The 60948-nt window shown below is 39.1% G+C and overlaps 4 protein-coding genes across 11 annotated transcripts in view; 2 read left to right on the top strand and 2 right to left on the bottom strand.

Moving 5' to 3' along the window:
- Positions 1 to 226: 226 nt before the first annotated feature.
- Positions 227 to 2714, top strand: LOC131345551 (galectin-3). 2 transcript variants are annotated; one of them, XM_058378473.1, is made up of 5 exons: positions 227 to 312; positions 906 to 1418; positions 1591 to 1679; positions 1798 to 1969; positions 2156 to 2714. In XM_058378473.1, exons 2-5 carry the CDS (start codon positions 915 to 917, stop codon positions 2312 to 2314), a joined length of 924 nt encoding a protein of 307 aa, XP_058234456.1. In that variant the 5' UTR covers positions 227 to 312; positions 906 to 914; the 3' UTR covers positions 2315 to 2714. The 2 variants fall into 2 exon arrangements, with proteins under 2 accessions (XP_058234456.1, XP_058234457.1); XM_058378474.1 differs by having other exon boundaries at positions 2136 to 2273.
- LOC131345550 (mitogen-activated protein kinase-binding protein 1-like) lies at positions 2686 to 20443 on the bottom strand. 2 transcript variants are annotated; one of them, XM_058378471.1, is made up of 29 exons: positions 20245 to 20443; positions 17771 to 17862; positions 16363 to 16425; positions 16214 to 16271; positions 15611 to 15781; positions 15383 to 15520; positions 14258 to 14440; positions 13739 to 13899; positions 12647 to 12836; positions 11673 to 11813; positions 11265 to 11449; positions 10717 to 10808; positions 10470 to 10595; positions 10110 to 10180; positions 9596 to 9717; positions 9395 to 9470; positions 9198 to 9309; positions 8618 to 8681; positions 8418 to 8525; positions 8175 to 8323; positions 8055 to 8092; positions 7548 to 7778; positions 6456 to 6672; positions 5580 to 5723; positions 5424 to 5487; positions 5052 to 5335; positions 4241 to 4960; positions 3547 to 3632; positions 2686 to 3410 (listed from the first exon to the last, which is right to left on the bottom strand). In XM_058378471.1, the coding sequence occupies exons 1-29, from the start codon at positions 20344 to 20346 to the stop codon at positions 3183 to 3185; spliced, it is 4416 nt and encodes a 1471-aa protein (XP_058234454.1). In that variant the 5' UTR covers positions 20347 to 20443; the 3' UTR covers positions 2686 to 3182. The 2 variants fall into 2 exon arrangements, with proteins under 2 accessions (XP_058234454.1, XP_058234455.1); XM_058378472.1 differs by having other exon boundaries at positions 6456 to 6669.
- Positions 20444 to 22376: 1933 nt separating this feature from the next.
- On the bottom strand, positions 22377 to 42119 carry magl (MAX dimerization protein MGA-like). Of its 5 annotated transcripts, none has more exons than XM_058379397.1 (25): positions 41714 to 42119; positions 38544 to 39559; positions 37722 to 38349; positions 37505 to 37604; positions 37258 to 37365; positions 37027 to 37161; positions 35104 to 35211; positions 34391 to 35010; positions 34040 to 34283; positions 33629 to 33801; positions 33341 to 33484; positions 33195 to 33243; positions 32212 to 32571; positions 31908 to 32083; positions 31548 to 31806; positions 30767 to 31021; positions 28471 to 30401; positions 28290 to 28354; positions 27954 to 27999; positions 27680 to 27868; positions 27441 to 27552; positions 26907 to 27137; positions 25214 to 25279; positions 24509 to 24610; positions 22377 to 23453 (listed from the first exon to the last, which is right to left on the bottom strand). In XM_058379397.1, the coding sequence occupies exons 2-25, from the start codon at positions 39470 to 39472 to the stop codon at positions 22963 to 22965; spliced, it is 7521 nt and encodes a 2506-aa protein (XP_058235380.1). In that variant the 5' UTR covers positions 39473 to 39559; positions 41714 to 42119; the 3' UTR covers positions 22377 to 22962. The 5 variants fall into 5 exon arrangements, with proteins under 5 accessions (XP_058235380.1, XP_058235382.1, XP_058235381.1 ...); XM_058379399.1 differs by having other exon boundaries at positions 31908 to 32077; XM_058379398.1 differs by having other exon boundaries at positions 41764 to 42119.
- A 6089-nt stretch (positions 42120 to 48208) lies between these two features.
- The window catches only part of LOC131345920 (bromo adjacent homology domain-containing 1 protein), a 24839-nt gene continuing 12099 nt past the window's right edge, over positions 48209 to 60948 (top strand). The window contains exon 1 of one of the 2 annotated variants that reach the window (XM_058379115.1): positions 48209 to 48436. The gene's annotated coding sequence lies outside the window, so the exon portion shown is untranslated. Of the gene's footprint in view, positions 48437 to 60000; positions 60220 to 60948 lie in introns of those variants that run through there. The other variant, XM_058379114.1, reaches the window with a different exon arrangement.

Below are 60948 nucleotides of genomic sequence, written 5' to 3'. Positions count from 1 at the left end.
AAGCGGTTAGCAGGAGTCTCATGACTGCTCACAATAATGCAGTATCATATACTCAGGTACTCCAATGCATCACGCCCAGATTTTTTTTTTTAATATACAAAGCCTTGTTTATAATGAATAATGAGGAGGAATGTGACTTTTTGTCACTGACTGTGCTTTTCCCTAAGGTTTGGCAAAGTGGGAAAGAGGGAGTGGCCAGAGCACAAAGTATATATATATATATTCACTTGTGTATCTGTAGTTATGGCAGATTTCTTACACGTTCTTCCAGAGATCTTTTGCATTTGTGTAGTCTGCTTTGCACTTTAACGGGTACAGTATGTTCATGCTCTCTTTATTTCTTGATTTTTGTGTGTGTGTGTTTGTGGTATAACCCATCATTTTAACTAAAATTGTGTTTGCTTTGTGTCTGCTTATTTAATTATTCATTATTGGATATGACATTTTCTTTTGTCATTATGCTGCCTACATTCTAACTAAAACTAAATGCACAATGTCATTTATATTTACTGTAATTTCTTACAATCCTTCTTTTGGTGGTAAAAAGCACACATTTAAACCATATTATCTTTATTAATTAATTCACTAAAATCAATCTCTTTTCATACTATCCAATTAATCATAAATGTTATGTCATTGTGTCTGTCTGACATGGTTATAATATGCAGATAGTATTTTATCTTGTAGCATCTGGAATGTTATTTTGAACAAAATGTTCTTAAACTAAAGAACATGTCCTGAAATGAGCATGTTTAAGGCTGCTTAGTATTTAATGTCAAGCTCACATTGCATGTGCAGATGTGTCAGTATGTCGCAGTTTGTCCATATGCCTATGTTAATATATATATATGCCCATATGTTTACTTTATTACAACCTATATGCAATATCTGTTTGTGATCCACAGCTTCCAGATATGATGAACTGCCCATCACCTGGACCCCAGGGAAACAGTACATGGCCTTCCCAGAGCACTCAGCAACCTGGGGCCCCAGTGTGGCCCAGTCAACCATACCAACCTTGCTGGCCCTACCAGCCCAACCAGGCTAACTGGCCTGGGATGCAGCCCACTGTACCTAGCTGGCCAGCATACCAGCCAGCACCACCAAATCAGCCAGTTTGGCCTTCACCCACTGGACCTAGCCAACCAATACCACCAAGTCAACCCATCTCACCAAGCCAACCAATGCCACCAAGTCAACCAAACCAGCCAATACCACCTAGTCAACTAATTCCACCAAGTCATCCAAGCCAGCCATTGCCACCAAGCCAGCCATTGCCACCAAGCTGGCCTTCACAACTCCCTAACCCCACTCCACCATCATGGCATGGAAACCCTGGGCAGCCAGGATGGCCTAATCAGGGACCGACTGGAGTTCAGCAACATGTATGGCCACCTGCCCCACCCACGGGGCCTGTGGTAAGCTACTGGCAGTAGATAAGTTTCAGTACAGCATATAGTAACTTAGTCCTTTATCTATATTTATGATTGACTGACAGTGGTGAATATTTCAAATTGTCAAGTGATCAAAAGTTTGAGTATGCTGTTAAACAGAACGTAACCCTACACTTTCAATTTGTTTTGATCTTAGTCTGTGCCTTTCAACATGAATTTTCCCCGAGGCATCTATGATAAGCTGATGCTTACAATCAAAGGACAAGTGAAGCCTGATGCAAAGATGTAAGTGCACATTTTATGGTCCAGATATATTAAACAATATGTTTAAACAGCAGATATGATATGTAGTGCAGTAACACTGTAGCAATACCATAGCTTTAACATGGTCTTTCGGTACCAGGTTTACTGTTAATTTCCTGCGTGGTAACGACATCGCCATGCATATCAACCCACGCTTCAATGAGGGTGGAAAGCAGGTCCTTGTTCGCAACCACAAGCTGGGGGATCAATGGGGACCAGAGGAGAGAACTCTCCAAGCACCGTTTCCCTTTGTGGCAGGACAACACTTTGAGGTAAGAGCCAAAGCAATCAGGAAAGACCAAATATTTTCAAAATATAGATTTTTATAGAACTCTATAAAAGTGATAAACCTTTGTGAACTCTGGTAATGTGAAACTATTTCAGGTTGTTTATTTATAATGTTGAATGCAGACTTGAGCTCTGCATATATATTTACAGGATCTCCTCTTCCTCCCTAGATGAAGATCCTCTGTACAATCAATGAATTCAAAGTGGCAGTCAATAACACACCTGTATTTGACTTCAAGCACCGCATCAGAGAGGTGAACCAGATTGACCGTATCAACATCCTGCATGATGTAAATCTTATATCTGTCAATGTGGACACTCTTCCCTGAGACAGTTACTGCTACCTTACTCCAGCTACATTGCCTGTGCATAATGTTCAAGAACTCCAGCATAGTATCTGTGCCTTAACATACTGTTAATCCATTTATGTTGCAATGTAAATATTTCACAATGGACACTATGCAAGTCTTCCCATTCACACAATGTTTTGCAAAAAAGTTCCTAATTTGATGACCTTGCTCAAACAGACACACAACTTCTTCCTTAATATGGTACATAGTGATGTAAAGCCTTATATGTTATTGAGATAATCTATAAAATGAGTGATTTATTTATGATCATTAAGAAATTGTAACAACCTGATAATTGTTGGTTGGTTAATGAAGATGATATGAGCAAAGAAAAAATGTTTAATCACTCCTCATTTTATTTTAAGAACATCATGTGAAATGGAACCTGTGGTACAGAAGTCAGAACCAGAAACACATAAATAAAGACACAAACTCACCCTCTAGTTAAAAACACTCAAGGCTTCATCATGTGCTCACAGCGTTCCCTCTTTTGAATCTAATCGACTCAAAAGAGTGGAGTGTGTATGATGTTTAAAACTTTATTTTAAAAAATTATACCAGCATATATTAAAAACAACAAACATAAATGGACATATTAACTTAGAAAACAAACACATGTACATTAAATTATATACTTGAATAAAACTTCATGTTAAAAGACGGTATAAAACATAGCCGTTCATTCTCAAGGCAAAGAATGAACACTAAAATCTAAAAAACTATATTCTTGGTATAACATGTTGACAGTTAAAATCTGGAATTTGTGTATAGATATCCAGTGCATAATTCCCATCTTCACTGCCATTTTAATGAGGTCAGGATAGTAGTCTATTTGAGATTATTCAGACTAGATTTTGTGTTCGAGTCTCTTCTCTACAGACTGCAGTAGAAGCTGAGAGTACTGCTCCAAAAGAGCCATTGTCTTCTCTTCACCTTCACCGAGTACAGTCGGCCCTGACGCCTTAGTGAATCCCGGAACAGCCTCCAGCTCAGAACGTGCCGCGAACAATGCCTCCATCAGCACACGCTCCATCTCCTTCTGCTCCAAACCAACATTTCCAACACAGGAGCTCACCTAGTCCAGCACATGTACACAGACCAAAAAAAAAAACAGTCCATAATAAAACCACACACTAAACAACAATAATGATGAAATTATGACATACACTGTATATATATATATACACACACACACATACTTATTCACTCACCATGGTGTATAGCTGAATGGCCTTCTTCACACTATTGTACAGCTCGGCAGCAGCCTGTCTGCAGGTCTCCATGTTCATCGAGGGCTCTGTGGGAGAAGAACAATTTAAGAAATTGGACATGGGGAACTGTAACTGAAGTAGAAAAGGCCTTTCAGGGCTGACCTCTATAATGGTGCAATTTACAGCTGTGATATAGGCAGTATGGACAAAACACAGATTATATGGCTACACATTTTAGTTGTGATGACTTGTAGGCTTAAAAAGGGTCAAAGGTAAGGATCAGCTGCTATTATTTCAACACAAATTATTTTTAAATCATGCAATGTACAATTTATCAGACTGTCAATTCTGCCACATTAGTATTGGAAGAGTGAAAGCACCGGTGATAAACAATACAATGTGTTGCCCTAGTAGGGCACGGTGATACTGCAGTAATGATACCGTCACCATATTTTCTCAGAGTAAAATGTCAAACTATTGTAAAAGTAGTTCTGCAAAATTACTGAGTAGTGACTGAACTGACCAGTTTTATTACTACTCATAGCCAGTCAAATTATTAACGGATGTGGCATTGTTGTTTTTTTTTGGCTGGTGTGGCACAGAGTACATTTAAAAAGAGGCATTAAAGGAAGCACAGCATTATGATATGTTAAACCGTGCAGATACCAAAATAATGAAGAAAAACAACTCAAACCTTGATCACACTGGCTCTTGCATGTCATGTTGTAGGCCTGGACATCCACTAGGGGGTGTTGTGAGTTGTGTGATGAAGTTTTAGGGCCCAGTGAGTCTGTCATAGACAAAGGCAGAGAGACAGGAACAGGGAGCACATACTTTGTAGGTTGCACCTGGCCCTTTGTATAGAGTTTATCACCGGCCTGAACTCCAGTCTTAGCAAAAGTGTTTGTGCCTGCAGCAAAGTCTGTACTGGGAGCAGGTGTGGACCTGCTGGGAAACTCAGACAGAGGGCTACTCATTCTTGCTGAGACATGGGACTTAGTGATTTTAGAATATAATTTTGGAGGACTTCCACCATGGCTCAATCTTGATTCGGCTGGGTTGCACGGAACAGGGAGAGGGGCAGATAGAGATGGCAAAACAGGTGTGCTGGCACGAGATGGACTGGTAGGGGATGACCGAGGGCATAGAGATGTCTGACCAGTGGAAAGGTTTAGATGAAGACCTTCTTTGAGGGACATGGAGCGGCTGACTTTGGCTCTGGAGCTGGTTGTGGGACTCATGTATGAGCGCACTTTGAGACGTCGGATAGTGCTTGGGCTTTCCCATGGCGGGGGAGATGGCGAGCCTGTGGGAGACGGGTGCCGGGATATTGAATCATTCCTGTCTGCGAGTAGCTCGGGTGTGGAAGGTCGAGACGCTTGCTTCAATAGGGATGTCGTTACAGACTTTCGACCTTCAAACAAAAAAGATAAGAGTTTTCTATCCTATAAATGAGCAAGTAAAGACAAACCTTTATGACTTTAAAATCATTAGAATAAACATACTGTTTGCTGTAATGCTGAGTGCTGACATGGATTTAAAAAGTGGATTGTCTGCAGAGCTGACCACCCTGGACATTGTCGGGCTTGACACATTCTTCACACCACAAGTTTTCCTCCTCTTAGGGGCTGAGTGTAGCTGCTCTGAAATGCAGGAATCTGATCTCTGCTCCAAGTTCGTCTCATGACTGATGTCCTTCTGCAAGGGACGTACTGTAGACACCAACGGCTTCAATACAGCACATTTTTCAGACTTCTTTTCAGTCTTGCAGTGGAACTGGGAATGTCTCCTACCAACAAACGCATGCACAGAATCACATATATGTGCAAAATCATTAGGTAATCAGGTAAGCCAATGTTTTAACATTTCAGTCATACCTGGGGGTGGAGCCTTGGGCAAGGAAGGATGCTGAAATGCTGCGTTGAGGTTTGGCGTCATTACCTGCTCATTGGACAAAGCACAATTCAAAATAATCTACAAATATCAGAATTTACACACGTGTACTCAACATGTAGAATTTAAATCATTGCTACCCAAGATGCTGGCATCAGCCAGTGTCTTAAAGTGTTGTTTGAGGAAACGCTCTTGTTCAAGACTCCCTGGTTTGTGAAATTGGCTTCCTCTTGCTGCCTCCTCATCTTCCTCATCACTGCTGAGTGGCTCAGGATCATCTGAGCCTGAGAGCGATAGGGGGGAAAAAACCCTCAGCACTATAAATAGGTTTATTGAGGTTGACTACTCTAGTTCTATGGACATCCTAATCACTAGGACAATTCTTAAAGAAATTCTATACATGATACCTGTAACATGTGACTACTTTACACATTTCCATGTACTGTACATAAAATATAAAAACTCATGAACCCATTTATAATGCAAATTTATATAGAGAGCTGTTTCCCCCTTAGCCAGCTTATTTAATAGTGCAGCCGAAAACAAATAATGACTTTGTACTAGTTTGTGTAGTATGTGATCTATACATCAAGAAATCCTGTTAAAAACCATGATGCCAAAGATACATTTTAAATAGAGCAAAAAGGAACACAATTTGTTCTTTTGGTAATAAAATAAATATATTATATACTTGTACAAGGTTCTGGTGCAGAATGTACAAACCAAAGCATGGGAATCAAAAAACGGGTTTCTTTGATTAACCACTTCATATAAATCAGAGAGAAAATTTGGATCAGATCATTTATTTAAAGCTATAATATTTACTTTGGTAAGCAAAGCTCTGGACATCTGTTAGCTGTGTACGAGGGCAGAATAAATATCTACAGTGAAGCTTTTCGTGACATATGGTAGCTAATAACAGGGTGTCTAGCAGGTGGTTGTGTGAGTGGTGTTTTAATTGTGCATCTTTCTTTATGATTACTCCTTTGGTTTTGCTTTGTAGTTGGGATTCTGACCTTCGTGAGCCTGCTCTGGGCTGGATCCTCCACTGGCATAGCCCATGGAGCTGCCTCTGTCAGGGCTGTGGCTTTTCTCCTCCTGCTCCTGGTACACTCTAAGCAAGCTGCCATTGTTTGGGCACAGTTCTGAACTCAGCACTACACCCTCAGGTTCAGGAGATGAAGAAGGACCCAACCAGGAAGAGTCAGGACAAGCCTGCTTCTTACTCCACTTCTGAGTGTGAGGAAAACTCATTAACAAACATAAAATAGCCTGTCTTTAGGTACTCAGCTCTGTTGGATGGAAGCTAAGCCTTGGACAGTGGAGTTAGTGTTCTACAGGTCTTTTAATATATTCAGACCTAGCATTTCGTCATCTTTACACACCCATATATACACTCACTTTTCACTTTATTAGGCACTCCTTGTACACCTGAAGTCTAATGCAATCATTTTATGCAATCAGTTATTAGCCAAAGCATAAGATCATGCAGATACAGGTCAAAAGCTTCAGTTCATATCAAATGTCAGAATGGGGAAAATGTGATCTCAGAGACTGTGACTGGGGCAAGGTTTCTGGTGTCAGAAGATGCTGGTGTGAGCATAATAACCTCCTGACATTTTTACCCACAAAAGTTTAGAGTTAAATCTAGAGTAAGAGAGGCCAGAGAAGGATAGGAAGACTGGTTCAAGCTGACCAGAAGGCTACAGTAACACAAACAGTCACAGTTTACAACCGGGGTGAGTAGAAAAGCACTTCAGCTTGCACAACATGGTACAACAGCAGAAAACCAAACTGGATTCCACTCCTGTTAACAGGAAACTAAGGCTACTGGGGGCTCAGGAACTGGACAGTAAAGGTTTATGCATTGTGCTACTGCTATACGATTGAAAGACTGGATAATTGCATGATTTATCAGATGTACAGATGTCCTTAATAAAGTGAACAGTGAATGTATATCCATATGTTCCTTATGAACGCATTACACAGCAGCATGAAGTATATAATCTATGAAAAACTGGAAAGATTAACAGATAAATCTGTCCTCCATAACAGTCCTACCACCAAATCAATGAACAATCATAATAACATCATCGTACTGAACTCACAGTGTCTTTGTGCAGGCTGGCAGTGCTGCTGCAGGCCTGGTTGCTGAGCTGACCCTCAGAGGCCCTTAGGGGAGAGTCGGGCTTAGAAAATGAGTCAAACTGCCGAAGTTCCAGCATGGACTTCACCATCAGCTCAAAAGAGCCCATCCTACAGTTCCAGCGTTTTCTCCTGTGTGGAACCTCGGGCAAAGATGGCTCAGACAGGCTCGAACCTGTAGATGACTCCTGCAACTATATCATACAAAATCAGAACGGTACAACAAAATTAGTGAAACTAACTTTCCAGTGCTTGTAAAGTAGTGATAATAAAATAATTTCTGTTTCAAATCTATTTTACATCTATTTTAAATATCAAAAAAAAATGACAAATGCATTATGATTAATGATCATAAATGGCCACAAAAATAAAACAAAAACATGAAGCACAACTTTTAAAGATCTGGCAACCAGTTACAAGCTTATGAAGCGGAAACAAATGTGTGCGATAGAAATCCAATCACTTCTGACCTTAGAGGAGTCCCAGTCATTTGTCTCTTCAGAAGTACCTGTGGCAGAGCAAAATAAATAATAGCATCCAAAATGACAGCATTAAATATATAGTGTCGATGAAGAGCACGACTGTGTTACCCTGATCCGCGTCTAATAATATTCGGGGTATATCATGGTCATCTGGTATGTGGATATCCTCAAATTGTTCATCATCTTCCTCACTCTCAGAGGTGCAGGTCGTTAGAGACAGGGTGCTGTGCATCTCCAGACTGCTTGTAGAGGCCCGTCTGAAATTTCCCAAACTTGTAAGCCATCTTCATCTAGCATATTGTTGTTAAATTAAAAAGCTGTATTGCAAAAAAAAAAAACATACTGGTGTACCTGCTCTCTGAATCTGTAAAACCTGGGCCACTTTGACAGCGCAACTGATCCAGCCTCTCCCTCATGTTAATGGTCAACTCAGGAGCAAGACGCCATATAAAGATACAGCTACAACACACAGCACACATCAGTCTGGCACATGTGGAGAAGTAAACTACAGATTTTAACGTGAAAGGGATCTACTAAACCCACAGTCCTACCTATCTCCTGAGGCTGAGATCAGATGCCTGCAGTCCCGTGTGAATTTAATGCCTGTTATGATTTCTGCAAGCAAACAGAGAGAAAACATTACACACTTTCCACTTATTAAAAAGGAATAAGTGTTTAAACACTGTTACAAAGCAGCTTTACAGAAGTTGAAAAATTTAGATCCCTACAAAGCAAGACAGAGGTGACACAGGAAAGGAAAAACTCCCGGAGGCATGAGGACAAAACCTCAAAAATGAAAGAAATAAAAACAAAATCAATTGAACACAAAAAATAAATCTAATTATCCTAACAATAATTAATCATCATGATAAAAATGTAAAAAAAAAAAATCTAAATTATCCTCACAGTAGAATAATCCCAAGTTTATTCACTCAGCCCAGATATCTTTGGTGTCATTTGCTTCTTTAGCTCATGTTGGCTCCAAAGAATTCTTATAATGCTAAAAAATGTTCCATTTGGGATAGTGGAAAATTGTATGAATATGAAATTTGAACTAAACTTTTACTTTTAGCAGATCAATTTAAAGACAGCAGATAACTCTTAAAGTTAAACAGCTGAGGCAGTGTTTACCCGAGTGGCCGAACATGGCAGCCAGAAACTCTCCGGTACGGAAGTCAAACAGGCTGAGATTCTTATCTGAGCAGCTGGTGGCCGCATACAGGCCAGACGGGTCAATCTGAACCTGTAAAGACATGTGCATGAGGTTAAATCTAAAATATCTAAAGCTTACAAGCCATGTGTGTGTGATGTTCTGAAGGCCAACATACCCTGAGAAGGCTGCCATCTTCAGCCTGAGAGCCTTTAAAGGATTTTTTCTGTTTCCCACTGCTTATGTTAAACACTCTGCCAGATGAAATCCCATTAAGATTGTATGTGCAGTTTATAGGTAGAGATAAAATGTTACAGCATGCTATAAAACGTCAGTGGGAGCAGAACATTCATGTGAGAGCATGTGTGCATGAATTCACCTGACGTTTCTGTCCTGACAGCCTACAGCTGCATACTTGCAAGTGGGATCCACATCTAGGTCATGAAGAGTGCTCTTTCTCACCACGTGGTGTGTGCGATTAAATTGTACTCCTCTGAAAGTCTGTTTGTGGACAAAAAAAAACAAATAAGTGACAAGCGAATGTGAGACATTTTACAATTCACTGATTAACGGTGCAGTTTGTAATTTTTTTAAAAAAACATTTATAGCCCTAGATTAGTACTATAATGTTAAAAAGAAATTAGAAAAGAAATCCTTTCCCCTTTCCATAATAGTTACGCATTTAGACATTTACTACAATAACACAAACATCTTATTGGAATCCGTTTAACAACCCTTATAAAAAGCCCTGCAGTGAAAACAACCAGGAACACACTCAACTTAACCAGGAGGACATTTAGATCTGGAAGAAAAACTAAAAATCTGTAACCACTCATGGTGTAATTAAATATCTCAGCAGTCTACAAACTATTAGCAAGCCAAAGTTCACTCACCCTGTGGGCAGTGCGGAAGTACACGCTCTTATCAGCTCCACAGCTGACCATCCTCACCTTCCCCTCACTGGCTGCAGAGATCAAGACAAGCAGAATAAAAACAAATGGAAAAAACGAAGGCGGTATGCGAGAGGACAGACGGGTAGAATTACTAAATTTTATTTTCATGAAAGACTCAATGATACATAATGTTTGAAAATCATTTTAATTGACTTTTCTGTTTTTGCAAAGAGTCAAGCAGAACATCTGTTAATGACATGGCATCTCAGACAATTCAGAGCATTTATGAGAAAATCCAAAATATCGACTGCTGATTTTCAGTCCACACATACACGTCAAATACTAAACTGAATATCTCACCGGCGAAGCGAACAGCTGTGATGAAGGAGGAGTGCTCATCCAGGGTCTGCAGCAGACCGTAGTCTTCCTCAACATCCAGGACATGAATCATGCGATCTCGACCCGCCGTCGCCAACAGATTCATTCCTAACAGATCCCAAACACACATGTGCACAGGAAAATCCTAGTGAGATCATGTCAAACTGTCAACGTTGCATTGTAGTGCACACCTTAACTCAAACTAAATCAAACTCACACACATACAGACCTGTCTCAGGTTTGGAGTACTGCAGGCACAGGATCTCAGAGTCATGCACCCCCACCTTAAGAATCTCCTCCATAGTGTTAAGTTCATGAACTCTACAAGATACAAAATAGAGAATCAAATATAAATATTATAGGGGAATAAAACATACATAATGTTTCAGTTGCTAAGAGAATGTAACCAAATGTAAACAATTTAGAAAAGGTTTTTTTTTTTTTAAAAAAAAAAAAAGAAAAAATCAGGGCACAAAACCTGAATTTTACAAAGGCTCATTAATAGCAAACATTTCGGATTAATAATAAAATTTAAAAAAAAAAAAACAGTAAAAATATCAGTGTTTCATTTGTCAGGATGGATAAAAATGAAATAATAAGCACCAAGCAGTCATACGGGGGGGAAAGAATCTAAATTAATCAAAATAGATAAATAGATCTATAACTGCATTTTGTCATTTTTGGACCTAAACAATATTAAACTATGAGATCCCCAGAGATTCCTACCATCTAATGGAAAGTTGATAGCAGGAATTAAAGCGATGGCAAGTTCACTACCTTAGTGTGCCATTCCGGTCTCCTGAGGCCAGATGTTTGCCATCTGGACTCACGCAGATGGTCCTGATGCCCGTTCGGCTGTCTGCAGGCTGCTCCTCTGACTTCTCTATGCAGCCGGTGCCTGTTCCCTCTGTGTCCAGCAGGCACGCACTGTTACAGGCTGTATAAATCACCTTCCGTAGATCCTATTTGTAGATCCCATTTGTTAAACATGAAAATCTCTCAGTCATTGATCTTTACAGTACAATGATGTGTACACAAAAATTTTTTGGGTTCTTTCAACAAAACTATAGAAAAGACTTCCAAGTTTACAATTTCAAGTTGTTTTTATGCAACAACGCCACCTTCTGGGCAAAATGCTGTGGGCAAATATTTGCATTACAGTCCAACAATGGATTACAGACTCACATTGCTCAGAAGGTTGCTACTGGTTGGGTTGATGTCTGGCTCTGTGCTCCACATGCGGACAGTGCTGTCTGCAGAGCAGCTGAAGAACAGCCCTGAAGAAGTGAGCCCCGTCAGAGGCTCCTCTTTAGCTCCAGGGCATATCTGAGAAAAAGCACTGCCACATCATTCACACGGCATACAATGCTGATTAACTGCACAGCAAGAGATAGAAAGCAGACCTGAGACAGTGTTTGCATTTGTATGATCTCTAATGTAGTATGTTGTGTGTTTTTGTGCTGGATTCAGATTTATAATTGTGCAATAATCTCATTTATATGCTGCTGAATTCTTAAATCTGTTTAGTCATTTTCTAGAACAGCTCAACAATGACAATAGTACTGCCTCCAAGTCAAATCACATGGTTTTATTAATGCACCTGTTTTGAGACATTATTGCTTCTATGGTAAAGATTTATTTAGAGATCTTATAATGAGTCTCCAGTGTCTGCACTTCATAAAAGCTAGAGATAAAGCTGTACGTTTTCTGACAGGAAAAAGGACTTTTGGAATTTCACTATAATATTACAAGCTGCCTTTGTTCATTTCTTAATAATTTTAAGGGAGGAACTTTGGGTTAGCATAGGGGATAATTAATTACAGCTGATATATAAAAGATAACAGAAGCTAGCTTGTTTATAGACATCCCACAATATGAAATAAAAAACAATTATGGATAAAAATATGATTTCGTCATTCTTAAAAGAAAATTAAAGGTGGTGTCTGTAATTTGCTGTGGCATATGAGATTCCTTACATATCTGAATAAACTGATTGTGGTAATTATGTGCTAACTCTGGCGCCTCTGGCAGCACCCTGAAAGGCAGTGCCAAACCTGCTCTGAGGGGATATGTGCTAAATCTAATCAACCTATCAAAGAGCAGACAGCTAAAGCTAAAACCTTAACAAATTATGGTTTAGCCCCGTGTTCAAAACGTACCTGCACATCCCACACACAGGCAGAGTGGTAAAGACCAGAGTACACTTTTCCCACTCGCTGCAAATCCTGAACGTCCCACACATACAGGCTGTGGTCATTATAAACACATGACAGCCAGAGGTTAACAGGGTCATAGGTCACTGCTACCGAGTCAGGGTAACGGGCATCTGGCTTGTTGCAGAGCAGGTGACTAAAAAATAGAGAGAAAACAAGACATTTAGCAGGGACTGGAAACTGATTAATTCGGTCATCTTCAGTAAGCACTTTATCCTGGTCATAGTCAAGGTGGATCCAGAGCCTGACAAGTTTTAGATTTAACACATATTTAGTGATATAGATAAAGCTTCTGAAAAGTAAAGACAAAACTTCTGATTTAAAAGGGTAAAATTAAGTACACAAGCACAGACCTTTGGAATATGCACTTTACTTTATTAGAAATCTTTCCGATTTCCACTGTTTCTGTTAAGATGTGACTGAAAAAGCCATTAGAAAGATGGAAGTGGCAGATGTGTTCTGTTAGAATAAGTCAGGGTTTAGGTATGTGAAGGAAATTTTTACTTATATATATACATAAAAAATATAAACTGATTCTTAAAAACCAATTAAGCTTGAAAAAACAGGCCATTTTACTATAAATTAATTTATGTATAAATTCCATGTTGCTAGAGTGAAATATTCTGTTAAAAGCAAATTAATTCTCCACCATCTCATTATTGCAAAATGAGTATATTCAGTCGCAAGCTAATCGTGCGTTAATGTAGCTTGTTCACTGTCATACTCAAGCATTCATTACTTTAACAATCACAGTTTGGCCATTCAATCTCACTACTCTGCTATCTGGGGTCACCAATTAACAAAGCAATGTGTCTAATTTTCTTCTTACATGTCCCCATGTGTGCATTAAAGCTGCTGTATGCAACCGATTTGTGCAGTGTGTAATATTTATACAAGAGGCACCAGATGCTTTCTCCTCCCAGAAATAAAGAATGTGTTTTCTTCTTTCTCGGGACAGCAAAAAAAAAGGCTAACGAATGAAGAACTGGTCATTCATATACAATTAGATGTCTCACAGATGAGACTGTGTGATCTCACCTGGCCTGGGTGACAGACGATATGTCGACGCCCAGGTGATGAGGCCGAGGCAGGGTGCAAATGAAGTGCAGGTCAGACGGACTAAACACTCGCACAGTTCCTTCAGCGCATGCACAGAAGATCAGCTCCTCGGTGACAAAAAGAGCACTCGCTGTGCTGGTCTAAAGAGTTAAATGAAAAAGGGGGATTACAGTGGATGAAGACTAGCATTTGATCATTTTCTTTTAAAACTGATATGCCTGCTGCGAAATTCCTGTCAGAGCGCAGGCTCTAACCATAGGCTCATGTGCACATGCAAAACACTAAAAACAATCACACTTGAACCTACACATTTGTATCACCTCATAATACACACAGTAATCCTGATCATTATCAAGCAACTTGAACACGAATGAGAACCATGCTATTTAAAAAAACAACTTTAGTGAGAAACGCTAGAAATGACTGGAATAACCCGAAAGCGTTATCTGTACAGAGCCCTGCAGTGAAAATGGAGCAGGTTCTCTAGCAAACACTCACCCGCAGGTCTACCCACTTATCCAACATCCTCTTCTCATTGAACTCGCACAGCAGCCCTGAAGACGTGATGCAGAAGGTACTCTCAGATTTTCCACCACGCCCACAGGCTACATCACAGAAGTTGTTGTTCTGTAACTCCCCCAACAGACCCGAACGGCCAAGCAGTGGAACAGGGGCTGTGAGCTGTGGTGCAGGAACAAAGTGGGGAAATGAGTGATTGGGTATTATGCACAGAGGAGTCAGAAATACACAGTGATAGTACAATGAAGAAAATGCTCCATAAAATTTAGAGTTTTGTCTTCTAAATTTAAAAACATTATATGTTTGGTGTCTGAACTATAAATCTTGGAGTAATAGGAAAGTGTGTACATTTGGATGTAAGGGATAAAGTGTTCAAATCTGGAGTGAGAACTGTATAAATCTAGATCAAATGAGATAACTAGACATTTGGGGGGCATTTCGAGTAAGTGAGAAACATGTGGTTAGGGTGTGTAAATCTGAGATAAGGGGGTTAACTGTATGAATCTGGGGCAAGAGGGTTAACTATACATTTACAGCATTTGTCGGATACCCTTATCCAGAGTGACATACATTTATCTCATTTATACAACTGAGCAGTTGAGGGTTAGGGGCCTTGCTCAGGGGCCCTGCAGTGGCAGATTGGTGGTCCTGGAATTCCATTCAGTAGTCCAACACCTTAACCCCTAAGCTACCACTTTCTTTTGTTTAAATCTAGGGTAAGGGGGTTAACTGTATAAATCTAGGGTAAAGGAGATAGTTGAATAAAACTGGAATAAGAGAGATAACTGTATACATTTGGAATAAAAGGACATTTCAATGTGAGGGGAAACATTTCAAGTAACAGAGAACTTTCAAGTATGTGTAAATTTTAAAGTAACATGAACAGTGTAAACATCTATAGCAAAGAGTAAGAGTCTTCTGTTTTTGTCAAACTACCACTAACATATGAGCTTAAGACTTAACAGTCTTTCAGCCTCATGCATCACATCAAGTTCTATAGAAAAAAAAAAAATCACAAGCATATTTCATGCCATTATGGTCAAGATTTACAGATTACAGTTAATGTTCTATCCAGATTCACTCCAGCTCATCAGTACAGTATACCTTGTTGGAGTTGCAGGGTTCCAGGTACCAGTATCTGACATGTCTGTTTCCAGCTGTCACAAAGTAGGAGCTGTCCTCAGAGAAAGACACTGCTGTCACTTTACTGGACACCTTGTTAGCAGCCACCAACATGTTTTTCTGTAAAAGTAACGCATCAAGAAGAGCCTGTCATTTTCTGAGGTGTCTGTTTTGCAGAGGTTGGATACATGGCTAGTCGTTTGTGTTTACCTTCCAGGCCCACACGTTGACACTCATGTCATGCTGGTAGCCAATGCTAACAATGTATTTGTTGTTTGGAGAGAAGGCCACACAGGCCACTCCATACTTGTGCTCCTGTAGCTCTGCCACCTGAGAGCCATCAGCCACATCCCAAACCCGCACTGCAGGCAGGTGACCATACTGACAGTGAGAGAGAGAGAAACTGCCTGTTATAAGAATCGGTTCATATAACCAACATATATTGCTGTCAGTTAAACTGTTGTTTCAGCGATTTGCCATGGTCATATCCCTCAAGTCACGATGGCCCGGTGACAAAGTTTGACTTGTTTGTCTTTTTAGACCAATAAGTATCACGCAATTTCAAACAAGTCCTATAAAACCTGGGACTCACAGCACTACCATGCAGGCACTCCAGCTAGAAGGATTACATTAATGTGCTTCTGCAATAAGCACACTAAAACATTTCTCTACAGATTTAACCCAGCTCCTTGCACAGCTTCATGGCCATAAAACAATTACGTAGCTTGCAAACAAGGTTATGATCATCTCAGTACATCACATATTGTACAGTTACAATAAGATCCTTTTCTAGTTTGTTAGAAGATACCTTACCTCTCCTGTAACAAGATATTTGCCATCTGACGAAAAAGCTAAAGCGGTTATAGTTTTCCTGTGAAAATTAGAATAAAAATGTGGAAATTATTCACTAAATACAACACCGTTAATCACGTCATCATTCAAGCATCATGTCTGTTATTTACCTGGACATGTTGATTATGTGTTTCTGTTGGTTCTTTGTGGGGTTCAGGAGCACTACTACACACCTACAGGTACCACACACACACACAAACCACAGAGACTGCTACATTTTTCATGTGTACACATATGATGCCTGCCAAAAAAAACCTACAAATAATATCACCTTGAATGAATGAAATCTCACAAACAGTTACAACAAACCAAACAATATGTTTTTCGGCTTAAAGCAAAAGAACAAATATACTTCCTCAAAATGATTTATTAACTTTCAAACCTTGTGTCAGCTTTCTGCAGACTTTAATAAACCCTGCTGCAAAATCGGCCGTAGGCTATGACTAAACAAGGTTTGTATTGTCATATTATATTTTATTTTATTGATTTGTTAAATTAAACACAACTTAAAGGGATACATAGCAGATGCCTTAGACATTGTGCTAGTGACTGTTATTCAGTCCAATGCTTTCACTTTTACACTTCTAATGGTAACATTTAAAGTGTGTGTGTGTGTAATATATATATATATATATATTACACTTGTGATTGAGTTATGTGGCAAGCAGAAAGGTTTATAATTTAACCAAGTAAAGGGTTTTCTCGGGCCAATAAGGTTAGGAGATAAAACAGGAGACAAAACAACATTACAGTATCAGTTAACCATATGACCATACCATACATGATAAGAAGTTGCTATGATAAGAAGCCACATGTATCGGCTTCCTGTAACAATATAATTTATATTGTATATTTATTTATATATTATAGGTTCGATGCCACCATTTGTTCACAGGCCCTCTATATTATTGGCCATTTCTGCATTTGATATCTAGAAGTATTGAATTATATAGAAAACATTTTGATGATAACGTTACCATATTGCTCTCCTCAGAAAAATATACAGTTTTTCAAAAAGCTGATTCTTCAAGATACAAGCCCTGCCATATTGTGTCTTTAAGCTATAACCAAATATAAAAGATGCAGATTCAGTCCCAACCACTTGTTTTCTGTCTAAAAGCAAACTGAAGAAAAGCTGTTGATTAAATGCTCAATCTGGGTGCATGAAAGGAATGCACTGACAAAACTAAAAACACAGCAGAGGTTAAAAGTCAAGCAGGCCATCAGCAGGCTCGCAGTTTCATCATGTGAATAATGGGTGCTCAGTGGTGTTAAAACCGGGTGGCCTTTTTCACAAAGCTTTTCCATTTTTAGCCATACTCTTTCATCATTGGACTTACTAAGAAAAACTGTAAGCATATTGTGTCAAAGCTGTGTGATTAGGGTAAACCCAAAGCCTGTATGTGTGAGGGATTGCCTTGCAACATAGCTGACCTGCTACCATTTGGGATTTGGATTGTTAATAAAAAAAATTAATTATAATAATAATTTTCTCCCATTATTAAGCTTTACACTCACCCGGCCGGATAGGCAATAGTCCCGGAGCAAGGATCACATGTTAATCCACTGCTTCCTGATGTCGTTATACCAAGTACTCTCTCCAGAGTTAACTGTAACACCACAAAGATGAAGTGAAGGATCAAAAGAGCAAGGGAATCCAAAAAAACTAATATTTCACATCGAATGAATATATTTTCACACGTCAAGCATAAACACCTTTTAATTAGGGTTTCTTACTGTTAATACATTTGGAAAATTATGAATCAAACATTTTTTACAATGGAAAATGGCATTTAATAAATAAACAGAATTAATCACAGCCAATTTGTGTTAACATTTACAGTGATCACTTTTAATCAAACTCCGTGATCATCACACAAGAAAGTCTTAGAGCTTTCTGAACTATAGAGGTAAATGATCTAAGGTGATGATAAACAGTACTTGATAAATGATAAACACCAGTACATGTTTAATAATGTGCTGTATAAACACATGGCAAAATTTCTCTCTTCTTCTGTCTGTCTGACTTCCTGTTATTGTTATAGTGTCTTGCAGCATTGTCAAGGACACCTCTCATCCAGCCCATAAACTGTTTACCCTCCTACTCTCTGGGAAGAGGTTCAGGTACCTGCTGTCCAAGACCAGCAGGCTAAGGAACAGCTTTTACCCCACAGTGGTCTCCATACTGAACTATTTAACTCATTAACCCCCCCCACTGATGGCAATATCTCCCCATTCACACTGAAAAACCCCTCAAAATTGCAATATTTTACTGTATATATTGTGATCTGTATATCTGCACATATGTTTATTGCTACTGCTTTGTACTTTTAGTTAAATGCTAATTGTATTTCGTTGCCGTGTCCCCATGTGCTATGACAGTACAGTTGAATCTAATCTAATCTAATGTAATCTAATCTCTTTGTCTATCGAGAGAAAAAGAGACAAAGAAAGAAGAGAGATAACTAACAAGATCTTTGTGTGTTTTTCATCAAGGCATTACTCTTAACTGGTTAAAAAAAGGTCTTAAGCCCTGAGAGTATTTATCAGCAACCAGCAATCAATGGCATTGATCAAATGCTCACTAACCTTTTTTCACAGAGCTGCTTAGTCTCTTCATATTTTCAGGATTTTTTATAAGTTTAGAAGTTTATATATATATATATATATATATATATATATATATTTATATATATATATATATATATATAAACACACACACATATATACATATATACATATACACACACATTATACCATATCAACCCCCCTGAAAAACAATCACTGTTTACATTCAACTATCCACAACAAACACCAATAAAAACATAGTTAAAACAACTTAATTAGTTACCGTAATAAATCTAGAATTTGTAAATTGTATAATCCAAAAGGTTTGTCTTTGTTTGATGCCTTTATTTTGCTTCAAAACGCTTATATTACACAACTGTAAGGTGATTAGGTAAGTGTTACTTAATTTACCTGTTACACAGCTAAACACAACCAACAATCTTATACTACTGCATTAAAGTAGTACTGACAAAACATGGATATTGTGTGATTCCATAACTGAGGTGCAATTTTGTCTTTACACATCCTAAAGTTCATTTTTCATTCATTTTCAACATTAAATCTTCTGAACATATGTAGACACATATATACATATACATTTTATATACACACACATACATATACACATACATTATTTATATATATATATATATATATATATATATATATATATATGTGTGTGTGTGTGTGTTTGTGTGTGTGTATATTTAAGCGTTCAAAAGAAGTAATGTCTCAGGCAACAAGATCATTTTTTCAAGGTTTTGTTGCTGACAGCGAGGTTATTTCAAAGTGATGTAATCTATCAATATCACAAATCATTGACAATAAAGGGGGAAAAAAGGAAACGACAATCTACGTTTCATCTCCCTGTGATCTTCAGGAAATTTTAACGATGCAACTTCCTGTAGAATATTCCTGCTGACTTGTGGAATAATGCAAATGTTTTAGAAAGGTGAACATTGTTTAGGTGACAAGGCTGAGTGAATGTTGAGGGACACCATGGAAAAGGATGTTTCAAGCATGAGATGTTAAATGGACATTAATGCAAAAAAATAAAAGAGAAAAGAAAAGAAAAGAAATTTAATGATTATTCACCTATGTTTAAAAATGTCTTTTGTCTTACTTTATATTCATATTTACAAATGTAATATCAGTGGGAAACAAATGGTATTAAGGCATGGCCTGGCTAAATGTGAGTACACTTCCACTGCTGTTAAAAAAAATGGCTGTTTTCATGAATTCAAAGTAAGTTCATTAAGGAAAAGCATTAAAAACAAGCGAACAATTTAACAAACAGCCTAGATTTCATTTTAAACCGACTGCATTTCATTTACACAATGATTTAATCAACCTTTCATTTAACCCCAATGAGCACCATTATCTGTTAATTCTATTTAAATGAAGACACTGTGAATAAAATCTACCTTGTTAGTCATGTTTTCTTTGTCCAGTCGTCGGCTCCTCTTCAGCTTTATAGACGGCGACCTCAGGAGATTTTTAATTCTGTTTTTAATTGATCCCTCCATGATCGTCTCAACAAACCTCCACACAATATCAACTAGCCGTGTTTAACTCACATGGGAACACGCAGTACCTACCTCTCCAAGCCAAATAAACATGAGCATGTGTTTGAAAATGTTTTGTAACTCTCAGGAGTTATTATAAGCGAGTCTAATAAAGAGCACGCAGTAGTGTGTAGTGATTGGTAGCGGTGTGAAGCACGTGACTAGCTGCATGGGTTTCGGTGTGACCTCTCCGGCTGGGATGCACCACGAGCTATTGAAGGGGGTGGACAATCTGATTGGACTTCACTTTTCCCACGTTTAGTATAGGATAAGAATGGCCATGCTGAAGATACGTGCAAAAACGCATAGGCGGATCATAAGCATCGTGTAAAACCTTAACGAGGTTAGGATTAAATTGATGTGAATGATTAGAAAATTTAGAAAAGGTCAACGAGGCAAACTACCCTCACAACACCTGCCCTAATTAATCATAGGATCTATCGACATTTGCGCACGCGCCAGAGTTTAGGCACAAAACGAACTGAAATGCATACCTGTCTGTGCCTTTATATGTATTAAGTAATTAATCAGTGATTATTCTACTTCCACTGCTACCAGGCATGCATCCTAAATGCACGAGCTTGCTCCACTTCTCAGTTTAGATGTAGAGATCACACGTGGAAATACTAAATAAAGTCACTGTGTGATGTGTGCAGTATTAATGAGCGCGAGCTGTGCATTTCAGCAGGATTTTGTGCTTTTCTTAAGCATGCATTTATGACAATTCCGCTGAAAGGGGTTAAAATAAGATGTTATTTATGAGGGGGTACATCTTATAAAAAAGCATTTCAGCCTCTCATTTTCAAAACTTCCAGACTTGTGTGATCAGAGCTGACTACAGATTTAAATAAAAAGGAAAATATGTAACTTGATTCTTTTTAATGCAAACTACAGTACAGTTTTCTCTTGCTAAGCACTCAGCTCTTTTCCATCCCCCACGCCAGCGCTATCTATTTACGGAGATGGGCGTGGCTATCTTCCAAAGCTCATCAACCCACTCAAAATTACACTAAAAGTTTTAAGACACCAAATCATTGAATCCAGGGGTTGTTTTTCAGGGGTTCGGGCCCCTTAGTTCCAGTGAAAGGAACTCTTAATGCTTCATCAAAACAAGACATTTTGGACAATTTCATGCTCCCAGCTTTGTGGGAACAGTTTGGGGATGTTCCTGTTCCAACATGACTGCACACCAGTGCTCAAAGCAAGGTCCATAAAGACATGGATGAGTGAGTTTGGTGTGGAGGAACTTCCACTTGACCTTAACCTGATAGAACACCTTTGGGAGAAATTAGAATGGAGACTGTGAGCCAGGCCAAAACTGTGACATCTGCCTTTACTTGCACATGAATGTAATATGGAGTTGGCCCGCCCTTTACAGCTATAACAGCTTCAAATCTTCTGGGAAGGCTTTCCACAAGGAGTGTGTTTATTGGAATCCTTGACCATTCCTCTAGAAGTGTTTTTGTGAGGTCAGGGACTGATGCTGTACGAGAAGGTCCAGCTCGCAGTCCCTGCTCTAATTCATCCCAAAGATGTTCTATCAGGTTGGGGTGAGAACTCCATGTCTTTATGGACCTTGCTTTGTGCACTGGTGTGCAGTCATGTTGGAACAGGAAGGGGTCATCCCCAAACTGTTCCCACAAAGTTGGGAGCATAAAATTGTCCAAAATGTCTTATGCTGAAGTTTTAAGAGTTCCTTTCAGTGGAACTCAGGGGCCAAGCCCAACACCTGAATTCAATGATTTGGAGGGGTGTCCCAAAACGTTTTGCAATATAGTGCTCAAATGTGCTGGCTTAAATGACCTTCAGCAAGCAGTTGTTTCCTTGCAACAATACAAAAAGCTTTCCTTATACAGAATATAGTTTGCATGCTTTACTTTAGCCACATGGGAGGTACACTTGATAGTTAATTGGAGAACATAAAGAATTAAACGAGACTAATCATGTGTGAAAAATAACCCACATACAAAAGCTTTCTTTAAAAACGCCATATTTAATGAATTATTTTTACACGTTTATATTCCTGTATACTTTGATCCCTTACAGTGCGCTGACCCATGAGGCACTTATACTGCCGAAGGTATTTTGGAATAATTAATCAGACCCAACAGGATAATAATAAAAAAGTGTGATTTAAAAAAGTGTTATACAATGAGTAAATCCATTCGTTGCTTACATGTGAACCCCTTATTAGCAAAATATGAATTCATGAACAGACCAAAATGAAAAGCATTTTAGTAACTGTACCCCAATATGGGTTTCTCATGAAATGATTACAGGTAATATGCATACATTAATTTAATGTTTTATTCAAATGCTAGTGTATTCTTGACAATCCTCAGGTTGGGCACAAGTGTATACTGTATTTGCAGTACCCTGAAGATGTACAAAAAACAAACAGAAAAAAAAAAACAGTCACTTCTAACAGACTGGATGCAACCACAAAATGAATACTGCCGTTCTTGATTTCTTTGCAGGTCTATACAGAGAAATGAGTTTCTTTAAAAAGCAAAAAGTCAAAGATGCATTACTAACAAAGCCAGAGTGTGAGCAAGTTCACAAGTCGCTATAACACTTCTAAATAATCCTCTTTCTTTTATTTGCTGCACTTCCACTTGTGGCCCCTCCAGTAACTGCAGGGGATCTTTGCCTCAGTTTCCTGGGTCCTAAGACATCAGGGTTGGATAAGGCCTCTTCTATGACTACTTCAGTCTGTCTTCTTTTTTTCCTCACTTTTACCATAGCTGAAGAGGCTTGTTTGTTCTCTAACTTGGACAAAGTTTTATTTTGGACATCAATTCCAGTGACTTCTGATGACGGAGCTGGGCTCTCTGTGTTCGAGTGTTCTTCCACTAGAGACTTCTCCATCACATTTGAGGCTCCTGTTGCACTGCCTTTTTCCATTTCTTTGTTTTGGACTTGCGGATCTAAATTACCATCTGTTAGCAGTTCAGCGGATTTAAAGACTTCGGTAGAACTTGATCGAGATGTTCTTATGTCATTTGTGAGCTTTACGGTGTCAGTCTTGCCGAAGGACTGCAACACAATCTTTGGCAATGATCGTTTTTCTGCAAAGGCAGACAATTTATATAGTTAGCATGCTGTGATCTCATGGTCATTCAAAGGCAGATATGTTCAAAGCTGCCTTTTAGAAATACAGACATTTCTATTAGTACTCCAAAGTGCATTAAGAGAAAAAGAAACCTAATTTAAAAAGTTAACAAAAAAATAGTAATGAAACAGCAATGACATGAAGAGTAAATAAAATATATACTACTCTGGTTAGTACAAGGTATGTTTGGGGGCACATTTATATTTTTACACATGTTCACATTCCCACACAATTTTGGACAGTCTGCTCATTTAACTTGACCTAGTTCCATGTTTAAACTATTTCAAAAAAGACAGTACATATCGCTCTTATGCACAGAATTGAAACTTTTTCTACACAGCACCTTGATCAATGAGACCCACGTGTGTATGCACTGCTGTAAAAATGGACATTGATAAATCCTTCACATCCTAATCAACTCTGTCCTCGCATCCCAAATCACTAGATTTGGTAAACAACTTCCCTTAAAAGGGAGATTTTTATAACCACGTGTGCAATCTATTTGGAAAACCTGTGATATCATGAAGCTCACTCATTATTGTTGTTTTCTACTGCTGTATTTGGAAATGTAAAGTATTGCGGCATGATCATTATAAAACTCTTGTTATTCTCAGCAAACATTCCATGCACAAAGCTGCATGTACCTCAAGCAAATAATCAACCCGGTCGATCTTTTGCTGTGCCTTTTATGGTCATATTTTTCATTATATCTGTGTCATCTATCTGTAACTTCTTGTGAGCACTACAGTCAGCGATTACAATAATGCTCACACTAATGACTAAGTGGGTTCAGAGCTCCTTATAATCACTCTTTCATCAAAAACACTTGCTTACTACTAGGAGTTTATGCATACACTTGCTCAGAAGTAGTTCTAAATATACACACATAATAATACAGCATTGTAGAGGAGTACACAAGGTCGTTAAATGAGACCCGTTCCTCTACAAGCCAGGGTGCAAGGCACATTAACAACAACAGAAAACAAACACATTACTACATCTGACACATACCTGCTGGCTTCTTCTCTGTTGAGACAATTTTCTCTTGATGGGTTTTGCATAATGGAGGTAGGACAGTGGGGTTCTGTGCGATAACTGTCCGCACCAACTCCTCTAAAATATTTAACAGAGGAAACAGTTAGTAAGGTTGCTAAACTGGCAGTACTGCTGTAAGACCATTAATGGATGAAGTCCCACAACTGCAACCTGAGATGTTGTGTTATTTAGTGCTTGCTTGTTATAATAATGAAGGTTTTTCTTTTCAGTGTAGTATATTTTCTACATGTCGCCAATGAAGAGCAGCATAATTTGTGTATTGTAGGTCATGTTATTTTGCGGGTGTAATTTCCTTTAGCATGGAAATATTTCCATATTGCAGAACATGGTGGTGTAAATTAAACTAGCATTAAAAACCTGGAAGTATGACAGGATATCATTTTGCGGGATATCATCACATCCACTATACTTTATGATCAAACTTCACCCAGACAGAGGTAGACCATGATGTTACGTTTACATGCTACCAGAACTTTGTTTTTCTTTAACCTTTTTAAAGCTGTGAAAAATCTACTGTTATTTGCAGTCTACTTTTATTCTAATTATTAATAAAAAAGGGAAATAAGTTATTTAATAAAATCTTTAAAAACTTACTTATTGAAACAATATTATTATCTAGCGAATCAGACTTTACTCAACCAAATTATACTCTGTATTTACCTGGTTTAACCAAAGGTCCACCCACGGTGTGATTGCCTGGTGAATCAGGACTTTCGTCCACAGCCTCTGTAAAAATCCCATGGGAATAGTGAGGGTCACCAAATGCTTCATAAATATAATTAAACGATTACCGTTAAAACTATTTAATCATGGCAAAGACTCAGATCATGGCTGCACTGTTAATTATTCATTACTGAAATCTAAAATAGCTTGAAAATAACCAGCTTTACTGCACTGTTTCATTTTAACTTGAAAGCAGCTATTACTTTCACTTTGTACATTATAAACCTATGGTCAGCTGCAGGATAATTCGCACCCTTAGTAAAGGGTTGTGTAAAGTTCTCACACTTTAATGTGAGAGAATTAACCAATAACTGAAATCTTTATTTTTAAAAAAATATATATAATTACTGGCCTGTACTGTGTACTTTGCTGTTATATTGCCAAAGGGAGATAACAGACAGGGTCTTCTCCTATAATGACTAGTTTAGTCTAAAATTGTGTACATATTTCGTATTTGTGTATATGTTTGCACCAGACACCAAGACAAATTCCTAGTACTGTAAAGTGCTCTTTGCTGACCCTTTACTGTACCTGGCAATAAAAATTTCTGATTCTGATTACACTGGAAAAAAACCTCTTTAGTAATTAATCTGAGACTCCTCAGTACAAAATTTCTCCAGGTCCTCAGGATCCTAGGTCCTGTCTTATTTGTGAGTTCTCAATTCATTTAACTGAAGTGAAGATGTCAAAAACTTGTGGAATTCATTTTTGTGTCAAAGTGCTTATGTCTGTGGGTAGATGCAAGCAAAGGCTAGCATTCAGGTGGCAGCTAAATGTATATTTGGCAACCCCAAAATGCGTACCATCTCTCTTTAACCTTCTTCCTCACTCTGTGTGTGGAGGCAAAAAAAAAAAATCCTCATGCCTGCTTCCTGGCAGGTTAATTACAGTTCTGGGTATTTAAAACTTCTTAATTGTTGCCCTAACAGTGCATATGGGCATTTTCAGGCATGTAGCTATTTTTATAGCCATTGTCTGATTTATAAAAGGTCAACACACCTTTTAGGAGTTCTGTTAAGACTGCAGAGCCTCTTTAACAGCTTAATGTTTTTAATTAACTTCCTACTTACAGACGTTTCCTAATTTTATGCCATTTGCTAATAAAGAATTTTTACAATTCCTTTTCAGTATTCTATAACACTATGTGTAGACATTATGTTCCAGACACCTCCTATAAAACTTTAAATGAGATCTGTTAGTGTGTTAAACATTCAGCACTACCTGTGGCCATGAAGTTTTTTTTATAATGTGTACTCTGTTGAAAAATTCTGGCACGAACAACTTAAACACTACAGAAACACTTTGTACTTTTAATACCCTAATAAGCCACTCACTGCCCTAAAATAGTAGGCAGTTAAATGAGTGGACACTAAAGCTTAGTTTGTATTAAACCACACACAATGTGCACTGATTAATCACATTCAGCTCCTGGAGATTTATATGGAGATGGAAGAATGTCTCAGTGAATGAGGTAAACCATGTGTTGTAGATCTGGTGTTTATATGGTAAACAAAACTAAACAATAAATAAATAATAATCTGTTGCAGAGAAGACATCTGTAGGCAGTAGGTAGTCAGTTCTGGATGCTAAGCCCAGAAATGATAAATACGATGAAGTGTATAATACTAACCTGTGGCAAGAACAGGAGGCTGCCGCAAGGACTTTTTGGATCTTTTGCGTATATAATTAGGGGCTTTCCAGAGTCCAAAACGTGGTGGGAGTCTGTTGCCATCACTGTCTACCCGTCGACGGTTTACTAGAGGTCCTGGAACTGATGTCTGCTGAGTTTTTTGGGAGTCGAGCTGCTTTTGCTGTGCACATTTTTTCTCCAAACGTGCCTTGTCTCTGGCCTTGCTCTTTTCTGTTCAAACGAATGGAAAAAAGAGACAGATTAACGTTATAAAAATGTGAACAGCTAACAATGCTCTCCTAAAAAGTCTCAATATTTTACTATTACTACTTTAATATGATCTCGGAAAAGTGCATTTCGTGTTGTGTGTCTCAAAGGAAGGTAGGTAATATTAGCTATTGTATAACAGACTTGCATCAGCAACAAAGCTGAAATGCTAAAACAACTGTGTGATCCTAAGACTTCATAGTGCACACAACTGATATACATCCAGAAAAAACTGCCGATATCTCATGATGCTACTACATATCTTACCAGATAGTTCTGCAATCTGGCGGAGATAGGAAGACTGTCTCTGAAGTAGGGCTTTTTTCCTTTCCTCTAAGCACTGGCTCCGGTCCTTGAGAGCCGAAATCGTGAGTCGAGCCTGCATCCAAGCCAGAGCGCACCTTGTTAAACTGATTTACTCTACAGGAGTCTAGTAATGAGATCACCTTAAAACTGAGATATTCTCAGTATATTACTAATTTAAGCCCCCTTACATCATTACTAACCTGATTTAGAATGTCGTGGTTGCACATTCGGACTCGTTCCTCAACGTTCAGTGCTTTTTTCAGCGCAGCGAAGGCATGACGCATTTCATCTCTGCGAAGACGCTCTTTTTCAGTGTGATTCAGACGTTTTTCTAGCTCATGCACTGGCACATCTCTTGAATTCCTTATAAGGTTTGTGAGATGCTTAATCTGTTAAAAGAAAAAGAAAGAAAAAAAAGATAAATTGCAATTTCTATTTCATTCATTCACTTGTAATATGTGAAAATATTCTTACCTTTTTTTTCAATTTAGCTGTTCTGATTTTATGGTGAATCTCATTGCTGTGTGAATAATGTACATTGATCAGATATAAATCATTGCATAAGATTAGAAAAATATGAGCTGTAATAAAAATGTTCCACTCCACTATTGACAGTGGTTTGGCCTGAGGATTTCTGCTATTGTTTGACCATATTATTTGTAAATCACTGTAAATAATAATAAAATGTATAATACATAAAAAAATATGTAAAATCCATAAAATAGATAAAAATGTTAAAAGTAAGTGCTAGCTGCCAGAAGCAACACTGGAAATCATACTGAGGTTTGAACATTTATCATGTTTATAAACCTTTTGCCGTCATCGTCCTCAAACGACTCAACGTCATCATCATCATCTTCAGTCGACATGTCCATCTAAGATTCAAAAGTAAATATAACTTTCATTTTTTCAAAGATGCATGCATGCCCAGAGCCTTATTGCATCTGGTAGGTTATTGGTCATTTTTAAATATTAAAACTGAGCCACTTACAGTGTCATCTGTAGTTTCACTGTCACTAGTGGAGTCATAACTGGAATCCTCTTCAACACTAGAGTTCCCATCACCATCGCCACTTGAATCGGCCTTATCTTTGTCAAACTCAAATGGAGCTTCATCTTCACTTATGTTCACCACATCCAGAACAATGTCTTCGTCATCAGACAGCTCTGTCAGTGTGGTCTTAGATATGTTTAGCGGATGTGCTGTAGGCGTGGAGTTCACAAGTGTCTGATGATCCAGTAAAGAGCATGGAGCATTACCAGCAATGTCAGCATTCTCATGATTGTCTTCAGCATTCAGTGGAGCTGTGGAGTTGGGCTTGGCTGGATTATTATAAAACTCCATATGAGTGAGGACTTGTGAACTATTTTTAGAGCCCACACCCTGCTTATTTAGGTCTTGTGGAAATTCTGTCACTGGCTGATTCATACAGGGTTCCTCTTTATTGATAGGTAGTAAAATATCTTTTGAGACAATATGCTGTTTATCAATATCAGGCATGGTGCATGTGTGTCTCCCTGGTGAGTCACTGCATGATTCTATTTCTGTAGATATAATGTAATTACTAGTAGAGTCAAGCCTTTGTTCCGTGATAGGAATGTGTTTGAGAAATGTATTCTCTGCTGTTTGATTGTTTAAAGTTTCTATTCTACTGATACGTAAAGTGCTATTATCAGCTAGAAGCCCTTGGTCCTTCATGTCAGGCTCATTACCAGCCATGTCCATACATGGTGTGTTATTTGGCTCATTTTTAATGTGAACTGAAGGACAATCTTCTTGAAACATAACTTGTTCACTGCTATTATGGGAGCCAGAGAATATCTGTGTTGGTTCATTATCGTCAATTTTTATAATGGGAATTAAGAACGGTGGCTCTTGTTTGGTAATATTTGCATTTGTGAATGGATCACAGTCATTTTCTTGGTCACTACTGGATATGCTAGAATCAAGATAAAGTTTCTGTTCATCAGCAGGAGCGCTTTTAGAACACACATCATCTTTAGGTGGCAAATCCTTGTTGTGAATGAGGGGAGTCTCTTTTTTATTAAAACACAGATTAACTACTTGAGGCTCTTCATCACAGCTACTAAAGTTAGCTTCTGTTGTTGTGGTCTTTGACTCACTGGCTTCCACTGCAGGTGGGATTTCATCCTCCTCTTCATCGGCAGAGTCTATCCACAAAATTCGCTCTGCTCCATTGGGTGGCCAATCATCCATATCCATATCCATATCACTTGTGTGTACCATCACAGCACCGTCAGGTGCCCAGTTGTACTTGCTTGGCGACAGTGTATTTTCTGACTCAGAGAAGTGTTCCTCAGACTCCTCTTTGATAATACTTTCTGAGGGAAGGTCCATGCTACTCTGGCTTAAACCGGAGTTTGATGTTTCAAAAAGATCTGGATTGGAAATGCTTTCTGAAACTTGACCATTTTGTTCGAGGCTGGGGGAGCAACTCTGTACGATAGATTTCCTAATACTTTCATCATTCTGCGGGATTTCAGCTGGATGAAAAGCAGCCGAAGTGACATTTGCAGGAACAGCTGGCACAGCAGTGTGAAAGAGTTTAATCAAGGTGAAACCTCCAGGAAGTAGCACAGTAGGAGAAGTGTCAGCAGAGGGTTCAGGAGACTTAACACCATGCTCTGATCGTACAGGCTTCCCTCCATTAGGCGGGCATATTCGAAAAGAGAATGTCCCTGTTTTACCTGGAAAACTCGACTGTAAATTAAAGGCTGACATGCCACTGGCAATGTTCATGCCACTCTTTGCTGACAGAGAGAGCACTTTGGGTGAAACCTCCGACAAAGGCTTGGGCACAATTTTTGATAAAGGAGTAGAGATCAAAGGCATCTGCAGAGATCTGGTGTCTTTTGGCAGGCATGTGTTGTCTGCTGTTTGTAGAACTTGTGAAGTGCTACCTATAGAGCCAATGCAGGAGAAGAGAGACAAGCATTATTTAAGTAACAGAGTAAAAAGCACAAAGTACAAATTTATAGCTTTGTTACACCTTAGAAATAAAACTTGCACCTATCAAAGTGCAACCACTTAACCTGGATCTTAATAAACTACGCTCCTTAGTTAAATGATCAAATATGTAAATATTCTTAAGGACATTTCTACGGACCTGCTAAACTCAAAATAGTTAAAAACGGAATAAGATTCTATACAGGTTACGTAACAAGTAACGGTTCCCATGTAAATCGATCTTTCTACTATGTAATGTTGAATATCTAAAACAAAGTTTAAAAATACTATATGACTGGAAACATGAAAGTGCACAAACCTTCACTGACAGAACTAGGCTGTGGCTGAACATGAGGCTCAGTGCTGATGGGCTTTAGTTGGATCATTTGGCCATTGTACTGACATAAAAAGTTTGACCCTGGAACAGGCTGCAGAACCACTTGCTGGCCAGGTGGGAGGGTGGAACTAGAAACAGTTTCTGCTGAAGGAGCAGCTGCAGAGTTGGAAGGTGTTACTGGCACAAGAACAAATCTGGTGCCATCAGGCACAATGGGAGTTTTGCCAGGGGGTGGGCCTAAGTGGGATAACAGAAATAGCTTCCTTTAAAAATGCTATGTTCTTAAAGCAAAAGAAAAATGGTTTTACAAGCAACATGTATACTTAATATTGCAAGCAATCAATGAATTAATTGCTAGCAATAAGACCACTTTATATTTCACAGTAAAAGGGAATGTTTTGAAGATTACAGATTCATTATTCTGAGAACGTGGGTCCTTCACTGGTCAGCTGTGCAACTGGTCCATACATCAAAGCATACTATGTCCAAAGGTTACAAAACATTATATAAAAGTCAAGTAAGCATACATATTATTGGTAGTCAGTCCTTCTAATAACGGTTTTCATGCACTGCTTCAAATGATGTCAAATGTATGAAAGGCAGCTCATATTTCTGACTAGAGGAAATAACAGCCAACATGGTCAGTAAAAGTTGTTGACTTTTCTACAGTCCAGCAGTGTCTGTCTGTATCCGGCCTTATAAAAGGTGAGAAAATTCATTATAGATTGAAATTATTTGCGTTGTTACATAAAACATTACTTACCCACACTTTTCATGGCTTTCATGTGACTAATGTCTGATCTTTTGTTTTTGGATGTGGTGTTAGGCTCAGGTGCACTGGCTTGGGAACTTGGCTTGAGAGGGGCTTTGGGAGGACAAGCTTTGGTGACATCACCTACATCTTTAGTCTGACCTACAGGCAGTAGCCTGCCAGTGACGAAAGCTGCAAAGCGATTCACTGGATGTAAAGCTCCAAGTTGGCCCAAAAGGACTTTCGCTTTAGCATATGATTTGCCATTTACCTGCAATTGAGACACAGAAGACGTCACTTAGACATCAGCAAAAAGAAAAGGGAAAGACGGTCAATTGTTTAACAAGTGTCTCAATTTTTTAGACAATTTACCTTAATTAGACCATGAGAAGGGCCTCCAGGTTTCTTTTTATATGCCGTGAGACAACCAACAGTTGCAGCATGGGTAAGGAAGGGCAAAGACCTTAACAGTCTCTTAGAGAGGAGATTTTTTTGTTGCTCTTCCTCCAATGCACTACTCATTCTCCTAGAATCAGTGTCCTCTGTTGCTGTGCAAGAGATAAACAGCATTAATATCATTTACAGGAAGTCACATAAGCTGACAAAATTTTATTATTATACAATGGAGGCTCTATCTTTGCCCAAATGTTTTCCATATTGTCAAAAACACTGTTACCTCTCTGAGCTTGTGTTTCACAGGTTTTTGATACTTTGGTTTCAACACCTTTCACTCTTTGTTTTTTCATCGTCTTCTTCACTGGCGGCTGCAAGTCATCAGTCATCTCCTTTTCATCCGCCCGGGAGATGCACACCTTGTAAGTAATTGTAGAGGACCTGTCTTCTCCTTTGATGATAGTAGAAAGAAGCTGTATTTTGTACATGCCAAAGCAGAAAGGCTCGGACAGGAGGTTGCTGTTCATGCGTCGGAACAGCGTGTTCAAAACCAAACTCCGATGAGGCTCCCAGTTACACTCAGACAGGATTTCCAGCAGTTTAGTAGGCTTGGGCTTTGCTGGACTCTCAGTGGGATTTGTTTCTAAGTAAGACAAAATGTAATGAAATGAACATATCACTTAGTACAACAGTGGATCTTCAACTGATACTGACTTGTTTGGGTAAACTGGGAGCACACAACAGGAAATCCTGTAGACACTTTTTCAGTTATCTATTGTGTCTGTGGTGAATTTACACAAGGTGTATTATAAAATAATTAGCACATTTTATAATATTCATTACTTACATTCCATAAAAAAGTCTCACACCAATCAGAACTCAGATGAATATGAAAAAATGACCTGATCTCACCAGTAAAACACTAAACCACTCACTACATTACAGTACAGTTTAAAGAGTAGCCACTAAAGATTACTGTTATCTATTTTATTACAACACAGATATGATATGCACGTATCTCTATAGAGTAAGCATAGTGTTCTTAACAAGTGGCCAGTGGGTGTATATTTCTGTGTCTACCATTAAGAAAATTTAGAATTGATGCGTGCTTATTTAGTGACATACTCTATCACAATTCATCTAACATTTAGAAATATGGTGCCAAAATAAATAGGATTTCTACAATTTGTCATGGGTGATTTTATATAACTGGCTAATTTTGCATGAGGGCACAATATGATGAAATTCAAGACCACATATGCCAACCTGATGTTATCTGAGAGGAAGCCAGATTAGATGCTTCTGCAATTTCATTCTAGAAAGGAAAAGGCACAATGTCACTTCAAGGGTAAACATCGAGGTATGAAAAGGAAAGGAACATTTGATCATTCTGTACATGGCATAACACTTACAAGCTCTTCATCTTCTGTCATTTCTTTTTTGCTGGGGAACATGTGTATCTGAGGTGGTGGATTACTGTTGTACTCTCTCACACGAGCACATGTCATCATACTCTCAAAATACAGATACACAGGATCTTTATCTTCCTCCCGCACCTAAAACCAAGCATGCCAGACCATCTTCAACAAAAGATCACTTGCTACAGTTCTTTTACTGCAATCAAAGTGTGGATTGCATAGCATCTTTACATCTGAGTACAGCAAAAACAAATTGGGAATCATTAACAATTTACTATTCACCTGATTAGAGGAATAGTTTAGACTGGTATGTAAATGGGACACATTTTTAGAAGAACGTGGAGGAGCTGGAATAAATATTGGCTCAGGATCATGTTCTCCTGTTTTCCTTTTCCATAAGGTGGTGATACTAGGTGCAGGTGGTGGTCTGGGTTCCCTCTCTGGGTCGGCGATAGCTTTTGGGAATAAAGTGATTCACGTTATTCATCATCAGTGAGAAAGAGGACGACAATTTTTAGGTAAAGGTTCTTAGACAGGATGATGCATTTGGGTTACAGCAAGTAAGCGGTAGAGAAGATTTTAGTGAGGTTTGTTACACTTATCCTCTTTCCCACACACACAGCTAGTTCACTACATCAACGGTGTGTAGCGTGAATTCCTCCTTACTAAACTAAGTAATACAAGAGGACTTACGAAAAGCCATTACTGCACTCTTCCTTCCCCGCTGAACACTTGCTGTCTCTCTTAAAGGGTGGAGCAGAAGGACCTTGTGTTTGAAACAGCTGCATTCAAACATGCACTCAACTCTCCGGCAGTGTGTAGGCCCTCGGACTTCCCTGTGCAGGCTATCACACACGCAGCCCAAACAACAGAAATCCTCAGGACACGCATTCTCATTTTTATGGTGCATGTTGTACCTAGGCCTTTTACCTGATTTCTGAAGAGATTAAGAATGACAATTCAGGAAGGAATTCATGCATACATGTATTGATGAAGTATTGATTTAGCAACAATTAATGCAACATATGGTTATATGAAGTTTACCTTGAAATTAAGCACAGCGGTAAGAGCAAATTTTGCTCTCTCAGTAGTGATGTGTGTACGAACTTTACCATCAAACATTGCCTCTTTCTCGAACTCTTGAAGCAACACCTTGTTTTTGACTTTTACAGGGATCGTGGGACTCTGCACACTACTGATATGTCTTGCTGTCTCTGCACTGGAGTTCCATCTGCCAGGTTGTTTCTTCATTCCACCTCTAGAAACGAATCTTCTGGATTTGCTGGATTGCAGTGAAGACACTGCATGTTGATGTGCCTGAAATGAAGGTGTAAATTCTCTCTCTCTCTCTCGGTTTCCTCGTAATCTATAATGAGATCCTGCTGAAGACAAAGGTACTGCAGTGTTCGGAGATCCTCTAAGTGGAGATCTGGGCGGAATTTTGTCCGTCGGTTTGCTGCAGTCCTTCTTCGATGAGGCAGATCTAGCCTTGAGTAGACTATCCAGAGTAACCACATAACTGCTGCTTTTTGAAGGTAGCTGGTATGATACTGGTGAGGCAGAGCATTTAGAGAACACAGCAACACGGTCGCTGATTTGCTGGGCCTCGTTTTCAAGATATGCATCCAACATTTCACTGCAGAATGCTGAACTGTTTTTCAGACCTATTCAAAACACCAAAGATCTTTCATGATCAAAACTGTTCACCTGACCAGAGACATATTGCTGCTGAAATAGTTCACAAAGCAAGTCCTTACCTTCAGTTGCACTCTGTACTGTGTTGGTCTTAAATTTATCTCTCCAGCCTTTTATCTTCGTGGGATCGTTCGTCTTCCCTGTCCGTGACACAAAACATCCAGCTCCATCTAAATAAGAATAAGCGTTGTAACTATATAGCTAGAGTGTTTCTCATTATATAATCCACATAATGGATCAATTAGGGTCTAAATCTCATCTCCCGAATGAGTGTGCTGAGAGACATGTTTCTGTTGTTAAATTGGTGCAGAATATTCCTCCATTTATTTAATTCTAATAATGAGTAATCAGTTACTTGTTTTGACATGGCTTCATGTAAAACGATAGATAGATAGATAGATAGATAGATAGATAGATAGATAGATAGATAGATAGATAGATAGATAGATAGATAGATAGATAGATAGATAGATAGATAGATAGATAGATAGATAGATAGATAGATAGATAGATAGATAGACTATATTGCCAAAAGTATTCGCTCACCTGCCTTGACTCGCATATGAACTTAAGTGACATCCCATTCCTAATCCATAGGGTTCAATATGACGTCGGTCCACCCTTTGCAGCTATAACAGCTTCAACTCTTCTGGGAAGGCTGTCCACAAGGTTTAGGAGTGTGTTTATGGGAATTTTTGACCATTCTTCCAGAAGCGCATTTGTGAGGTCACACACTGATGTTGGACGAGAAGGCCTGGCTCTCAGTCTCCGCTCTAATTCATCTCAAAGGTGTTCTGTCGGGTTGAGGTCAGGACTCTGTGCAGGCCAGTCAAGTTCATCCACACCAGACTCTGTCATCCATGTCTTTATGGACTTGCTTTGTGCACTGGTGCACAGTCATGTTGGAAGAGGAAGGGGCCAGCTCTAAACTGTTCCCACAAAGTTGGACTGTCCAAAATGTCTTGGTATGCTGAAGCATTCAGAGTTCCTTTCACTGGAACTAAGGGGCCAAGCCCAGCTTCTGAAAAACAACCCCACACCATAATCCCCCCTCCACCAAACTTTTCACTTGGCACAATGCAGTCAGACAAGTACCGTTCTCCTGGCAACCGCCAAACCCAGACTCGTCCATCAGATTGCCAGATGGAGAAGCGCGATTCGTCACTCCAGAGAACGCGTCTCCACTGCTCTAGAGTCCAGTGGCGGCATGCTTTACACCACTGCATCCGACGCTTTGCATTGCACTTGGTGATGTGTGGCTTGGATGCAGCTGCTCGGCCATGGAAACCCATTCCATGAGGCTCTCTGTGCACTGTTCTTGAGCTAATCTGAAGGCCACATGAAGTTTGGAGGTCTGTAGCGAATGACTCTGCAGAAAGTTGGCGACCTCTTCGCACTATGCGCCTCAGCATCCGCTGACCCCGCTCCGTCAGTTTACGTGGCCTACCACTTCGTGGCTGAGTTGCTGTCGTTCCCAAACACTTCCACGTTCTTATAATACAGCTGACAGTTGACTGTGGAATATTTAGGAGCGAGGAAATTTCACGACTGGATTTGTTGCACAGGTGGCATCCTATCACAGTTCCACGCTGGAATTCACTGAGCTCCTGAGAGCGACCCATTCTTTCACAAATGTTTGTAAAAACAGTCTGCATGCCTAGGTGCTTGATTTTATACACCTGTGGCCATGGAAGTGATTGGAACACCTGATTCTGATTATTTGGATGGGTGAGCGAATACTTTTGGCAATATAGTGTAGATAGATAGATAGATAGATAGATAGATAGATAGATAGATAGATAGATAGATAGATAGATAGATAGATAGATAGATAGATAGATAGATAGATAGATAGATACTTTATTCATCCCAAAGGGAAATTCACAACAGTAGTACAGCACTACTCTTCGAAATGTTCAGCCACATGCAGGAAGATGCATTAACAATTTACAGCTCAAACTAATATTTTTTTTTTTTTTACACACCAGGAGAAGGTGACAGGCTCATGGGATTCATTTTATCCAAACCCTCATGAAGAGGTGGAGAAAGGGGCAAGTGCACACCAAGGTACTGCAAGTCTATAGGTAACTTTGGATCCAGAAGGCTCAACTTCATGCCAACTGTAAACATAATAAATAAACAATCTTTTTTTTTTTTTTTTTTTTTTTTAAGCACAAAAAGCGACTCTTAACATTAGACGCTCATTCTCTACACACCGTCTTGCAGGCATGGGTGAATGACCTGTCTGTGTTTTTGCTGTTTTAGATGAAGGAGTAAAATTTCCTCCAATTTGGCAATTCTTTCCGTCACAGAAAGATTGACATCTATAATAACACAGAAAAAATATAAAAACAGAGACTTGCTTTCTGGATTAGATTTGCAGCCTTCTAAAAATAATTTCACCAGACTACTTATCTAGTCGAAAATGAACAAGGTTTTATATAAAAATGCACGTCTTCATACCTTCAGCTTCATGATTATCTGACGGACCATGTGTTGGAGATGGTGAAGGCATAGACGATTCACTTTCCTTTTTGTTTTCAACAGGAGTATTTAAGGCTTCCTTTGGAACAAGAGACAAAGGAACAAACTGTCACCTCAACATATTATAGTTAAAACATAAATACATTCACAAGATAAGTCACAAATCACATTAATTTAAAATATCGGAAAATCCTACCTTTGCAACAAAAGATACAAACAACATTCCCTCCACATCTTCAAGGTCTGGGTGCAAAGGAACGCTAGGCGGCACAACTGCAGGAGGGGGTTTTGTATACTTTGTCTTAGACCACCGTTTAGATTTAGCTTTCCTGCGCCTCTGAAAACGTCTAAGTCTAAACAGGTGGCCTGGTTTTCGCTCATGTACTTGACTACCATTAAGGAAAGGTGGTCCAGGCATGGAAGCAGCAGCAGACTTTATTTGCCCTGGAGTCTGAGGACTCGGAGCAGACATGGATGATTCTGTAGGTGAGTCACTGTCTTTGCAGCCTATGTGAGAACTAACATCATGCTCAAAAGACTCAGAAGATTTAGAATTTTCAGTGCTACTTATGGGAGGAACCGGTTCATCAGCACTTGGCAAGGGTTCTTCTAAAGGCACAGTTACACTTGTTTCAAATTCCAAAGGTGCCACATGCTCATTCAGCACAGGTTCCGCTGGACATTTATACACCCCGGTTTCATTTCCTCTGTCATTTTCACTGCAGTCGGTATCATTTGAACTACTTAAAATGGCATTTTTCATTTTAGTCAAGATGCCGTCTCCCTCTTTACGAGTTTCTGTTTCTGCAGAAAGACCTCTTTTTCTGAAAGGAAAGAGAAAATGCAACTGTTTAATCTGAACTTATGTGAACACACTAATTAAAATTAAATCAAAGCCAAGAACCAAAACTTTCCCAAAATAAAGAAATTCACTAATCAGGTTTCAAAATAAAATAAAATCCCAAATTAAAAGTGTGCCAAAAGGTTTCTCAACAATCATATGAAAAAATTCAGCTACCTGTTGTTTTGAATACAGGTCGAGATGGTGCTTTTTACTGCACCCTCTTTCCTTTTTCCACTGAGATTCCGGGCCAAACTTAGAAAAGGAGATCGAAAGTGTGATCCAACAGAAGAGCAGGGCTTGAGTTTGTCTTGCAGCAAACGAATACTCTGGCTGTCTTCTCTGAAGGCCATTGCAAAAGGGTTACAGTCAATTTTAAGCTGAGTGATCTGAGGGTTCTGGTAGCTGGTAACTGCATAAAACTCTGTTTGAGGGAAGCTAAATATCTTAACTTTTGGACTATCGAGTACAATAGTCCCACCTGAATCTGGATCGAAAGGTACAATACGCAGCCGTGGTAGATAACGGTGCATTGCACGCAAAAGCACACAGCCGTCTTGGTCCGTGGAGTCATTGGTTAGCTTTACTTTGTAAAAGGACACAGGGCTATCCATCCACTGTTGGCCCAGGGCTGGCGACTCTGGGTGAACACATATCTGTCCCTGCACATGAGGCTCGTCCACTGCAACAGGCTCCCAGGACTTTCCATTCCATTTGTAGGTAAAATCATCTAAAGGCATGATATCCATAACCAGAAAGTACTTCCTTTGTGGATCTAATCCACTCAGCCTAAAGCGACAGCAGGGGAACATCCGCCGGCCTTGCTTTGTGAGGATCATCTCTGTGCCCAAGCTGTGAAACCGACTCCAAACCGATTCATTCTCCAGAGTAACTTTAATGCCACTGCCTGTGTGACTTTCTTGGGTTGAGCTTTGAGTAAGTGTAATTGGGGACAAAGTAACTTGTTGGTTTGTCTGGTTTCTGCCACACTTGCCAATTTCGCCTGGCTTCAAAACCAGAGACACCAAGTGTGGAGTGGAGATAAGACATGCCTCTTCTGTCAGTCTCTCCTTTTCCAGTGTGAGTTCAGTTCCATCACCCTCCATGGTGCAAACCCTATTATGCCACAGTCAGTCCTGTAATGAGCAGTCTGATTGTCTTATCTGGGAGCCAGACTTTGTTTGCTGGACATTCTATACACATAAAAAAACAAACAGAATGATTGAGGTAAGGCTTATCAACAATGATAAAACACGTAAATATGTTTAAAATCAATAACATCTGGTACCAGGGTCTTTCTCCATCAGATAGACTGTTCTCACATAATATTTCAGTTTGTAATTACTGAAAGTAGTCTAGGAGTTGCTATTAATTCATTCATTTTTCTTCAGTGTTACTGCTGTGTTCAGAACAGACCACCAGCTAAAACCAACCAGGCAACACCAGTCTTGGTTAAGGCTCTGGGTTGTTGATCAGAAGGTTGAGGATCAAGCCCCAAAACTGCCAAGCTGCCACTGTTGGCCAATTTAGCAAGGCCCTTAACTCTCTCTGCTCCAAGGGCACTGCATCATAGCTGCCCCTGCACTCTGACCCCAACTTCCTCAGCTGGGATATGCAAAAAAAAGAATTCCACTGTGTTGTAATGTATTTGTGGTGATAATAAAGGCTTCTTCTTATAGTCAGAAATTGATCACCAGTGGAGGCTAGACCACGAATAAAGATGTACTAACAATGCAGATAGGTCTCAAAGTGGCCACTGCATTGTCACTTGCTGTACTATGAAGTCAGCAATATGAGTTCCTACTACTGTTTGCCATGTTAGCCTGGGTAGAGCACCTAGCATTCAAGATTTGACAAAGAATCTGTTTTCTTGTCACTAAAATTAAATGAATGTGTCTGTGTCATTAATGCATTAAGAGTCATCCAAATATCAGTTCAATCAGGGTTTGTGTGTTACTTTTTCATTGATGAACATCTTGGTAAAGATCCTGTAATGCAGCAGATGGACTGGTCAGGAAGTGCACTTTTAATACAGGCTCATCCATCTATACGACATTGTCAAAAGTTTTGGGACACCCCTCCAAATCACTGAATTCAGGTGTTGTTTTTCAGGTTGGGCTCGGCCCCTTAGTTCCAGTTAAGGAACGCTTCCATAAGACATGGATGAGTCTCCGCTCTAATTCATCCTAAAGATGTTTTGTCAGGTTGAGGTCAGGACTCAAGGTGAAGTTCCTCCACACCAAACTCACTCATCCATGCCTTGCAGTCAAGTCTTTATGGACCTTGCTTTGTGCACTGGTGTGCAGTCATGTTGGAACAGGAAGGGGTCATCCCCAAACTGTTCCCACAAAGTTGGGAGCATGAACTTGTCCAAAATGTCTTGGTATGCTGAAGCATTAAGAGTTCCTTACACTGGAACTAAGGGGCCCAAGCCCAACTCCTGAAAAACAACACCTGGATTCAACGATTTGGAGGGGTGTCCCAAAACTTTTGGCAACATAGTGTATGTAATTCGTTAGATTTGTGTCAAGTCATTGTAAATGCTTGCAAAATAGCCAACATCTTAGAAGAAAGATCATGGCATAGAAAAGTGCTCACTGCTCTTCTGCTGTCAACTTAAAGGCAATCTCCGCAAACACATGGAGAGATTTCAGCTTTACAATGTGTAACCTCTGTTACGTGATCTTATATGAAGATTTACGCGTAATACTCAGGCCAAAAATTAAAGCTAAGTAGAAAACAGATAAGAAAGTAGAAAACATGAACGCATGCTGGTTAGTCTGAGAGACAGAACAACAAACATCCAGCAGTTTTCCAGCTGTGTACGGTTAATTACGTTACGTTACGTTAGTGCGTTTGTTTCAATATATAAAACCACAATGTAACATAATACTTTTAACTAGCTCGCTAAACATACTATGAAACTAACATGGACAAGAAACATACACACAAAGACACACACACACACATCTGCGGTATAAACATCGTCACGATCCTTGTATTAGAACAGAAAAGGGGAAAACGAAGAATTGACGTAAAGTCGCTGAGTACAACAGGACTGTTCCAATATGTACTCAATTATAAGTATTTCAAGTGAGTATGTCTTTAGAAACATTAACATTTGTGCACGATGGTTGGAAATTGTCTTAGCTGCCTGGTGAGTTGGTTAGCTACCTAGCTAGACGAATAAGCAGCTAACTAGCGCTGCTAGCCAGCCACTCCTCGCAAAAACAAACCCAAGAGCAAGGTTTCCTGCTAATACACGTGCAAGTACAATAACCATCTGTCAAACTGTGCACTATTTCTACTTTCTGCGGTTAGATGGAGCAAATAAAGCATGGCGTTACCGTGCGAGCCGCGAAAAGCTGGACAACTTCGACGAAGAACCCAAACTCACCAATGGTGGCTTGTTCGCAGATAAAGCACAAGGGGCGCCGAACGGACCCAACTGCGCATGCGCACCAACTACACGGCGCGTACTTCCCGCACAAGGTCCGACTGGAAGCGGGAATTATGGCTGTTCCGCGGTTTTCACACGCTTTAAGGGAAAATCAAAAAGCGCGCACGAATCTCGTGGCCCCGAGTTCTTCTACGCGCACGTGTTTCCGAGACTTGCCTCTCATCGTCTGCATGGCGAATGTGTTGAAAGTGCTCCACGAGTTTCTTCGCCTTGTTTTTTTTTGGGCTTCGTTGTCTCTCAGTACCGAACTGTACCGTGCATCATGTCTGTAGCGCGTGCACACACACTCTCTCTCTCTCACACACACACACACACACACATGCGTGCGCTGCCTACGGGCGTGACGTCAGCGCAACCATGGCGGCTCTCGGAGGTGGAGAGGCTTTCATAATCGATCTGCTGTTCATTGAGTTAATCCTCTATAAAGTTCCTCTATAAACGTGGGATATTTAACTATTTGTAGAAGTTACCGTGATAAAAAAAAAAACACTCTCTCCATACAAGCTAAATAAAAAGTTTCGCACGTGACCTGCATGACTGCCGGTGTGCATTAATCTAGAGAGATGGTGTACTGGTCGCCAGTTTGCATATTATTACTGTATCAAGCACAGGGAACTTTATACAATGGGGGAAAAGTCACCTTTGACCTACAGGATATACCCAACATGAACAACATATGCATTATTTATCAGTTATTGATGGGTAATTACATTATGTTTAGTTAATGAAAATGATTGTAGGTCCCTTAAAAATAATAATGATATTAATCACTAAAGAGATGCCTAGGCTTAATGCATGCTGTAAATAAATTGTGACTGCTGCATTTAGTAAAATGTTTGTTTTGTAGTCAAGGCATCAAAGTGGCTTAAACCACATCCTAATTTGTGATAAAGCCATATATGTACAGCATACTCGTATCGCTACCTGTTTTAAAATGAAAGTACCGAAAAAATTATATTATCTCTGGACATCAGGCTGGTCTTTTGCTGTCCTTGTGGAATAAATTGGTATAAATGCAAATATGAGCTCTCTGCACTAAATATACCTTTACATCTAGGGTTTAAAAAATATGAAAGTTAGCTAATGGTTGATTAGATTCCCGTAAAATTTCAAGGCTTTTGTAAATACACTGTATGGTCAAAAGTTTGTGAACATCTGACCATCATAATCAGATGTGCTTTTTAAGTTAAGTTAAACAAGTTAACTTTATTTGTCACATATACATTACTGCACAGAGAAATTCTTTATTCGCATATCCCATCCTTGGGGGTTGGGGTCAGAGCACAGGGTCAGCCATGATGCAGTGCACCTCTGCTTGGCGGTGCTGGGGCTTGAACTTTACTATAGAGTTTATACCAAATAGCACTGCATTTTATTCGATGTTTGGGTTCTGCTTCTTCAAAGGCTCATGTAGTTATCATACTCACTTCCACACATCCTCATCCTGTAATTATTGAGTACATTTGAATGATGCAAAACAATACAGTATACCAGAATTAGAATGCCTATTTTCTATTGGTGAGACACTGTGTCTAGACAAGACTTATATAAATTATAAACTTAATATAAACATATAATATAAAGTTAAATCTTATTGTCTTGTAGCCTGCTGTTGAGCAGTGACATTGTCTACCCTTTCGATGGCATCTGGTTTCAAGTAAATACTCTGTAATTATACTGTACCACATCAGTAGTCAGCTAGATCCTGAATGTTGAATGAATGCTTACGGTGATAATTTGCATCTAGCTGGAGTTAAATGAAAAGACAGCGGATTGTTAATATCAGTACTTTGCTGTGTAATAAACTTAGGCTCACATTAAAGTTGTTCTATATACACTATACAGTACAGTAATGATTCAGATGTAATTTCATGATTGAGGTCTTTGACATTTACACACAGTGATATATTACCTACTCGGTGTTAAATACAGACCAGTAAACCTCACGGAAAAACAAGTACATCAAGTGACTTGATCATCTCATGTTAAGATGACAAAGCTCCAAGGCATCAATTATATGACTCCCAGTCCTCTGTAGATCCTTCAGCTTTTCCTCAAGTCCCAATTAACCAGTGAGCAGCCAGTAAGTTTCTGTAAGTCTCCTGACATCAAGCTCTCTGGTTCGCTGAGGCAGAAAAAACAAGCAGAGAAGGCAAAAGGACTAATTGTGCAGCATTGTTCTGTAGGTACAGACTACAGAGCTGCAGGGACTCGTCAGCACAGCCATCTAGCACAGTAACCTGATGGAGCAGAGTGTTTTTCCCCTTTTTTTGCTGAGGATCATTATTTCTGTTGTTGGCATAATAGGAAATGGGGTCTTGATCATATCAGTCCTCCACTTGACACGAGTGAAGACATTCGAAGTGTTCCTGCTCGGACTGGCTATCACAAACTTTGGGGAGATTATGCTCGTGGATGTCTATGACACGGTTGTCCTATCTTTGCATTCCCATCACATCTGGTCTTGTTTTGTGCTAAAATTTCTAAACATATGTGGAGAAAATGCCAGCATCTTTTTCACAGTGCTTATCAGCATCTACCGTTATCAGAAGATCCACAATGCTGCCATGAGGATAATCGCACCGATTTTTATGGATAACCAAGAAGCTGCATTTGGTCTTAGTATGGCATGCATTTTGCTAGCTGTTCTTTTAGGTCTGCCTGCGTACTTCATAAACCAGGATGCTTGGCATATGGAAAATTCCACTACAGAAGAATGTCTAGCAGATGTTTTCCAGTGTTCAGAAGGTCACTGTCCCACTGTAAATAACATTTACAAGTACCTTTTTATCATCATCTGTCATGTTCTGCCTCTCATTATTGTCACATGGACGAGTGTCTTAATCGTCAGGATATTATTTATTCAGCAAAAGGCGGTGGATGCACATCATGAGTCAGATCCAGGTGCCACAGCTGCTCACCATCATCAACATCATCATCATGAACATGATGTGTTTCACCGGAGCACCATCGGTATCCTGGCTGCAATGACACTCTTCCAGGTGTACTGCATTTTGTATCTGATTCTTCACTTAGGGTTTAGCCCGTATGATTTTTCTGCTTGGTCAGAGCTGGAGTTCTTTGTTACAACACTTTATACAGCTATCATCCCCTACATTTATGGTACGGGACATAACTTTTTCAGCGTAAAGCATTTTATGAAAGGATAACCCTTCCTGCAGACGTCAACATAGAAATAAGTATAATGAGCCAATGTGACAATTTCATTGTATTAATTCAGAAATACGTTATTCCATCAAGAACTAGAATTTAGATAGCACACACTAGAAATAAGGCATAGGTTATTCAAGTAAAGTTCAATTCCTTTAACACTTTACCATTAGGCAATGTAGGGCATTCCATGCGTTTTACTGCTTTTAAATAGTTTTTTTAGTCTCATGCATAGTCACATGAGTCACATTTGTTACTTTTTTAATTCTAGTGTTCTCATTTTTTTTAAAATTTATTTAATAAAGATTTATATTTATATACTTTTATTTTACTATTCCAAGACTTCATTATTATTATTATTATTAGTTATAGTAGTAGTAGTATTTTATAATAACATAACAGGGTGTCATAGTGGTGCAGCAGGTAGGATAGCCACCTCGTAGGCACAGCTCCCATGTTGATCCTGAGCTCGTGTTCATGTCTGCATGTAAATTGCACTCTTGTTATTTTCCAGTGTAATGGTGTATGTGAGTGTGTGTGTTTGTGTGTGTGTGTGTGTGTTTACATAGAGCCCTGTGATGGACTTGTGTTCCATTCCTACCTTACATCAACTATTCCCAGGATTGACATCAGTTTCTGAAGCATGTACTAAAGATGAATGAATGAATGAATGAATGAATGAATGAATGAATAATATTACAAGAACATCCTAATATTAAATGTATCTAAGTCTTTAACAACTTTCCTGACGAATGTAAATATATTGATTTTTTAATTTAATTTATTTTTATTGATTGTACTTCTACAATATTTAACCCTTCCCAGCTCTCTCATGCTTTTTTATGTGTTGGTTGGACTTTACCACAGAAACCTATGTATCTATCACACAGATTGCTTCTGTGGGAGCAGAATAATAAATTAATAAATTAATTACTTGTATATGTTCTGTGTGCTTTTATGTTTCAAAAATAATACTTTTAAACAAATTCTTTCAACATGTATAATACTGTTGAATGCTATATAGCACTATTAAAGATATAGTAAATGGTGACACCTTCTTTCTGCAAATTCTTCCATGTAATGCTGGTTAAAGATAAACCTACTGAGCTCTAAAATGCTGGGTTGTTGTTACCCAACTGCTAGCTTATGGTTGCTGAATGTTAAAGCTTACCATCCACAGGCTTTTCATTAACAGTCTCTAAACAAGCGGAAGCTCTATTTTATGAGTTGCTTATATAGCTAAAACATTTGTATCTCAAAACCAGGCTGCATACAGGAAGCAGTGTCATAATAAAGCTTTTATAGATGGCTTAGACAAAACAAAAAATATAAAAGAGGTTCTGTTGCCTGCAGTATGCAATCAGTAAATAAAACGTTGAGATGAAATAGAATTCACATTGTCTTTTTTGGGTTAGGATAAGTGGCAGAGAGAATAATTACTTGTTTGCTCAAGAGTTTAATGAAAGGCTTACTGGGTAGCTGACACCAATGATAAACACACTGTAAACAATGCAGTGTTTATGGTTTGGAAAATCCGAAGGGGGGAAAAAACGCAAATGGTTTTCAAACCTGCAGTAATTTTGCATTAGAAGATGCTGTGCGTCTCACAGTTGTCTAGACTCCTATCAATTGACGGCCTGTTTTGTTGCCACCTGCTGCAACTGATGACTATTTGTGGAGTTGTTTTGTGGTGAATAGATGAAGAACCATTGAAACGCACTCAATGACCACTTTATTAAGCTTCATTCTCAGCACAGCAGTGACACTGACATGATAGGGGCATGTTAATGTGCTGTATGTGGTCTTGGATTCTGCCAAACAGCCCTCTGTGGTCTGAAACTGACCAATTAACATAAACTATATAGGGTATACTGTATAACTGTGCAAATTACAATTGGGTCAACAAAGTAGATGTGTCTAATAGCTGAATGATGATCAAATAACATTTCTTGGATGATTCAGTGGTAAGGTTTGTGTTATGTCAGTGAGCCCCCAGAAAATAAATAAAATGAACAAAGCCATCCCACAGCTCCAGGATCCTGTGTTTTTGTCATTTACTCTCTGTACAGTGTTGCACATGTATACATTGCCCTGACCAGGATTACTGAAGATCAAATTATGAATGAACAAACACTATTTGCAAATGCTGTCTATGATATGCTACCATGCTTCATCATCACTAATACAAAGCTGTTTATCCTCAGTAAACCTTATACATTTAGGTCCCATCTGAAAAATATACTCTGTACACCCAGTGTACGCTGACCAGCCATCAGCTGCCAAAAACACCTCTTTCCACCTTTTTAAACAGTTTCTGAATGACCAAATTATAGTATTTTTAAGAAAAACAAACGCAACAGTAGCAAATTTGGTCAGAAAAGATAGGTCAGAAATAACACACCAGCTGGAAAGGATGAGCAACCAATCTGAACAGCTTGGAGTGTTTTTGGCCCCTGGTAACTAGTATGACCAAGCTTGATTTTTCAGCACAGCCTTCTGAGGAGGAGATCTCTTAAATGTTTCATGTAGAACCTTACAGCAGATAGTTTCCCTATAAGAAAGTGTTCCAGTAGAACATTTATTGATAGCTATGAACCCTTAATTATACATCAAACCCACAAGAACCCTTTTCAATAAAGTATATTAGTTACACTGCACAGATTTGATAGCAGGAAGACAGTTTGAGATTATGACAGAAAATGTAAGAAAACAGACAATTAAATGCTCTCTTGAAATTCATGTTGGGGCAACATAAAAAAAAGTGACTAGAAGCCAAACAAAATAGTAACTGCTGAATAAAACATTGACCTCTAGGGAAACGAACTATCAGCCTGGCTTCTTCCTGATAATGGATATCAACCCTAGTACATGTTGGACCATTATATTTGGCAAAGATGGACTCCACTCAGTAACTACATCTTGCCAAGTCCATTTTCACCACACAGTAATGGGTCCAGCTATAAGAAATGTTCTTTATTGATGATCACAGACAGGTCAGGCTCAATTTTATGAAGCCCACCAATGGGGTGATGGAGTGAGGGGCTTCACACTGGAACCACGTGGTCAAGGAGTGTCTGGGTGATTAACAGAGGAACAAACCGCACAGTGTCTTATGCAAGTCGTGTATAATGAATGCTATTCCCGACTTTTACTTACTGATTGCTCTTTAAAACTAGGAACCTTTTTCCTCAAAAAAAAAAAAAAAACCGCAGTCGTGTCCCTTTAAGGAACATGTGATCGGACATCGACGTTGGGATGATGCGGTTATGAAAAATAGTATGTATGTGTTGAACAAGGCGTTGGGTTCCTGATCCAGGAAAGACATTTAAGGCTAACTCTGGTGTTTGCAGTGCAAATACACATCAGGGTTATTCCTACTGCGGGTAAGGATAGTGTGGACTGCTGCGCTTCTTCAGTCTTCAGCCTCGGCTGGGAGGAGGTAAGAGAAGATAGCTCAAAGGTGCAACGGGTTTAAGCTCTTACTGATCTCGACTTCTTCTAACCATTATCGTTAGTCTCAAATCCATCTTGAAAAAGATCTCGTGTGCATATATGTATCTGTTTTGCCCCATGATCACGGATGTTGTTTAGAAGACGTCAGTGTTGTAGACTTGTTTTCCTCGTTTGCTGAATTATTTTGAGGTTTCACCCGGGGTAGAGCGGAAGACGCCTGAAAACATTGCACACAACACACCAACGCAGTTTCAGTGTAGGAACTGGATAAAAAACTGAAGAAGAGAAATATTAAAGACTCGTTTGCAAAGACGCATTTGATTTTTTTTGCAGGTATTTAGAGGTTTCCTTCATTCTAATCAGTTGCAATTTGTTGTCCACTCTGTTAGATAAGTTGTTGCACGAATTATAATAAGTTACACTGGACTTCGACTGTTTGAAGCAGTTGCAACAGTAATCTGCTGGATTATTTTTGGCTTGTGGCATATTTACCATGTGCCTCTGTGTGTGTGTATGTGTGTGTGTGTGTGTGTGTGTGAGAGAAAGTGTGAATGTGACAGCTGAAAAGGGCTTTGCAGTCCACTCCGTATCATTTCCAGACAAATTTTGTGCCTGATTGTGGTTTCATTGTTTATAATGGCCGTGTAAATGTTTCCATTCGCCCTTAAACACATGCCACATGTACCAGGTTTACACACTCGTATAACACGTATGTGCACACGGCACGTGCAGAGTGGGAGGGGGCTCGTGGGAAAGAAAAAAAAAGCCAAGTCCACATCCATACACGTAGCCGAAGCTTCATAACCGTGGAACAGATCTTGTGCAGTGTTTGGATTAAGTGGCTGTTAAAACTGTAATGATGCATTTGTAAATGAATTGACCCTGTTTACGTATATGAGCTCCCCGGTGACGTCATCGCTGGTCAGACATTCGTGGGGTGCCTCCGTGCTGATTCACATTGGGTGCCGTTTCAATTAAACGATTTTTGTGCAATTGGATCTGTTTATTCTCGGAAAGCACAATGCACTGTTTAACCAAGTTAGAGATTTTGTAATATATGCAAATTTTTAACTTCCAAACAATCTTGTCACCTTTCAGTGTCTGATACAGAAGGAAGATGGTTTCATGTCGGCTCTCTCATGAATTAAATTCTTACCTTTTGGGAAGCCACACAGTGGGAAACCGCCCTATGTCACATTAACCCCCAATTCCCAGACACAACCCACCACATGCAAAATGTGGCAACAGTTATCTGGACACCTGATCCTCACACCCATTTACAGGCCTGCCTCTAATTACCACATACAAATTACCACATAAAGCATACAATTGTCCAGAATGTCTTTGTGGCATTAAGTCTTACCTTCACTGAATCTAAGAAGTCTGTCCCAAACCTGCTCCAGCATTGCACTGCTTCTGTACACCAATTGAGGTCTATAAAGACACGGTTTGCTGTGGTTAGCTAATCTCACTGGACCTGTTCAGAACACTGACCTCAACCATGCTGAACCCTGCTTAAAATGAATTGGAGTGCATCCTGTGTGCCATGCTTTCACACCCAAAATCAGTGCCTGACCACACTAATGGGCAACAGGCTCCAAGATCTAGTGGAAAGCCTGAATAGTGGAGTGTTGCTATGGCAGCAAAGAGGGGCATATATGGACATTAATACCCCATAATAATGTCCATATTTTTGAAAAGGGACATATGCATTACATCTATCTGTACACATGTATTTTGAGTATTTAATTAGCCTGTGTGCTGCACAGAAAGCAGTCTTATCTTCTTTCTTGTTTGTCATCTTGCAAACTCATCCACCAAATTGGCTCAAGCTCCAACTCAATAGCCAACAGTGACACAATGTTGAGTCTCATAGTGAGTTCATTTTTATTGTGAACCATAGGGAATAGGGATATTAAGCTTCCATTTCCCTTTTAGATTTTCTTTTCATCTGCCTACTTAGCGTGGGTTTACGGTTATCCATGTTTTTCATTTACTTGTATAGCCGGCATCACCTCTGTGGTGAATTCTCCCACCTTGTAGCCAATGTTTACGCGACAGGCTCTGGATCTAATGTGACTATTTTTGGCAGATCTGTATTTATAATTTTCTTAAATCATATTCAGTGCAAGTATCATTGAAAGCGAACCTTAGCAAAAGCAAATGAGTTATTTGGCACAAAAAAATGCGAGTCAGCTCTAGTGGGAATGGTAATGGTGTTTGTCTCTCCTCTGTAAGTGTCTTAGGCAGCAGAGGGTCTGCTGCACTGCTGCTTCTTATAATGATGGATGTATAATATAGTTCACTGGGGAGGTGAGCTGTTGTTAGGGTAACAGCTGGACAGGAATTTTTATCCAAATGATATTTTTATCAAAGTAATCAAGCACACCAAAGGGTATTGCTGGTTTTCCATTAACTGTAATCGATCTTTATTAATAAAAGAAAACAATATATAATGTTACGGTGTCAATCAGAAGGTAGAAATTTATTGAAAATGTATGTGATAAATAAGCAAAAACAAACTGTTTACAAAAAAGTCCATGTGAGCTGAGCTTGTTTGCTTTGACTCATTAAAGAGAGATGAAATTCTAATCACTACACTGGCAATGATTTCTAGCTTCACATCATACACGTCACGTTATGCTTGTCATTAGTGTGTATTTCTAACCTGAATTACTGCTGATTGCCACGAGTGTTTTGGGTGGGTGTTAGTGCCTCAGTATGCCTTAGCATGCTTCACAAACTAAACAGCTACTCATTTGATCCTAAATCAGATGCTTTTCTTCGAAAAAGACGGTGGAGATGTCTAGCACATATGGAAGACAAATTAAAATGTATTCACCGGTTCTATATAAGCTGCATCTATTTACTGTTTTATTGAGTACATCTATTATATTAAGATACATTTGTCACTGCCATCTATTTCCCCAAAAAAAGACAGTCCAAACAAGCCTGCAAACCGGCATGGCCAGTATAACTGGCTTGCTCAGGGTAAAACATGGATAATGCTTCAGTGAGGGAACCATACTTATTACTTCTTATAGTGATAGATGTATTTTTGCATATTCACATCTCATTTGAATAAAGTTAATATTGCATATTTCATTTTGCCAGTGGTTGCTTCACCTCACCACAAATTGTAGCAGTGTAAATTGTCAAGTCTAATTGGAAATGAGTGACGTCCTGTCCAAGAGAGGCTCGTGACCATAGATTTGGATGGTGCAGGATGACGTTAATAATGACATTGCCTCAAACTAAATTAAGTTGGCTAAAATGCATACTTCAGCTATAGACTACTATACAGGCTACTGAATAATGTATTGCCCATAGTTACTCATTAATAGGCAATTGAGACAGACAAGACGGAACTAAAAAATATGTACACAACAGTTTTAACAGGAAAACAGAAAGAAGTCTGGTCTTAAAGTCAGCACCCACAGACGAATAGACTGAAAAGTCAAATTATTCAATTCCTTCGGTTGATCAAATACACTATATTGCCAAATGTTTTGAGACAAATGTTTTGAATTCAGGTGTTCCAATTACTTCCATGGCCACAGGTGTATAAAATCAAGCACCTAGGCATGCAGACTGTGTCTACAACATTTGTGAAAGAATGGGTCGCTCTCAGGAGCTCAGTGAATTCAAGCATGGTATTGTGATAGGTAGCCACATGTGCAATAAGTCTATTCGTGAAATTTCCTCACTACTAAATATTCCATGGTCAACTGTTAGTGGTCTTATAACAAAGTGGAAGCAATTGGGAACAACAGCAACTCAGCCATGAAGAGGTAGGCCGCGTAAAATCAGTGCACTCTGAGTCGTACAGTGTGCAGAAGTCGGCAACTTCGTGTGGCCTTCAGATTAGCTCAAGAACAGTACATAGAGAGCTCCGTGGAATGGGTTTTCATGGCCGAGCAGCTGCATCCAAGCCTTACATCACCAACTGCAATGCAAAGTGCCGGATGCAGTGGTGTAAAGCACACTATCACTGGACACTAGAGCAGTGAGACTTGTTCTCTGGAGTGACGATTCACACTTCTCTGTTTGGCTATCCGATGGATGAGTCTGGGTTTGGCAGTTGGCAGGAGAACGGTAGTTGAATTGTGCCAAGTGTAAAGTTTGATGGAGGGGGGATTATGGCATGGGGTTGTTTTTCAGGGGTTGGGCTTGGGCTTAGTTCCAGTGAAAGGAATTCTTCTTGCTTCAGCATATCAAGACATTTTGGACAATTTCATGCTCCAACTTTGTGGGAACAGTTTGGGGATGGCCCCTTCCTGTTCTAAATTGCCTGTGCACCAGTGCACAAATCAAGGTCCATAAAGACATAGATGAGTGAGTTTGGTGTGGAGGAACTTGTCTGGCTTGCACAGTGTCCTAACCTCAACCTGATAGAACATCTTTGGGATGAATTATTCTCGTCCAACATCAGTACGTCGCCTCACAAATGCGCTTCTAGAGGAATGGTCAAAAATTCCCATAAACACACTCCTAAACCTTGTGGAAAGCCTTCCCAGAAGAGTTGAAGCTGTTATAGCTGCAAAGGACAGTATAGTGTATAGTGTTTAATTTGCTTCATTTGTGAATAAACTTAGTTTAACAACCTTTCAAGACACACAGATTTTCAATCACAGTTACATATATAGCATATAATCACAGAAAGGACTGAAAACTATAACCTGAATGATGGATTTTTAAAAGAATCTAAATTTGATGCAAGTCAGTTGCATCTTCCTCACTCATAAAAATGTCCACAGAGGGAATATAGGGGGAGATTGATTCTTGCTCTGATTGGCCTTTTATTCTTTCTTTTCTTGTTTTACAGTGGTTTAAAAAAGTTTGTTAAAAAGTGTTTCCTTTGACCTAAAATACTGTATACACCCACATATGTAAATCAGAAAAATATTGACTTACTGCAGTGCTTTGAATAGCAATGATGATTTGTGTTAAATTGCATGTATGTTAGGTACAAGTACATTTCCTCTAAGAATTAATGCTACTTCTGTCTGTTACAAGTGACTGAGTCCATAGAACTGGTGCACCTTCACTCACTCACACACTCACTCATTAACTCACTCACTCACTCACTCACTCACTCATTATCTCACTCACTCATTAACTCACTCACTCATTAACTCACTCACTCACTCACTCACTCATTATCTCACTCACTCATTAACTCACTCACTCACTCACTCATTAACTCACTCACTCACTCACTCACTCACTCACTCATTATCTCACTCACTCATTAACTCACTCACTCATTAACTCACACTCACTCATTAACTCACTCACTCACTCACTCACTCATTATCTCACTCACTCATTAACTCACTCACTCATTAACTCACTCACTCACTCACTCACTCACTCACTCACTCACTCACTCATTATCTCACTCACTCATTAACTCACTCACTCACTCACTCACTCACTCATTAACTCACTCACTCACTCATTATCTCACTCATTAACTCACTCACTCACTCACTCATTAACTCACTCACTCACTCATTATCTCACTCACTCACTCACTCACTCACTCACTCACTCACTCACTCACACACTCATTATCTCACTCATTCATTAACTCACTCACTCACTCACTCATTAACTCACTCACTCACTCATTAACTCACTCACTCATTAACTCACTCACTCATTAACTCACTCACTCATTAACTCACTCACTCACTCACTCACTCACTCACTCACTCATTATCTCACTCATTCATTAACTCACTCACTCACTCATTAACTCACTCACTCATTAACTCACTCACTCATTCACTCATTATCTCACTCATTCATTAACTCACTCACTCACTCATTAACTCACTCATTAACTCACTCACTCACACACTCACTAATTAACTCACTCACTCATTAACTCACTCATTAACTCACTCATTAACTCACTCACTCACTCATTAACTCACTCACTCACTCACTCACTCACTCATTAATTCACTCACTCATTAACTCACTCACTCATTAACTCACTCATTAACTCACTCATTAACTCACTCACTCACTCATTAACTCACTCACTCATTAACTCACTCACTCACACACTCACTCATTAACTCACTCACTCACTCACTCATTAACTCACTCACTCATTAATTCACTCACTCACTCACTCACTCACTCACTCATTAACTCACTAATTAACTCACTCATTAACTCACTCACTCACTCATTAACTCACTCATTAACTCACTCACTCACTCATTTACTCACTCACTCACTCATTTACTCACTCACTCATTTACTCACTCACTCACTCATTTACTCACTCATTAACTCACTCACTCACTCATTTACTCACTCACTCACTCATTTACTCACTCACTCATTTACTCACTCATTCACTCACTCACTCACTCACTCACTCATTCACTCATTAAGTCACTCAGTCATTCACTCACTCACTCATTAACTCACTCATTAACTCACTCACTCACTCATTAACTCACTCACTCACTCATTTACTCACTCACTCACTCATTAACTCACTCACTCACTCATTTACTCACTCACTCACTCATTAACTCACTCACTCACTCATTTACTCACTCACTCACTCACTCACTCATTAACTCACTCACTCACTCACTCACTCATTTACTCACTCACTCACTCATTCACTCACTCACTCATTTACTCACTCACTCACTCACTCATTAACTCACTCACTCACTCACTCATTCACTCACTCACTGATTTACTCACTCACTCATTAACTCACTCACTCATTAACTCACTCACTCATTCACTCACTCACTCACTCACTCACTCACTCACTCATTTACTCACTCATTCACTCACTCACTCACTCACTCACTCACTCATTCACTCACTCACTCATTAACTCACTCACTCATTAACTCACTCACTCATTAACTCACTCACTCATTAACTCACTCACTCACTCACTCATTCACTCACTCACTCACTCATTAACTCACTCACACACACACTCACTCATTCACTCACTCGCTCACTCATTAATTCACTCATTAACTCACTCACTCACTCACTCATTCACTCACTCACTCATTAACTCACTCACTCACTCATTAACTCACTCACACACACACTCACTCATTCACTCACTCGCTCACTCATTAATTCACTCATTAACTCACTCACTCACTCATTCACTCACTCACTCACTCACTCACTCATTCACTCACTCACTAACTCACTCATTAACTCACTCACACACACACTCACTCATTCACTCACTCACTCACTCATTAATTCACTCATTAACTCACTCATTCACTCACTCACTCACTCACTCATTAATTCACTCACTCATTAATTCACTCACTCATTAACTCACTCATTCACTCACTCACTCACTCCCTCACTCATTAACTCACTCACTCACTCACTCACTCATTAACTCACTCACTCACTCACTCACTCATTAATTCACTCACTCATTAACTCACTCACTCATTAACTCACTCATTAACTCACTCACTCACTCACTCATTAACTCACTCACTCATTAACTCACTCACTCACTCACTCATTAACTCACTCACACACACACTCACTCATTCACTCACTCGCTCACTCATTAATTCACTCATTAACTCACTCACTCATTCACTCACTCACTCATTAATTCACTCACTCATTAACTCACTCACTCACTCGCTCACTCATTAACTCACTCATTAACTCACTCACTCACTCGCTCACTCATTAACTCACTCACACTCACTCACTCATTAATTCACTCACTCATTAACTCACTCACTCACTCACTCATTAACTCATTAACTCACTCACACTCACTCATTCACTCACTCATTAATTCACTCACTCATTAACTCACTCACTCACTCACTCACTCACTCACCTTGGAGCGCTCAGAGAAAGGCAGGTCTATTAAGCAGTTTGTTAATATAAATAAAATCTTTGACTTGACTGACATTAGAGAAGATTTTTTTTTAAATCAGTGAACTATGCCATTTACTGATGCCATTGAAAAATTTCAGCCTTTTTCCATTTTCAGCAAGAAGCTACCCAGAAAGATTAAACAGGCCTACAACAAAGTGTCACAATTTTTAACACATTACAAATACTGTTAATGCGATGATTATTAGGTGATCCTGTGCATTCCTATTCAACACTGAGCAGCATTCATCAGTGAAAATGTTAACCTTATAAACATTATATTTATAATAACCAACTTATTATACCAGTGGTTCCCAAACTACTGGGGCAAATCACTTTAAAGTCCAGATTTATAAGCACTTCTGCAGCATTCAAATATTTTACTATGTAGGTAACAAATGCATTTGCAATGCAAATGACTAAAAATCAAAAGAACATTATATGCACTGATTTACCAAGGAATGTGTATGTTATAGGGAAATAATCCACACTGGTGTGGTGAGGTATAGCCTGATTTGAAGCAGAGGAGCTTGGTTTATACATGACACATGATTTTGCATAAGCAGAAGCAGCAGCAGCAGGAGCAGCATTATTCACACACTCCCCTGTATATCTTATATACATCTGGAGGATTAAATATGAAAATTATTACATGGCACAACAGAGGATCCCTGATTGTTAAAACTACTCAAAAGTATTTAGTAATTTAGACAATACACAAGATCAGAACACATTAATTATCATGATATTTTAAAATGGAAAATAACAATATTTGGGAATTGTCATTTTTCAGTCCAAGGGAAACTCGATATTGCACACACTGTGTACATTGTCAAGTTTACATGTAAAAATATCAATGATTAATTAACAACGATCAACTATAAACAATTAGAATTTTACTAGAAACAAGAATTAATTTTGGATAAAAAAAAAACAGATGTAAGACCTCTTTTCTAAATGTTGTCCTACTATAGGTAAACCTTGGATAATGAATAGGGAAGCTGATACAGAAGCTGTGTATAGAAAGTGAGGGGTGAAATCTGAATTATTCCAGCACCAGATATCACAGATATCACAGACTTGTGGATAATTCTCTGATTCCTGTCATTGGCAAAACATTTGCCCAGAAGACCCATCCTTAGTTCTAATCTACAGCAGATATTAACAGCAGAGTAGATATTAGATAGCTTCTTAATTTTATCTTCAGATTTGATTTGCAGCTGATCATGTCAGTGAATAACTTGTACTTGAATGAACCAGGACCACGTGCTGTTCAAAATCATTTCCTAATTTGGTAGTTTCCTAGCCCCATTGATAATATCATCTTTTTGATTACAAGTTTTGCAATTTCTGTCTGCTCCCCAATGCACATGCAAATGTACATAATAGCATTTTGCTAATTACCTAGATGCACTGCACTGAGCAACCATTTCCAAAACACTCTCTTCAAAACCAGTGAACCTGTTACAAATGTTTTACTGGTTAATACTGGCTAGGGAGAAATTGTGTAAACGTCTGCCTTTGCCCAAACATGAATTCATGTAGCTCTGAATGTTTTCTTAATGCACTTCTCAGTCTGGAAAGAGAGTACATGATGATGCAATGTAAAGTTTTAAAATTCCAGCTGTTTCTTTATTGGGAATGTGGTTCAATTCAACAAAATGTGTATTAGTCATAAGAATATGTGCTGTGCATGCTCTTTAATACCGGGGCAATGGTTTACACTGCCATACATTTACATTTTGCTATTACAGAAACATTTATCCCCAGTGCCCAGCAATTGAGATGCACAAATGACGATCATGAGCCCCAACAGTGGCAACTAGGCTGAGATTTGAACTTAATCACTTTGTAGTCAGCATCCCAGAGCATAAACTGCTGAGCCAAAGCTAGGTGATTGGCTATATGTTAAGTGCCTTATAATATTAATGTTGCATTTCCTCTTTACTACTTAGGTGAAGTTACACAGCTTATTTTGGGAGATGGATGTGTGTATACAGTGCTTAGACAAGTAGCAAAACAAATAGCATTAGTCAGATTCAGATTTCTGATGGAAATCTTTAATTTGAAGAAAGGAATTTTTCAAAACCATATTTTCTTTGCGTAGGCATACGTGCCCGTGAATTACATGGACTGAAACTCTATAGAGAGAGAGATAGAGAGAGAGAGAGAGAGAGAGAGTGTATATTTAAATTCCATTATAAGTAGAGCATAAACATATAAATATATTTTGTAAGTCTATATAAGCCCATTGAAGCCATAACAAATGCTTTGGCAAGTGCTTATTCTCACAAAAGGTTTATGTTGTACAAACAATAGTCTCCAGGACAACCGTTATGTAGATTGCCATAAGACAAGTGAAAGCATCGTCTGTCCTATGTTGCTATTTTACAGTTTGTCTAGATTATCTGACAAACTGTTTGCTTTATTAGCCAAAAGTCAGCCTTAGCGAAGAGCGATATATTTTTAAGTGAGGTTTCATTTGTTTAAAGCTAAACCATTAAAAATAGGCAGGATTTTCTGGGGTTCAGCATCATAACTAAAATAGAGTAGGGCATTAACAGCGGGGCTCATACGGTTGAAACTGTGACACTATAGGTAATGTGAGATTTATGATTCAAAATATATAAAGGTGTATACTACTATGATAGAACATTGTAATATCTTTATAAAATAGAATACTGTTATATTGATATTTTTCAAAAAAAAAGAAAAAAAAAGAGACCACTGCCCAATCTCCAGATTTGAACCCTATTGAAAACCTCTGGAATGTCATCAAGAGGAAGATGGATGGTCACAAAGCTGAGCTGTTTGCTTTTTTGCAAAAAGAGTGGTATAAAGTTCCCCAACAGCAATGTGGAAAAACTGGTGGAGATCATGGAGCCAAAACGCATGCAAATCGGGGTTATTCCACCAAATACTGATTTCTTAATGTTATTTAACCAAAGCATTAACACAATTTGTTTACAAATGATTTGCATTTTGTTTTATTTGAGTTATTAAAGTTCTGCAAATACTGCATGATCTTGGGTTATTTTGATGTGTTGTCATTTCCTTTAAATATACACTCGAAATAACAATAGTTATATTTTGAATTTAGGAGAAATATTGTCAGCAGTTCACAAAACTGTTCATCTCACCAATACATGAACCTGGAAGAAAAAAACATAAGAAAATAAGAAACTGATTATTTTGCAGTGGTCTCTTATTTTTTTTCCAGAACTGTATATATATATATATACTTGGGTGTATTTAGCGTTTTGATGTAGTCAAGGTGTCTGTTGCCATAACCTCATGGGACTTGAACAGGTTTCTGAGCTGTTATGATTAAAAAATAAACTTGTAATGGGGAACACTGTAAAAAAAAAAAAACTGTAAGAAAATATATTTGTGGTTAGTTTTCATGAATGTCAATTATGAATAAACTTGGTCATTTAAAGATTGAAGATATTTTGAAGACCTTCAAAGTCTACAAGTCTTCAAATTATTGTATTTCCCAAGGAGGACTTAAAGACTGGAGTATCTGTTAACAGTTTGCTCCATCCCTCTCCAGGATGATTAGCTAAACTTAGCTTATATGTTGTGCATTATTTACAAATAGTTATAGCTTGGAAACAACAGCTGGCGCTGCTCCTGATTGGATGGCGGGAGTGTCAGGCTGCGCGTGCCTCCGCTGTCATTGGTGCGGCTGAAGTTAAGAGCAGCTTGCTCGTGCTGAAGCAGGAAGAGGACAGCGGGCAGCCAGCTAGCGTCCATACCACACATCAGCCCTCTGCCTGGCCTTTTAAACATAAATCATTACCAAAAAAAACACCTCTTTCGGCGTTCAGCTGGATTGTGGCTTCAACTGTGAGTATGGTGCTTTTTATTTTTGAAAACTCGATTTGAAACGACAGACATGTTTTTTTTCGTGAACTGTGCGCGACCCTTTCTCGGGAGAAACTGGTTTTCTCTTCGCTGAAACATCGTGAGCAGGGCGGATTTGGCTGCGTGCTGGTGTTATTGTGCTTCCCCCGATACGATAGGAGAAAGCTGCACTTGGTTTAAAGGCGTGTTTCTTTGGCCGTGATCGACCTCGGCTTGAAGTGTTCCTGCATTGATGAGCTCTGTTGCACCGAGGAACATCGCGGGTGTTATTTTATTATCCTGATGGAGGCTGACGTCAAGCGAACTGTGTGTCAGCGCGCGGCGCAGCAAAAACGTCGTCCTCCCCCGTCTGGGCACTTAACTTTTACTTTTCAACATTTTAACGCACGCTTTTAAAGGCAAGGAAGCTCGTGCAGATTTGGTGTCATTTAGAGGAGGGGGGGGGGAGGAGACGAGACGAATGCAAAAAAAACGGCGTGTGGGCTTCGCTTTTGTCGCTCCGAAGTTCACGAGCGTGCAGTTTGTCGGAAGCTCGCGGGCGGGTGCGCGTGCGGTCGGCCTCATTAACAGAGAAGGAGCTTGCACGGGTCAGGTGCAATAGCGCTGCTCTTACACTGAGCTAATGATGTTTGCATTATAATACCGGACCTCAGAGTCGCTGGATGAAAGCTTATTTAAAAATTGATGAGCCCATAAGTCGAAAAAGTCAGA

The sequence above is a fragment of the Hemibagrus wyckioides genome, linkage group LG25, assembly GCF_019097595.1.
Source record: "Hemibagrus wyckioides isolate EC202008001 linkage group LG25, SWU_Hwy_1.0, whole genome shotgun sequence".
NCBI lineage: Eukaryota > Metazoa > Chordata > Actinopteri > Siluriformes > Bagridae > Hemibagrus > Hemibagrus wyckioides.
This window is presented reverse-complemented; position numbering and strand designations above follow the sequence as displayed.

Excerpts from the sequence above, each read along its gene's own strand:
- LOC131345551 (XM_058378473.1), top strand. The coding sequence starts at position 915 with ATGATGAACTGCCCATCACCTGGACCCCAGGGAAACAGTACATGGCCT. Across the intron at positions 1,419-1,590 it reads CCCCACCCACGGGGCCTGTG|TCTGTGCCTTTCAACATGAA; the intron begins GTAAGCTACTGG and ends TTTTGATCTTAG. Across the intron at positions 1,680-1,797 it reads GTGAAGCCTGATGCAAAGAT|GTTTACTGTTAATTTCCTGC; the intron begins GTAAGTGCACAT and ends TTTCGGTACCAG.
- LOC131345550 (XM_058378471.1), bottom strand. The coding sequence starts at position 20,346 with ATGGAGGGATCAATTAAAAACAGAATTAAAAATCTCCTGAGGTCGCCG. Across the intron at positions 15,521-15,610 it reads TCAACGTGTGGGCCTGGAAG|AAAAACATGTTGGTGGCTGC; the intron begins GTAAACACAAAC and ends TTACTTTTACAG. Across the intron at positions 14,441-15,382 it reads AACCCTGCAACTCCAACAAG|CTCACAGCCCCTGTTCCACT; the intron begins GTATACTGTACT and ends CCTGCACCACAG.
- magl (XM_058379397.1), bottom strand. The coding sequence starts at position 39,472 with ATGGAGGGTGATGGAACTGAACTCACACTGGAAAAGGAGAGACTGACA. Across the intron at positions 37,605-37,721 it reads TTGTATCTTTTGTTGCAAAG|GAAGCCTTAAATACTCCTGT; the intron begins GTAGGATTTTCC and ends CTTGTTCCAAAG. Across the intron at positions 33,244-33,340 it reads TGACAGAAGATGAAGAGCTT|AATGAAATTGCAGAAGCATC; the intron begins GTAAGTGTTATG and ends TTTCCTTTCTAG.